General features: G+C 36.7%; 5 protein-coding genes and 2 pseudogenes across 6 annotated transcripts; 3 read left to right on the forward strand and 4 right to left on the reverse strand.

The window, feature by feature from the left end:
* Positions 1-1104: 1104 nt before the first annotated feature.
* On the reverse strand, positions 1105-4949 carry LOC113120931 (vertnin-like). Of its 2 annotated transcripts, none has more exons than XM_026291084.1 (2): positions 4808-4949; positions 1105-3631 (listed from the first exon to the last, which is right to left on the reverse strand). In XM_026291084.1, the coding sequence occupies exon 2, from the start codon at positions 3627-3629 to the stop codon at positions 1599-1601; it is 2031 nt and encodes a 676-aa protein (XP_026146869.1). In that variant the 5' UTR covers positions 3630-3631; positions 4808-4949; the 3' UTR covers positions 1105-1598. The 2 variants fall into 2 exon arrangements, with proteins under 2 accessions (XP_026146869.1, XP_026146868.1); XM_026291083.1 differs by having other exon boundaries at positions 4731-4949.
* A 4447-nt stretch (positions 4950-9396) lies between these two features.
* On the forward strand, positions 9397-12261 carry zgc:153157 (InaF-motif domain-containing protein). The gene has a single exon (XM_026291085.1). It carries the CDS (start codon positions 9917-9919, stop codon positions 10715-10717), a length of 801 nt encoding a protein of 266 aa, XP_026146870.1. The 5' UTR covers positions 9397-9916; the 3' UTR covers positions 10718-12261.
* A 6672-nt stretch (positions 12262-18933) lies between these two features.
* LOC113120933 (zinc finger and BTB domain-containing protein 1-like) lies at positions 18934-24317 on the reverse strand. Its single transcript, XM_026291086.1, is given in 3 exon segments — positions 18934-21451; positions 21453-23034; positions 24054-24317. Coding segments are annotated over 2 exon segments (2034 nt in total). The 5' UTR covers positions 23031-23034; positions 24054-24317; the 3' UTR covers positions 18934-20995.
* Positions 24318-24790: 473 nt separating this feature from the next.
* Positions 24791-28362, forward strand: LOC113037833 (zinc finger and BTB domain-containing protein 25-like). The gene is given in 4 exon segments (XM_026195177.1): positions 24791-24888; positions 25994-26172; positions 26398-27381; positions 27383-28362. Coding segments are annotated over 3 exon segments (1278 nt in total). The 5' UTR covers positions 24791-24888; positions 25994-25999; the 3' UTR covers positions 27504-28362.
* Positions 28363-28438: 76 nt separating this feature from the next.
* Positions 28439-32441, reverse strand: LOC113120934 (uncharacterized). The gene is made up of 2 exons (XM_026291087.1): positions 32253-32441; positions 28439-31754 (listed from the first exon to the last, which is right to left on the reverse strand). Exon 2 carries the CDS (start codon positions 31639-31641, stop codon positions 30241-30243), a length of 1401 nt encoding a protein of 466 aa, XP_026146872.1. The 5' UTR covers positions 31642-31754; positions 32253-32441; the 3' UTR covers positions 28439-30240.
* Positions 32442-42859: 10418 nt separating this feature from the next.
* Positions 42860-47647, reverse strand: LOC113037927 (C-1-tetrahydrofolate synthase, cytoplasmic-like; annotated as a pseudogene).
* A 15220-nt stretch (positions 47648-62867) lies between these two features.
* Positions 62868-72089, forward strand: part of LOC113037928 (myosin light chain kinase 3-like) — a 37546-nt pseudogene continuing 28324 nt past the window's right edge.

A 72089-nucleotide genomic window follows, 5' to 3' on the forward strand; every position in this document is an offset into this window, starting at 1 on the left:
GTGCAACATCTAAAAAGGTTAATAGATGCGCAATTTATGCGTGTATTTATTTATACTCTTTAGACAATCAAAAGAAACCAGAAGAGGGAGAATCCAAGATTGAAAAAAAAGCTTTTGCACGATCTCTTATGTATCGTAGATACTTTCCTCATTGAGAATTCTCATGAATATCTATTGTTCCTTTCATCTGTCCATTAATAAGGTGCAATTTAAAAACGGACTCCGAGACATATTTCTGTGGCTCCCTAGCACCAATAAAAGCTCCTTTATCATGGTTGTCATGCTTGAAGGCTTGACCCTCCTGTCAGTTATTTTCATGCTTTTGTAAGGTAAACTGAATGTACTCCAAAAATATAAGACAGACGTCACAGTGTTGATGAGGTACACCAGCATGTCTCATAATACCTTGTTTGCCATTTTTAGAACCACCTTGAGTAAAAATTAGAGCTGTAGGAGTTAATATTTGGCTAATTTAAACAACATCAATACTTTTGTTCGAAATGCTCCTGCACTAACATTCAACATTTACTCTCCGGGAGCATATTTGTTCCAAAAAGAGTATTACCAACACAGATCCTTGTTAAGAATTTAAATTAAGAATGGGTATTTAAAGTCTGATATTACATAAACACCTAAAGAGTGAACAGAGGGTATAAACCAGGTTTTATTGCACAGAGCAGCTGGCCTCATACATGATAAAATTAACAAAATTAGTTTTGTGATTATCAAATTCATCAAAATGATCCACATTGTCACCTCGTGTAATTTTTTAGACAAATTTAACCAAGAGTCACAGAACACTATAACGATGAATTTAAAAAAGTCAGTCAGGTAGTTAAACACAATAACTTTAGCAAACACTTAAACAGTTTCAAGTCAGAGATTACCAAATATTTACACCTTTAGCAGCACAAAAAAAAAAAGTAAACATGTGAACTGAAACAATCAAAACCAATGTGCAAAACGGCAACAATTCTGTAACATACAAGTATGAGGAATCCATTTTAAACTGGCCACATTTCCCTAGCAGAGAGAACATTCAATTGTCAGTATAAAAAATATATATGTATATATAAAAAAAAAGAGACAAAAAAATTAAGAAAAAGAAATTAACACTCCAGGGTATGAATTAATATACTTTACATTTTTTTTGGTTCAAGAAAAATCATCAGCAGTAATTTCATAGTTTAAACTAAATAAAACAAAATAACTAATTAAAAACCAGTCAAAAACTATTCAAAGGAAATAAAATGAACCTAATCAGAACTTAGAACTCATTTAAATTGTAAACATTTGGGGGATGGGGGGGGGGGGTCAAAAGAGAGCCATTTGAAAACCTGCCTTTTGCCTAGAGGCCATCGGCCCTTACTGTAGGTGGACACAAAGACTGTCTGATTCCACACACGCAAATGTCCTTGAGCTAGAACCAAGTGATCAAATAAAAGGAAAGGGACAAATAACTAAGATGCACGAACTGCAATTATGTGGGTGACTCAAAAAACAAAAGACTTAAAGGAACATTCCAATAAACTATAAAAATCAATAGTGTCAGGTTTAGACTTAAAGGACATTACAGCAGTGAGAAATAAAAAGAGCATTCAGCCATGAATTAATGGCACCCCGTGATGCAGAGCCCTTTTCCACATGTAGTAGGTGGAACGAGGAGTAAGAGGAAAGTAAGACCGGAATTCTTTGAATGTGGGAAAGGACTTCTCTTCAAAGCGTTGCTGCAAGAACAGCTTTGCTTTGGCCTTGAAATTGGCCAGTGCCACGACATCCATCACAAACATCTGTTCATTACTGGACCGGTCAGGCAGAGAGTATGCAGGCAGTGTGAATTCAGAGGGACTAGCTGTCTGTCCATTCAGGCAGTCAATGTTCCCATCAAAAGAAAACATTCTTTGAGTTTTTATCTTTTCGAAGACATCAGGAGAGACAACCAAGCTCTGGGATTTCTCTGTCTCAGACATCATGACCGGCTTCTTGGCTTTCCTGTTCAAAGAAGCTCTCCAGAGCCAGTAGAAAGAAGAGGAAACTGAAGGGAACTTGAGCTTGAATTTGATGAAGGACATTTTTGTCCTCCGGACATGCATTTTGGCTTCTTCCCTTAACGTTTTCCTCTGGTGGTACACCAGCCTCAGGCTTTTTTGCTTGCGTCTGGAGATCTTCACTCTTCGTGACAGCTTAGCAGGGGACACTTGACTTCTGGGACTCTGGGTTTTATCAGCATCTGAGCTTTCCTCGCTGCTACCTGAGAGCTCTTTGAAAGGCGTAAACAGCATGGCTTCCCTCCTCCAATTGTAGTAGGTGGATCTGGAGATGCCCGGAAACCTTCTTTTGAAAATTCTGTAGGGGAACGATGTGTTTGCAATAATACAGTTCTGCAAGCTCTTCTTTGCCTCCTGCATCAAAACCACATTTTGGGCACGTTCCCCTTCCAGTTTCTCACATTTGAAGGCCAACATGCTGGCAAAGCTCCCTTGGCTGGGCTTCTTCTTCACCTCTGGTGAGGACCAGTAGTCCAGTTCAGTGCTGTCTACAGGACTCAGCTCCCCTGTGGAGCCGCCTGATACACTGCAAGTGGACACAAGCTCTTGCTTCCACGCATAGTAAGTGGATCTTGGAATTTCTGGGAAAAGCTGTTTGAACTGGCTGAGTGGAATAAGCTTCCCTTGCTTGTAGGATGTAAGGAAGAAGTTTTTGGCTTCATACCTGGCCACTGATTTCTTGTGATACTCAAGGCTTTGCCTCTTCCAGCGGTAAAAGGTGCTCTTGGTGATGTTGAACTTGTCTTTGAGGTTGGAGTAAGACAGCTGGGAGTCCTGATTCAGAAGATCCAGGGACTTCACCAAGGGCATTCGCTGCTCGCTGTTGGGACTCCCGATTTTGAGGTCGCTCGCATGAATCAAGGCCACAAAGTTGTGGGGTTTGAAAACAGAGCCTGCCTCCAAATCACCCGACCACATGATGTGGAGGGTCAAGGGCTCAACGTCTTTCGGCCACGTCCTTGGGCGAATGACTCGACTGAAGTAGGGTCGAATCTTTAAATTGTACATGGGATAAACGGAATAGATGTTGCACTGCAGGACAGACGCCAGTGCATACACGTGCCACATGTTTGCAAACGAGCCGGGGAAGCAGGAGGCCTTGATATCAGCATCAAAGATGGCTTCTAATACTTGAATTGGTAGATTGAGCATGTCCTGAGACTCCTCTGTGCAGAGGGAAAACCTAACTGCCTGCAGCATGACCTTCGAGTCAATCATACCACACAGGTAATATCGCTTCCGAAGTAGCATCTCCACCACAGTTCTGACCTGCAGCTCAAGACTCAGGCTCGTAGAGCCAACCAGAAGCATGCTAGCTGCATCAAACAGCATGTTTCCTTCTCCTTTGCAGACCAAAGGAAGCAAACCCGTCGGTGCGTCTCCCGGGTACAGTCTGTGAGCTACTGCATCAATGCCCAGCCATGAAGAGATCTCAGAGCAGAGTGTTGTAGGAAGATGGAAAGGGGCCAGGACCTGCTCCACCTCCACAGCAACTTTAGTGAGGGCATCAAGACCCACACACTCTGTGGCCTCCTGCAGCTCCCCCAACACTGAGAGCACCACTTCTGTCCTCTGAAACATGCCTACACAAAAAACACAGGAAGAAACAAGAAGATTAGCATTAATATAAAAATATATAGAGCAATTGCCAAAATGCATTCATTTTGTTTTACTGACAAAAGTAAAATATCTTTTAAGATATCGCTACTTCAGCAGAGGTAAAAAAAAAAAAATGAAACGAACAAAAAGTGTCCACTACAAAAAGTGAAGATGATGGTAATAAAAATAATGCTGATTAATGTAAAATAACAATGGAGTAAAGTGGTTGTTTCTGCCACAAATCCATACAACAATTTAACCATTAACCCTTTTTTGTGAACAAAACAAAATTAAGAGAGAATCTAAAAGGATTTTATACGAATCCAACCAAGGATTTTATATGTATTTTACACAGTTTTCACAACTATATACAAGAAATATACAACTATATATTACGCAAGAAATTTTAAGACTGTCTTGATTTCATGTTGACATGTCATACAGTAATTTATTTCCAATTTGTTCCTCTGAAATGAAAGAAGAAGAAAAAACAACAACAAAATGGTCTATTGCACTCTCTGTATCAAAGAAATCATGATCAGCAGGATACAGACAAACCCCACCATTTTGACTAAAAAATATAAAACTGCAGGAGGAAAAAAAAAAAAAAAAGTAAAAAGCTATAAAGAATTTATTCTTATACAATATTTTCAAACCTCCATTACTAACTGCACATTTTGCTGATTCTCTTTTGTAGATTTGCACGCATGAGACTTATGAAACATTTTTAGAAATAGCGTTAAACGGAAACAATTAAATGGTACACCATTACACAGAAAGGATACTTTCAGATACTTTCCATTAACCAGGCTGAAAATGAAGCCCAAACGCGACAGCACACAGTCTCCGTTGCACTCAAACAACAACAAACAAACAAACAATTCAGTCATACGAAAACAAACCAGCACTTTCGTTTCTTTTTCATCATTTACGATTATGAATGAAACGGTTTTTTTTTTTAATTAGTGGATTCATCAAATCAAAATAACAGAAAAATACACCTAGGAAAATACGCCTAAGAACAAACCTACAGTTCACACGGGACTATATTCCAAAGAACATAATTATATATGAACACCTCACCTTGTGTTTAGCGTTTCCCTCCCTTGAGATTTAAATCAACTTTGTAAAGTAGTCAGGTATTGCAAACTGTGACCTACTCTCAACTCCAGGTTTAATCCATTGTGTGAAGTGGACAGCGTGCTCATCATAGGAGACAAAACGAGCGCAATCTGAACCCAAGCACTGGAAGTTTCACATGATAAGGGAGGGACCTCCCTACAGGAAATTGTCAATCACTGAATTGTGTTGAACCCCTACACACACACACACGCACACACTCACACACTTATACTCTATCAGTGGAAGCACAATGGTTTTATACTAATAATAAGACACTAACAAGATAATAATGCTTACACTCTACCCTTACATCTAAGCATCACAAAAAGTTAATAGTAGTAAAACACACAATTTGACTCATTTATGAGCCTTTAAAATAGTGAGGACCACCTCACAAAACATATTTAATGATAACTGTTAAGGTATTTTCCAAATTATTTGTCCATCACTAATATGAAGAAACCTGTACAGAAGCATCATCTCATTTTTAGTGTGAAGTATAAACAAGCCCATCTGTTTATCATTATCACAGAAGACAGCCAACGATGTGAAAGCATTTTAGATTATTACATTTATTGTATACATTAAAAACAAATATAAACATATATATATATATGGATAATCACTGGAAATTTTTAATATTAAAGGCATAGCTTGCAATTGCAGTGTAAACTATTTTAAGTGTATTCATTTTTACTTTAATCTATGTACACTAAGAATATATTGGAAACAAACAGTCTCTCTAGACAGGAGTTTGAATTGTAGGTTTGTTGCATACTTTAGCCTTTATGTTGGCAATTACTTTATAAAAAATTAAAAGATCTTAAATAGACAGCAAAGTTTGAATACAGTTTATAGCTTCCTTGGTAATTAAAGTTAAGCTTCACTGTACTTTTGGAGTTGGCCAATTATCATTGAGGAATGCTGGAAATTTCCATTTCCATAGCTCAAAGTGAACTCCATCAGACAATGGCTTTGAAGTGTTCTCTTTCCATGCCAAACCCTGGGGTCCAGTTTCAATCAGATGTAGATGGATTTTTTTTTCTTTCTGTATATCTGGGGATGTTTAGTGTAGTTCTCTCTTTTAATGGATTAGCAGGGGCTTTTTTTCCATTTTAACCAAACCCCCATGCCCCCGAACACAACATTTATCATTCTCAAGGTTCAGCAGGTATGCTATTTATTCAAACCTTTACCTATTCATTAATTGTGCTGCATGTGTTCATCTCACAAAAAAACAAGTCAGACCAGCAGGCCGCACAAGGTCAAGCTCACTCTTTTGTTTATTGGAGTTGTGCTAGAGCAGACAGTGTGTGCAAATGGCAGAGAGAGAAGACACTGATCTGGGAAGGTGCATATCTGCCTCTTGTTTCCTCAAGGTATCACTTTTAACACCTCTGCCTGTCCACCTTTTGCAGGCTTTTCACACAACCTTTTGTTTCTACTGTTTCAGCCACACACCCCTCTTGAATCTGCAGTCCAGTTTTTTGAATGGAGACAGCCTGGTGCCACGTTTAAAACAATGCTAGAATGTTACTATAGTTACTATGCCTATGTTTATGTCTAAGAATACATTATCATTATTAACTGTCTTAAATGGCCAGTCCAAAGGATGCAACTCAAATAAACTTGGAACTTGGAAATCATCCAACAACCAACATGTTCATAATCCGGCCCGTGAGGAGCTTCTTAAAAATAAAGGTTCCAAAAAAAGGGGGTTTACTTGAAATAACTTTTATTTGTATTTTTTGGTATGTGAAGTATATTGTATTAATCTGAAGAAGCTTCCTTAATTATAAAGAACCTTCTGTGCAATGAAACTTTTTTATGAATGTTAAAAGTCCTTTGTGGAATCATCAGTATCAATAAAAAATACCTTTATTTCTGTACTGTACTGTAAAAACACACTAAATACGTTTGATAACAGACGTTCTTGCTAAAACGTGGAGCTGAAATGTTGATGAGCCATTGTGGGCTTAAACACCTCAAGTGTTCTCTTTCCATCCTGTGCTTAAAATGCAAATGGGACAACGTTGGGTCGGCTCCGGTAGTCTGCCACATGCTGAGGTTGTATGTATGTGCTGGGGTATGGGCCGTGCTTGTGTATGTTTGGGGTTCGAGGGGGGTCGTCAAAGATCTGTGGGACAGAGACAAGGAGAGTCTTGCAACCTTTTGTTCTTGAGCTTGGCAGTGTGGACTCAGGCACTGTCAAGAGCAAGCCCTTGACACCTATTGGGTAATCTCAACATGGGTTCTGCTAGCCAGAGTTTGCCTTTAAACAGCACTTCACCTCATTAGACACCAAATACAAACTAACATTCATTAATTCAATTTTATTTCCATATATTTATTTGTTTCTTTATTTATTGTTATTGCTTCATATATATATTTTGAGGGAACAATAGGATTAATTATATTTTGTACAACAATATTTGTTTAAATTAGCTTTTTGATATTTGATATATTGCATGCTGGGTCAATTATAGAAAACTTTTTTTGTTTTAGTGCTGGGCAACGATTAATCACATCCAAAATAAAAGTTTTTGTGTACATATATGTGTGTGAAGTCTGTATATTTATTATGCATATATATATAAAGACATATAAATACAGTATATAATTAGAAACTCTTTACATAATTTATTTTATATACCGATATATTTCACATATAAACATTACATTTTTCTTAAATATATACATGCATGTGTGTGTATTTATATATTTGCTAGCACTAATGTTTTTTTTAAATAATTTGCCATCTTTTTGTTGTTGACATCACATCAGTTTTACTGTTTTTACATGGATGTTTGTATATGTTGGCCCAGTGTCTTTAACATACACAAATAGTCTTGATTGAGAACGTTATTTCCTGTAATGGGGGTTTGTTATCACACTTATAAATTACAGATAAAATGAAAATGGTTTTAATCCATGAAACTGAAAAAAATCTCTATTATGTCTGGAATTAAACAGTTTGAAAGGTATTATGTGTGTTTTCATTTCTCATAATTTCATAGAATTGTGGATGTGAATTTATACTTGAGGAATTGGATAACCACTGTAGTCCTTATAGCAACTTGATAGCAATTTACATGAAAAAAGTCAAAATTCACATTTCTGGTACGAACAGATTACAGAATGTTAAAGATCCTTTAAACCATATACTTTATGTTTAATGTGTGTGTGTGTGATAAAAACATAAAAATTCACAAGGAAGCCAACTTTTTTGACATTGTGATTGAATGGCTCTATTGGTAAGTACTGTATGACAAACTGCTGATGTGCAAAGTTTACTGTGTAACTTCTACAGTATATTATATTAGTTTTGAAAACTATCCAGTCCTGACTGTTATTTTTCTGTATAACCTGCATTGAAATCAAAGTTGAACAGCAATCCAAGACGTGCACAAGAGCAAAGTCAGTTTTTTCTCTTTTAGTAACAGGTTTGCTCTCAGTTCCCACAGTCTTATAAATGCACATACTGTGCAATCTTTTTGCCACAGATCAAAAATAAGACTGAACCCTAAGGTCAAATTCATTTATTTTGGACACTGATGTTCAATATCATACTTATTTATTTATTTATTTATTTATTTATTTATTTATAACCAAAATAATTACCAAGAAGTCCTAAATATTGTTTAAAATAATGATTAACATAATCATAGTTGATTCTGTTTCTGTAGGTCTATTATTTATATATATATATATATATATATATATATATATATATATATATATATATATATATATATATATATATATATATATATTGATATTCACTTTCTGTATAATTACAATTATATACACAAAGATATGTTTGTATAGATGTAATACTTCTATCATTTTCTTTTTGACACAACTAACTGATGTGACATGAAAACCCAAATTCATTTCATACCACATTAGGTTACATGCTCACCACCCTCAACCAAGTCCATGTTTCAGAGGCTGTCCTGAATACTTACACCACTAAACCAAAAACAGTCTGTTCCTGTCCTGCACTGCCAGAAGTCAGGCGATCTAGTGGCAACACTTCCTCAGAGTTCGTCTCTGGTTACTAAAAGAAAGAAAAAATCTGTGGGGAAAACATTTAGAAATGTGTAAAACAGACTAGAGTAAAAATTAGAAGCACACACAGTAAGACACATCAACTCTCTCTTCTTCAAAAATCTTAAAATGTAGCCTTTTAGATCTTCAGACAGCTTTTAACACAATACCCAATGGCAATATTGTACCTAGTTTGACCAATCACTTACCCATCTAATGACTTTTAATATGACAAATGGTTACAGTTGTACAGTTGTATGGTATTTAATTATAAACATTCTGATATTAATTTAACTATTCTTTAGATGAATGCACTATAATCTGAGGTTGGTTATTATTTCATTCATACTGCAGTGCAGCTGTTTTTCCAGCTGGTGGCATCAATGCACTTGTTGACTGAAGTGTCAAAACAAAAACACGAAGGAGCAAAGGCGTTATTAGGGGACAAACTTTATGCATGCTGTAAATCTTTGACTGACATTTGTCGCTAGTGTGGTGCATCTAAAACATTAAAACAGAATGTGATCACTATCAGTGAATGTGATACAGGGTAGGCCTACCTTTTAAATGAAGCATGTTCATGTCCATATTATTTGTCCACTACCAAAACACAGTCAGGAGGATTCTGACAGCATGCATGACGTTTAGCTGTGGGCAGCGACTAGTTAGTGCGCACTAGTGAGACCCGCCTCCTTTAATTTTCGCTCTATAACACACGGTTCCCTCAGTTCATAACACTGAGGCTGTCTGTTTGTCTGTTCTCATGTTATTCAGCAGGTGAATCACATCTTAGCACTGGTTCTGCTTCAGACGGTGTGAGGTCGCTGTAGCCTGATATAACGTTACCGGTCATCTGTTACGTGCTCTGGAAACGTCTCTGCATGGAATAACGTCAACACGCTACTGTCATCCTAAAAACAGATCGCTATTGTGGATTTGCAATATTGGAGGAATTATGAATGAATAAAAACACACCGACGTGGATAATCGATAAACGCTGTGTATCAAACCGTGAGCAATTCTCTTGAATAATCTGTCAATAACAATCGTTCAAGACGGACGGCGTCCGGGAGCACAGAGGGAGAACCCGCGCGAAAATGAGGGAACGGGACTTCATGCCAAACATGGAACGGGGCAAACCGGCCACATACACGGGAGACAAAAAAGCTAAAATGGCTGCTAAAACCAATAAAAAGTGGGTGAGACTGGCAACTGTATTCGCATATGTCTTGTCGGTGTCTTTGGCTGCTATAATACTGGCAATTTATTATAGTTTGATATGGAAACCGACGTCTGCATCTCTGTCTGGACGGTCAAATGTTTTGGTGACGGCTGCAATTAAGCCCATAATCACAAATAACATCACAAGTGATGTACCAACCTCGAACAAGATGAATAATACACCACTGGTCAGCCTGAGATCGACAGAGACCCCCAAGTATGCCCACTCTACTTCTTCATATAGACAACAACACTGGGGTGATGCTAAAGATCATGAAGGTCTTCTCAAAATCCCCACAACAAAAACAAAGAATACTGACCAAACAGGAACATTTGACTCGGCACACATTCATGAAAAACCAATACGTTTTAGTACAGTAGAAGTTAACCAAACTAGTGTTCTTGTAGCAGGTGCATCAAGTGAACCTCCTCTGGCCCATGGAGCCACATCTTCTACTAAACAAAACGACAGTTCTGGGGTCGGTGCCACTGAGGAACGGCCTAACATGTGGGATTCAGCCTCTCCCACAACTGACCAAGAATCATGGACAAGCTACATTGCGAGACCTGACGTCTCCTCTTTGACAGAACATGGTCTGGAATTAATGGAGGGCTCGCATCCTTTGCAAGATGAGTTGGTTACCAAGGACACAGAGGATGCAGCAAGTGGAGTGTGACACCAGATTATTTGTGTGGCACGTAATTATATGACATTAGCTGTGATGACTGTGCAGCGAGAGAAATAACAACTGCCAATGTGAGAGTCATCATACAGTTTATACTCATTTGGTTTCTATTTAAAGGACAGAAACTGTGCTGACCTACCTGCTTTAAAAAAAGCTTATTTAAAGGTTGTTACATTAAAGAGTGCAATAGATGGGTTCCGAAAGTAAAAATCCCATTCATTTTCTAGACTGAGGAATTGATTTAGAACGATTAAGACCTACTGTGAGCTACAAGGTTTTTAACTGGTGTTACATGCTTAAAAAAAAAAAAAAAAAAAAAAAAAAACACCAGACTGCACTATTTAAACTTATTTTTTTTTTTTTTTAATAATTGTGTTTATCAGCAGGATTCTTGGTGTAAAACTACATTACCCATGATTCTGAAAAGAAAACTTCACCAATCAGAGAATTTCATTAGGCAAATTGCCCCTCCAAAAGCTGTTTTGCAATCCAGTCACTCTCCAATTATTTTTCATAATTTTTAAATGATGTCATTTGCAATTCTTCTAATGATGTTTTTCACCTTGTGGCTGGTTGATTTGGTCAATGGCTTAGAACTCTTCGATGAAGACTTCTTTTTTTAATTCTATGGGAAAAGTGAATGGGAAAAAAACTTACGGAACCAAGGCTGCTGAAAAAATGGGCAAGCACTGATGCATAATTCATTTGCAGCTAAATCACAGACATGTTCATATTCAGAATAACAGAACAATTATGTGATATAGCTTTTATAAAACAGTTCTATAAACCTTCAGTTAGTATCCAGCAACCTACAATTTAGACAAAACTTTGCCAGTTAGTGTGTATATCTCTTTCCAGTGACAGAAGTTCCAAAATATGTCAAATTTGACAAAGTAGTATACGGACACAGCTCCACATTCATTCCTGCTTTTCTAAAAACAATGGGGAAAATTTGTAAAGAATTAAAACACAGTGCCGTTATACTAAATATAAAGTCCTGGAACACTTCTTCAAATCAACTCAAGGATAAAAATGAACTGTTGTATAATGGATTGATAAAGATTGTGGTTAAGCGATAGGATCATGGTTCTTGAGATGTCTTTTTGAACAACAGGAAAATGAGCCATTCTCGTCACCAACAATCCTTTAGTAGCATTTATTTCATTGTTTTGTAATTGTGAGCAACTTAAACACTGTTTAAAGCAACTTAGAACACTTTGCCTATAGAGTTCAGGAATGGAATATCTGTCTGAATAAAGAAAACCTGGCTAGTAGGAAAAATTCACTGTGCAAACTCACCCATGTTGACATTTTTAACTGTCTTTTATAAATCAGTGTTTGTTGAGCAAGATATATAATAACTGAAATATGACGTATGAATAAACACATATTTTTCTTTCAGTGCAATGATTATTGAACCAGAAATGTGTCCACCTTAAGTGACTTCTTACTAAAAAGACGTAAAGCAGTTTTCTGAAGTGGAGTGGTTATGACTGTTTAAAAGGGGCACATATTTGGGAATTAAACTTGTCCTGTATTATTATTGTTATTATACAAAGCCATGCTTTCACTTTGAAAATTCCATGAAAACTGATTTTTAATGATTCTGAATAAAAGAGGCATCAAGTGAATAAAAGTTTGAAAAATTAAATGATGTATTAGTATTATATAGATTTTTGGTTCATGTTTAAATCCATATTTTTATATTATTATTTCATATGGACAACAAGCGTTATCGTTATTTTTTGTCGCAAAGTAATTTGTTTATGAACAATGTCTTGCCAAAGCAGTTTCTAGCAATTTTTCTTTCTTAATTAGATTATTAGCTACTTATTATAATAATATGTAATGTTGGCCAGATTCTCTGAGAAAGTTCAGACGCATGAATTATATTTTGAACCATATTTTTCAAAGCACTTTAAGATACCAGAAGGACAGTGAGAGTAACCAGATGTCTGCACATGTAGGCTGGACACTTATTCCCATCTCGGAATAATCAATCTCTGGTAGAATGCATGAAATGTAAGCCAAACGTTACAGATGAGTCCCAGTACATTTTAAATGCTTATATATGTCATAACAATACAAATGAGTATATAGTAAGATGTCACTGTAAACTCATGTTTTTGTGACACTGCAGGGAGATGACACATTTAATCAGTTGAGTGCAGTCTAAAGGGAATCATTTGCTTAATTAACACAGACTTTTACATCCCTTTCAATTATATATTTAGCCACATAAACCAAACTTGTCCATTGTGTGATACTGGAAATTGTATGACTCGATGATTTTAAAGTGACCTGAAGTATCCCTCAGCCTAAGTTTGTCTCTCACACTGTGTATGTTCCAGCCATCAGTTGTCCATGGGGACCTCTTCATCACATTAACCTCAGCATTCCATTCAACCAAAAAATAGGACTGTCCCTCGGCACATTCCCATTTGCTTCAGATGAGCAGATTGTTTATGCCATAGCAATAGCAACATAAAATGCTACCTTATTTTTTCCACCTAGCCCAGTTTAAAATATAAGGAGCTGGGAATTCCCTGCATATTTTAGGATGGTACTGTGGGTGACACTCTTAATTACTAGAAACATAATGCTATTTAGACCGAATCCATTAATGGAACACCTAAGTTATGGGAAAATGTTTTCTGGTGGTTGTAGTGAACGAAATGTGGAATGGAAAAGTGGGCAGAAAACATGAATTGGAAGATATTTTCAGTCAACAAACAGTTTTCATTAAGTCAGTATGAATCGAAATTGTTCAGTTATCAACATTCTTAAAAAGTCTTCTTTTGTGTTACACAGATAAACATAAGTCAGATGGAACATGTCAATGAGTAACTGAGAAAATTTAGTTTAGTAAGAATAGGTTGTAAAAAATTTTTTGCAAGTACACATACATACAAACAATTCAGATATAATGTACAGATCTGACAACGTTGACATTTTTTTAATTAATAATTTTATTCAGGAATGAAACTGATTGATCAAAGTTGACATTTATAATGTTACTGAAGATTTATATTTCACATAAATGCTCTTATTTGAAACTTTTTGAAGAATAATGTGACACTAAATAGTGGAGTAATGGCTGCTGAATATTCAGCATTGCTATCTCTGGAACATAATACATTTTAAAATATATTGCTAAACTCAAACTTTTACATTTAAGTGTAATTCTTCTAAGAGAGTTTCATTTAAATTGACATACTCATGTAAGGCATGTAAGCCTTTGGATGGGGTGACAGTGCTTATGAAATCTCCTGTGGCATCAGTCTTGTCAGTCAATGTCACTGTGTATTGTAGAGTGATTACACCTGCAGCATCATTCTGTCCATTCTTTTCAAATATTAAAATCTTATGCAATGTTTTTTCTTTCTTTCTTTTGAATCACTTTTTAAAATCTAATGTGGCATGTTTCATGAGTACAGTTCTTCACCTCGAATGGCCTCTCGTTGCCTTTGTGGAATGAAGTTCCTGAGGAGATTCTGTCTGCTAATATTTGTGGTTTCTATTGCCTGACATTTCGCAGGGGTCCTCACAGGACAAACCACACACATACCATGGGATATAGAAACAATGGGGGAGCAGATGCCCTCGGAAGAAAGTATCTGCATATAACCCAGGACAAGAATGACTGAAATAATTTAACACAAAGGACTCTGTTGGATTTCTGTACATACTGTACATATTTTAAAAATTGTTTACAGAATAAAAATACATCCACCTTAACACTGAAAGGGTTTAAAACATTTTGGAACTGTAGTGATTGAGAATTATGGAAACAGAACTGTACATTCTGAATTTGGTGACCAAAAGTAATTGTGTTAACAATTTTTTGTCCAGGTTATTCATAAAAAGTGGAGGAAATAGGATTTGGTGACGCACATGTTTAATCTTATCAAATACCTTTAAGAGCCATCCTTGATTAATTTCTACACTCATCATGCAGACCAGAACATATTACCTATTTGATATGTTATATTCTGGTGCAGTGGATGACTAATTCACTCCTCTGATGTCAGAGAATCATCATGAAGATGTCATTTTATACACTGCCAACAATCAACATGTATTGGTCCATCATTACAGAATAATTTATATTTTTTTCTCCAGCATCTGAGGTTCTTGGCTTATAATGTCAGTCACATTTTTAGCCAGCATGCATATGTAAGTGACTTTGCATCATGTCATAAACAGATGGCATGGCTCTGTTGCCATTTGAAATATTTCAAGAATGGCTTATTATGTCCTTTTAAGGCAAAAGGCTCTAAAAGCTGTTATCTCACATATAGCACTAGGCTATCTGTGAACATTCACACCCACAAAGTAGGTCAAAAGGCACAATTTAAGCAAGCTTATGTTCATGTCAAGAATGGTGCTTATGTTAGGTTATTTTCTTTTTTATATATAATATTTTAGTTTTATTTTAGCTGAAGTCTGTTGAGTCCACGAATTTAGCTACATGAGTCAAGTCACAGCTCTTCCTTCTAAGATTCTTTACACATTATGAATTGCCTCTGGTGTGAGAGGACAGATGATGGGAATAACAAATAAGGAGAATGTAGGAAAAGCCAAATCGGACGTGAACTTATTCAGCCGTTTTCTAGAATCATATGCAAATTTCATAATAATAATAATAATAATAATAATAATACATTATGTATTTCCTCATGCATTAGACATGGCCTGAGTGTGTTGCCACACTTGACACATTAGAGTGTGGGTGGGTGGATTGGAATAATGAATCAGAAGAAAATTTATGATTACATAAGGTCAGTCAAGAGCAAATTACTTTTGAACAGAGGGCAGGTGAACAGAGTTCAATATTTAATTGCTCTGGACAAAGGCATCTATTAAATGTCTGATAAAAACGGACATAATGCTAGAATTTTCCTTAGGTTTATCTGAGCTTACGGGATACAGTGCTCATGAAAGGTTAATATTTTCAAGAAGTCTAAGAGCCAAAGCCTGTGCTAAATGATATGTAATGAAGCAACTACAAAAGGACCAGGTGGCTGGGAAGTGCTGTTAAGTGCACCTTCAAGAGGATCGTGCCTGTAAACATATGACTGGAGTGGGTGGACGATGTGTTATCATTGAATCGGCATGACCAGCTCCCATGAGGACCAGACACCCACAGTCGTGACAAACAGACCTGCCTTAAAAGGACATCAGGTAAACCAGACTAAATCAGAGGGGCACGAAAGACAGGCAATGTGGGTCTGTAATCCAAGGCAGAACTCTTTTGATTTGGAATTAGGAATAATGGAGAAGTAATTCATTTAGCAGGGTGTAACGGAAACAGACTGTAGCATAGATGTCACAGATATGTAGCTCAAGTAATTGTTGGTTTTGTTAACAAAACATTAATGTAAAAAATTCTAAAAAACAAAAAGGTTCCTTAAGGACACTTCGAAGTCATCATAGCCACCCAGATCCAGTATCCAGATCAAATGGTGGTTCAGCACCTAGGGTGACCTCTACAGCCCTGAATGTCAGTGGAGACAATGACCATCAATGAGCTCCAGATAGATCCCATCCAAAGACCTCATTACCTAGACGGCCATTGGGACAAGACTACAGAACCAGATGAGTCCTCTGTACAATCTGACTTTGTTGCAGCCTAGAATTAAACACTGGTTTCATTTGGCCAGAGAAGAACAGCACTATTTCGATGCATTAATTCCCTGTTTAATACTGTAAAGCTGCTTTGACACAACCAGCATTGGAAAGCACTGTATAAATAATGGTGACTTGACTTGACCAAAGAAATTCTTTTTTTTTGTGTGTATAGGCTACTTCACGCAAGTATGTGAATACAAACCAGTTATCATTTAGAGGCCTCTGCCATTTAAACTCACTCTCTTAAAGTTAATAAGTTAGTGCAAGATGTGTTTCACTCTTAAAGGGTTAGTTCACCCAAAAATGAAAATTATTGGGGTGAATAAAGGCCTCCTGTAATGAATCCATGCATTTTTGCAAGGAAAATATCCATATTTCAAAAGTAATAAACACTTTTCTCTCACCTCCCTTATCTGTCATATGTCGAAGCCGTTCCGGCGGATGATGCAGCATGTATGCACAGCACACGTGCCTCTGAGATATGCTAGTCTCGCAAATTTGTTTATAGAACCAAAGTTGCCTAACTTTAGCAAGGTTTTTGTTTTGTTTCACCGCGTTCGTCACTAATCATGCAACGGCGAACAGAGTGTGAGCGGACTGGAGTGGGAGCAGAGCGCTGTGATTTTGACGTGAGGAGCGGACTTTTTAAAAGTCGGAGCATTGTGATTTTTTCTCGCTCCAAGAGCGCTCCACCACCACTCCATCACGAGAGCAGTTCATGCCACCGACCTGTAATATAACTGCATATTTAGCAAGAATTCACGCGTTAAACATATTTACTGTAGCTATCTTGATAGAGAAGGAACACTCAAATCAGAAAGAATGTGAAGGCTATGATGACGGCAATGGACATGAGCGGGAAGTTATAATTCTCAAGGAATTTGTTTGTTCCTTCTGGAAATAGATATTTTCAGCTGACAGCATGATTTAAACAAGTATTTCAACAATTATTCACACGCAGTCGCTCTCTCAGTAAAAATCAGTAAAAATCCATTGTAGGAAAAAGAATTGACATATGTCTTCTAATAGCTCTTTACTGTATTCTTGAAAGTCATGCTGGGCTGTTTTAACTCACAATCTATAATGTAATTTATTTATGGATAAGCATAAAACAGCGCCACAAAGTGGATTATCAAAGAATGAAAACAGAGCGGGCAGACATTGTGCTTTGCGTTTCTTGTAAACAAACACTTGCACATTTTACAATAAACGAGCAAGGCAATATATAGGTACTATTCATAGTAGGGCCTACTTTTTGTTTCATGAGAAGAATTATTTGGTTCTAATTAAGGACGTTTTTATTAAACAGCTTGAGATGTCTTAGTCAGGTCTAACCCATTGAGAACGAAAAGTTCCTTCCATGCTAAACTAATTTGTTTGGTCAAATACAGAGTTTAAATGCGTCACGGTGAGCACCACAAGAGGTTTCCAGGCATCTAGAGATAGTTTCCAAAACCACAAACTCACTGGCTGCAAAGGCAGTCGAGCTGGTTGGGGAACATGTAGGCTTTTAACCAGACATAAACTCATTTGAGAGCCTGAGTTAGGCATTTTAAGTAGATAATTATAGCAAAATACAGGCTATGTGTACGGGATGGATGTTTTTGTGCTGATATTTAGAGCTCAGCATTGAGGTGGCCTTACAACATTTGTCTTTTATATAAATCCCTAAGACCATCACCCACTACACCTAACATGTTTCTTAGATACTTATAGAGTGATACATAATTAAAAAGCCCCTTTAGAGCTTTGGGTCAAATAATGAGAAATATCACCATCTAGAGGTTAGTGATGGAACTATCCTGCAAACATAGAAACAAACACTGTTCAAGTTCAATTTGGCCCACGTGTTTGATTAGTTCACTATGTTTCTGCTTTCCTACAGACCTACACAGATAGCTCCCTGTTTCGACGTTGCAACCCAATTTCAAAATACTGCAATAGGGCACAGGTGATTATTATTATTTGTGCAGTTACTGAACATCAGTAATAATACATCTAAAAAGCTACATCATTTCACATGGTAATGCAGGCTAAAGAAATCAGTAAAGCAATTAATTGTCACACACATTACAGAACCATGATGTTCAGTTTGACAAATTATTCTTCCTTGCTATGTTTTGACAAGCTACTGTTTATTTGTAGCCCAGGTAAACAAAACTACAAAAAACAATGCACCAAATTATCATTTAAAAGAAAGCAGTAGTGTAATTTTATTTATAAATTTGACAGGCATAATATAAAAGTAAAGCTTTCATAATTAATAAAAAATATATAGTTACTCTTTTGCACGGTATTCAAGCTATTGTGTTTGATATGGTCGGTTAAATATAGGGATAAAATATCCTGGATAGGTTTGGAATGATCATTTGCATGGCAAATATTAGCTGCCATTATCCGACAGCCAGAAGGTTGTAATAATTCAGCCGGCAGCCTGTAGTCTGTCTAAAGAAAATACTTATGTGATAAATTAATCATTGTCTGATAAAACTGTATAAACACACCTTATAAGATATGGATTGCATTCATATTCGTGAATTTACATGACTTTTCATATCAAATACATCACACAAATCACCAATTTTTAAACGTTTATTTTGTTTCTTAATTCCAAGAACATATCAAACACTGAAGGAATTTTTTTTATGTGATCAGAAACAATATTTGCATATATTCCTTGCAATATTTTTACAACACAAAACAAATATTTTCACTACATTTAGATCACAACTCCACCCAAACACACCGCTGAACAGCCAGTGCAAATGTCTAAGCTGTTTGTCTGTAAATTAAAATTACTTGCTTGCTTTGGTCCTTTTTGTTTAAAACCCCAATCACAAATGTAACTTCTGATGAAGAACACAAGTGGGCTGCATAAACCCCACTGTAACACAGTTCTGATATACTTTTTAAACAATCCATAGATTAAGTCATTAAGCTATGTATGCCGGAATAGGTCAGTTTACTTGAACGTGACAATGTATTTTAAACAGAAGCGTGGAGCACCAACTGCCACAAGTTTAGCCAGACTGCCTGCTCTTAATCCAATCAGTAACTGCGTCTAGATTAATCTGTATGATCTCATGGCCCCGTTGATAGTTCATGGATCACAGCTCCAAAAACCTGCTCTCTAGCCTGTATGAACATCACGTGATTAAACTTGAAAAACACAAAACCAGATTCAACTTGAAAAACACATAACCAAAAACAAAACAACCTGGCTATTTCACAGGATAAGATAATGCTTGCTGAAGTACTTGTATATTAATAAAAACATGTAATGATTTACCCTACACCCTTGTGCAAGCATTATATGGCATACTTCACATCAAGCCACAATAATTTTAGGTGTGAAATATGTGAAATGTTAAGACCTCTTATAAGCCCATTTAAGCTTTAGATGGACTCTAAACAAAAGCATATAGTTTGATAGCTCTGAACAAAAACAGCGTAGGCTGATAAGTTTTGTATATCAAGTAATCCTTATTAGAAACAGATAGCCTGTGTACAAACTGAAAGATTTTATAAATCTGTTTATATGACGTGTATTTCTTTGGGATACTGAAATAACTACACAATAAATGTTTTTACTCCATGAAACACAGTTCACATTAACTCTGTGAACGCACACTAAATTAGGGATGCATTGACAATAGTTTGCATAGATTCCTGGGTTTTGTATGAGGGACGGTTAAGCAAATACAGCTAGCTGAAAGGCATCAACAAGAGTGTTTCTCTCTGCTTTTTATCAAATACAGTATTTTTAGTGTTCTGGTGCAAGGAGGGAAAAGTGCCCGCATACTATCAACATTTCTATTCTCCTTTATTATCTCTTTAAAAGCTTTAAAAATTACATCATTTTCTCACCCTCATGTCATTCCAATCATTACTTTTTTTTCTTCTTCTGCGGAACAGAGAAAAAAATATTTTGATCGATGTTTGAACAGTTTGGACCCCAATAACTTTAATTTTATGAACAAACACAGTACATAAAAAGCAGACTTTTTTCAAAATCTCAACAGAAGTGAGTCACAAAGGTTCAGAATAACATACAGTAAGGGTGAGTAAATGATGAAAGAATTAGTCTGGGTGAACCATCCCTTTAAGGGCAAATGAACATGGAATATTATGACAAATAACGCCACCAGAGTTACTTGATATAATGTCAAAATGAAAGCAGTATATACTTATGTTCACTAAAAAAGCACCACCTATAAAAACAAATTACCTTTTTGACAAAAGTCCTCTTAAATACGAAAGTTAAAATGTTGATGTGTACCACTGTTAAAGCTTCATGAACAGATATTATTAACTAGATGTAAAACTATTAGCCACTGGTCAGTTTCATAACTACAGACCTATTTAGCATTTTCAACTGAAACACCACTGATAGTGTGATTTAGTCAATATCTAGACCTAACCAGTGTCTGGATATCCATTTCGAAGTATGAGAAAATGAAGACAAACGCTTGAGGCACTATGTCCCACCAAAAACATTGAGCAACACATCCAGAATTTGCATACACATAGAAAGTGCAGTTGCAAAGGTTACAATTGGTGTCTAAGTGCATAGATTGGTTCTCACATTTACAGTATGGCTTATTTCAAAGATTCAAGGGTTTCAGAGAGAGAGGCCTCTCATTGTCTCTTGGTGTGCTTGGAGTTGTAGTGGCTCCGCATGTCTTTGCGGAGACGGAACTTCTCTCCGCAAACGCCACAGATGTACAGATGCACATCCATGTGCTTCTCAAGATGTTCGCCGCTGGGGAAAATCTGGAAACACACCTGGCAGATAGTCTCTCCGGCAGACAGGTGAGAGATCATGTGTCGCACGTGATCATGTTTGAGGAACGTACCCTGATCACACACAGGGCATATGTACCGCGCCATTCCCTTGTGCATGTCAGTGTGCAACCGCAGCTGTCGCTCGCGCAGAAACTGTTTCCCGCAGGTCTGACAGGTGAATTGCTTTTCCTTGGTATGCACGGTGTAGTGCTCCCGTAGATGACACCTTTGGTAAAAGCCTTTCCCGCAAATTGCACAGAAATGCTTACGCCGATGGTCTGGCTCACCACCTTCTTCCAACAGAACCGGGCCGGAATGACTCCTGCTCCGGACAAGCCAACGTGTGCTCCACCGCAAGACTTTCACTTTCAAATATCATTCCACATAGTGGACAGCGAAAGCCCAGGTCGGCCCCTTCCAGCAAGCTTTCTTCCATAGCCTCGGCATCTTCAAGCAGAAGCGAATCTTCACCTGGGGAGTCCATCTCAGTCCCTTGGGGTTCACCGCAGCGCTCGGCGTGCTCCTGCAGCTGCCTGCCTTTAATGAGCACTTGGCCGCACCTTCCACAGGCGCAGATATGTCCCATGTGGCTGGATATGTAATGAGCAGACTGATCCTCCTCCGTCAACAGGGCTCCACACAACTCACATGGAATGCAAGTGCCATCTTGCTTTTCCTCTTTGACCCGGTGAACCTTTGGATCTGTATCTAACCCTGTGCTTTGGCCCTCCAAAGCATCCATGGCTGATACTCCAGCCTCCTCCCCACTGTCCAACTTCATCTGGTCTGCAAGATTGTCTTTGTACACTCTGGTACGAACTTTGCAGCTCCCTACATTATGGTTCCCTACCTTTACGACTTTTATAGTTTCCAAATCGGTTTCAGAATCATCATCTCGCTCCACTTTAATGGTAATATTCTTGGTGAAGGCAGCTTCGCCGTCCATGCCGGTGGCGACGGACCTGATCACTGACTGTGTGTCTGGCTTGTGGTCTGGCCAGTCCTCTTCACCCTTACAAACCGTTCTGTGCTCATCTGTACCCTCTGAGGTCGAACTCTCTGCTTTTCCGGCATCACCGTAAACCTCCTTGCTGGCTTTGGGAGTCTGGAAAGCTTTGCGATTGGTGCACGTGAGGATGTGTTCGATGAGCAGCTTTTCACAGCTGAACACAAAACCGCAATCGTCGCAAGTGTATGTACGACCAAATCGAGGACGTTCTTTCATGGCAGAGCTTCGGCCTAAAGTTCTCTTCCTCAAGTCACATGGCTGGTCTGCAACGGTCTCTGAGTGTGGTGGAGGGTGTGGTATGACCACATCTTCGGCAGGCCTGACAGTTGAGATGTTAATGGTCTGACGAGCAGTTGTGGTTGAGGCTTTTGGTGCGCGTTCATTCTCAGAAGGGCTTGGTCGCTGCTGCTCAAACATTCGAACGCCGAACATCATCTTGCTTCCCACCACGCTGGATGAGGACGAGGAACTGGATGATGAAGAGGATGATGCAGAGGATGAGGGTGTCAGATTGGATGTTCGGATGTCTCTGAGGTCCTCCAGTGAGTCGGGGATGTAGTACATTTGTAGGTAGGCCATAGATGATTTCAGCTCTTCAAATTCATAGTGATCTACTACTATTCGGCCAAGGTACATGAGCTGCAGAATGAGATCAAAGCACTCTGCACTAATCTGCATGTTGCTGAGATCAAACCGTGTGGTTACCTGCTGATCTCGGATGAACATCATTCTGAAGTAAGAGCTGCAGGCCGCCAACACGGCCTTATGGGCCCTAAAATAAATGTCCCCTATGGCAATGCAGCAGTCACAGAGGAAACCCCATTCCCTTTGGTTATTGAGCTGCTGTAGGACATGCTCACTGTGGCTTGGTCTTGCCATTACCCTGTGAAGAATTGTAAAGAAACACGATACATCAGCAATCTTTCTTCTTCTCACAGGTGCCCTATTATGATAATATAATGGCTCATGCATTGCATGCAACTGTGGAATGGAAACATGAGTGCACAGATCTCAAGATTCACTTTTAAAAGTTGGACTATTTTTAACTTGACATGCTGCCTTAAAAACATAACACTAATGACAGGACGTTCAAAACCAGCTAAAGATGTGTGAACGCTTATGGCTGTAGCTTAAAAAGTGGATTTCTTTTCCACTTCTATGACAAGGTTTATCATACCAACTTTCAAAGAACTAAAGTACAGCAGGCTAATTCAAGTAAAAAATATCTAAATTAAATAATACTGCTGTTCAAAAATTTGGGGCCACTAAGCTTTTTACGATTTTGAAAGAAATATCTTATGCTCACCATAGCTGCATTTATTTAATTTAAAGCACAATAAAAAATTTAATTTTTAGTGGAATAGTGGATATTCTAATATAAAAATAGTGTAATTTTCAGATTCTTTGCAACTTGTAGAATCCGGGTTTACTATTCAGAATAAAATCATAAAAAGCAAATGACAGCAGAAGAGAAAATCGTGTTCATACAATTAATAAGCTTAGTAAGAACTGGTTTAAATAGTACTTGTTTCCGTCGTTCGGCTCCATCACAAGCCAAACAGAGAGGTTTACATCCCGCCCCCGCGTTCTCATTGGCCTATTTTAGAGACAGAATCATGCGGGCGTTGTGGCTGTCAATCATTTCCCACTTAAAAGTAAAATCAAACTACTTGGACAACACGCTACAGATCGGACCATACAATTATCCTTAGTGACAACATAAAGAAGTTAAAGGCTCTGTTACTTAAGATACGGTCTAACCGAATATATCTGACCATTGTCGAAGGGAGAGCTCTCACGCAAGCATGCAGTGCCACCCCCGCGCAGCTTCCCGCACATACGCTATGAGCTTCACATTACTGCAGCTCGTGTTTACACGCAAAACACACTGAAAATACTCACCGACGGTAATGGGCGCTAACTTGTAGCGAACGACAGAATTCAAGTTAAAACACAGAGCGAAGAAGTTCCACGTCTTTTGCCTTCGTCCAAGTGAAAACTTGGGACGAGAATAGCTAATCTCGAGGGCGAAGCCCCTTCTCTGCAGCGCGGATGAAAGAACTTCCGCACAGCCGCTCTGCGAGCTCTATCACCGCACTGAGATCCGGCCCCGCTCACGCAAATCCAGCCCGCCCCAGCACGCGCAGCAGTGAAAATGCAACCAAACCATGTATGAAAATATGCCCTTCAGGACGAACCCTTGCGGTGACATTCGTGCTGAAATATATCTTACATTTCGCACCTTTTCCACAAGAACTACTTTCAAATTATTATTATTAGTATTATTTTAGGCTGTGTGTTTACATTACACATTTCCTCGCTTTCCTCTGAGAGGAACTTAATTTCTGAAAAAAAAAAAAAAAAAATGTTTTTATGGAATGGGAATTTTCAGTTGTAAAAACCATCAGATTACAACATAAATTTTTCACATAGGTATTAGGTATTACTGTAGCATACCTATGTGATAATTGTAATAATAATAATAATAAAAAAAACAGATGATTTCTAAATCGAATTATCATTCGACACTAAAGAACAGAAACATATCGAACGAGCATGTAAATACAAGCTTTGTATGTTTACACTAAGTGTATGTCTGGATCAGCTAATGTACAGTACAGTCACGTGACGGATAACATGCTTAGCCGTCAATCGCTTAGGAAGAACCGCGAGACCATAAGAGAATTTTACTGCTGCAACAAACACGAAATAATTATCCGTTTCTCTCGTATAGTTGGTAAGAACGCATTTTTGGGACCGTGTGAATGCATTATGTCTGTGCTTTGGTAGGCTACATGCATGTTTTGTTGGCCAAGGTGCATGAAAACGTATTCTACACCGTTTCTTCGACAACACTTGATCGGTGTAGACCAGACGTGTGAAAATTATGATGATTCTGTCGCGGACAAATCTGCTGAGAGTCAGAACATGTATATAACAGAAGCACGAACTTAGCAGCTCCTACACGCTATTTTGAGTATTATCCATTCATTCATGGAATTTTCTTATGCGACGAACATTGCTGTTTGTAAATTTCCTCTGCTGTCAGGTATTGTCTGGACAGGTCGGCATGCAAATATTTTTAAATGTTGCGGTGTACACATTGAATACAAATCAGTCGTTCCTGTTTCTCCGTTTATATTTACGAAAGTCAAATTACATGCAATGTGAAATTCTGTTGTAGATTTAAGTTATATATTAGGAAAACCTACAACGAAATTCTTACGGAATTTCAGAGTAATTTGTTTTGTATGAGGAATGTAAGAATATCATTTATCAAACCATAATCATATTAGGTTTCACTGTAAAACAAAAATGGCAATCCTTTCCAGATGTAAACACCTGGTTTGTTAAAAAAAAATTTTATGGCTATTTTGATCGATAGGGGTCGCCAGTTACTTAGTCAACTAACTCTTCATAGAGTCACTTCATTAGTTGGTTCTGCCAATTGCTGGTCCATCATGTTGAGAAATATTTGGGACAAGAAAAAATATAATGTCCAAGAAGACATGATCATGAACAACATGTTCAGTCTAGTTTAAAAGTATGTGCTTTGGTATGTAAATATAGATTATTCAGTAATATCAATAAGTTTTTCTTAAGGTTGCTGTATTTCACCTGAGCAAAATATTACTCTTTGTAAATTAAAAACATAGCCTATGACATAAAAAATAAAATAAATAAATGGAAGCATTTTCATCATAGATCATAGTTTTTTTTTTTTTTTTTTTTTGTAGGTAGTATTATCTATCCCAGTGTACTATAGGCTATTCAAATTATGCATAATAGTTTATTTGGTTGACATTTGTTTTCTATGCATGTATGTATGTTCTATGTAACAGGTTGAGATGGACGTGTCCAGCCATAGTTTGTTCCTCCTGCAGCAGCTGAACGTCCAAAGGGAGTTTGGCTTTCTGTGTGACTGCACTGTTGCCATTGGCAACGTATACTTCAAGGCTCATCGTGCAGTCCTTGCTGCCTTCTCAAACTACTTCAAAATGATCTTCATCCACCAGTCCAGGTTAACAAAAACTCCATTTTGAATGTATCTTGAAGTGTACGGGTCACCCATAATGCTTACTCTACTAAGCAAATAAGCATGGCTTGATTGATAAACATTAAAAGTTGTAGCATATTAATAATAATGCTTAATAAATGCTTAATAAATGCAAATGCTTAATAACCATGCTTTGAAATAAATAATAAATTGCTGATTGTATTTTTAATGACTTTCCTGCTTTTTCAGTGAGTGCATCAAGATCCAGCCCACAGATATTCAACCAGATGTCTTCAGCTACCTGTTACACATCATGTACACAGGCACGGGTCCCAAACAACCCGTAGACCAGGGCAGGCTTCAAGAAGGCATTAAGTTCCTCCACGCGTACCAGCTCTGCCACAAAACAGGCGAAGGCGGTCCTGATGCATCTTCTGAGCCCATCCGTATGTCCAACCTGTATGGCATCCAGATTTCTTCACAGCTTTCCAGCAAAGAGAGCTCTGACCTGAAGGCTGGTGGTTCACGGGACCCTGAGGACGGCCGTTCCAGCACTAGGGCCGATCGCACACATGGCCGTTTAGCTCTCGCTGTAGGGCTGGAGGGCATAACGTCTGAGCGACAGCCTCAAAGCTTCCATGCCGTTTCCTCGGTGGCCTCGGGGGACGACTCTGACATTTCCGCACGGATCAAACAGGAAAGGGTAGAGGAGGAAGAACAACAGGAATGCGAAAAAGAGCTCTGCTCTCTCTCCCCAGCCCAGGTGAGTCCCTGTCAGGCAGGACTGTTCAAAGATGGCCCTCTTGAGCTTTTATGCCCCCGGTGCGGTGAACGCTGTCTGTCACCGGAAGGCCTGCAAGAGCACCTATTTACCCACGCACCCTGTGCGCTTGAGGCTGGTGTTCTGATGGAAGGCCCATCAGAAGACAAAACCGGGGAAAACAAATCCCTAGAGGAGAGTCAGCCTTATAAGGAGCACATAGACTCTGGTAGTCTGGAGGAGGCCTTACGGCAGAGTCAGGCCCTGGCAGATGAGCTGGCCGTGGAACTCAGGCGAGGTGGTGGGACCAGACGGAGTGGCAGCCCATTGGCAGCCTTCACGCGAAAACGAAAGATGGCATGTGCCGTCTGCAACCTTCGCTTCTCTCAGAAGAGCCAGCTGCAGGAGCACATGTTCGCACATGTGGGCAAGCCTCTGCGATACCATCGCTACAGCCGCTTTTGCGGGGCAGCCAAATATTACCACAGCCATGGGAGATGAGGCAGCCAAGGACACTCAGGATAATGGAAGCTCCTGCTACTCTCTGGACTCTGAGGTCTCTCAGGAGAGCGTGGATGCAGTGACTGTGGAATGACTTCGAGTTTGACATATATTCATGCAAACACACAGTGTCTGTTAAAGGAGTATTCTGAATTCCAGTACGTCAAGCTCAACGGCATTTGTGGGAGATTGATTACAACAAAAATTAATTTCCACCTGCCCCACATTTTCTTTAAAATGAAAGGAGCTAAAATCTTGATTACAGTGAGGCATTTACAGTAGAATAGGGCCAATCTGTAAAATATTTAATACTATACTATTAGTATCTTTATACTATATAATAGTATATTATTAATTTAGTACTTTTAATACTCACTGTTTCAATAAGACATAAGCATTTTAATTTGTTAAAAAAATCTCTTAACTCTTTTTTTGTGTATCCAATTTTACAACCTCCATGACAACATAAAGGCCAAAGTATACTTCAGTTTTTATGCATACACTGGAGTATGCGTACAGTGCTTTTGACATAATGCTTAATTTTTAACAGAATAATGTATGTTTCTGCTTTTAATTCCTACAAAATTGGTCTATATTCATTTACATTCAATGGTGCCTTACCATAATCTACATTTTTGCTTTTTTAAGAGAACAGGGGGCAAGTCAAAATTATTTTGTTAATCAACATTATTCTTCATCTACTGTCGATTGAGCTTAACTTTTATTACACCCATAATTTTTGTTTTCTGCCTCAGCACTTCTGTCCTGTCACAAAAGTCCTTGTCAGTGTTAAAACACAAGAATTGAATTATTGATGTTTGTAGTGTCATTGTAGAATAATGTTGCTTACTCTTGGATGACTGAACACTGTTTGATCAATTATATATTTAAAGGAAGTATTAGATTGACAAGCACATGCCCATGAAACTCAAATAGCACTATGAAGTGCTACATTTTACCACAATCAAAAAAAAAAAAAAAAAATATATATATATATATATATATATATATATTTTTTTTTTTTTTTTCAGAGGCCAGCTTAAGCTAATAACATAATTATTTAGTGTTTATTTTTGGGTTGTGGCCTAAAGAGTGAAACTGAGCATAGAGTCTAAATGATTTCTTCCCTAAATCAAATTTCCTATAAGAAACTGGTTCAGTGCCTTACAACATTTTTTGCCAAACATCTCTGTAAAGAAAAGCACTTAAACTATTGCTCAGCCAGTGGAACCAAATCCAGCTGTTTTTCTTTTTTCAAGTTAACTGTGAACAGTGCCTATTTGTGCAAAGTTGTCCAAGACATCTACACAATCAGAATATTCTATCAAATGAATGTGTGCAACTGGTACTTTTCTAAAAGCTTTTTGATATGTTGAAGGACTTTCACGATTATATTGTGTATGAAACACAGAGTATAATCTAAGTTTGCAAACAAACTAACTTTATAAACCAAAACATAACTACAAAGATGGGACAATGCCAATGTAAAAGTCTAATATAACACTTCTCGACAAAAACAGCAATGGCACATTCAGTAATATTTCAAAAGCTGAGACATGACAAAATGTTTTATTTATAATGATTTATCATCTTCCAAGACATAACTGATGGTAGACATTGTTCTTTGTGTTGTATTTGAACTGTCAAAGCACCACTTTTTGGCAGTTATATTAATTGAATACTCAAAATCGAGGCTGGTGTACTGTGATGAGTATTTTAAAAGAGCAAAACTTGCATTTGTGTTATTGTGTGACCTGTGTAGTGCATTTAAACAGTCCCTTTCGATTTTAATCATCATCAGCACTGAATGCCATTCATTCGTGACCATGTGTTTGTTTTTGTTTTTTTTTTGTTTTTTTTTAATAAATGGCACATTGAATAAACTGTTTTATAATGCATCTGCTTTGGTCATATATTTGTCATTGGTTTCCTTGGCACTGACTGGGGATTGTTCATCCCAAATTAAATTCTGTCATTATTTACTCACTCTCATGTCATTACAAACGTGTGTATAATTGTACTTTTTTTTTTTTTTTGGTCTTTACAATGAAAGTAAATGGACTTCAGTGTAGTTTTGGTCCCCATTGACTTTCACTGTTTGGACAAAAAGTGTTGTAACATTATCTAATATATTCTGTTTTAGTTTTCCCAGAAGAAGCAAAATCATACAGGTTTGTAACAACATGAAAGTAAGTAAATTCATGACAATTTTCATTTTTGCTGAACTATCCCATAATTGACCACCTTGTAGTAACATCTCAGTGCCACAAGAGAGTAGCATTTAGTCACAATCTGTGTAATTATCTTTAAGAGTAACTCCCAAGCTTGACATGTACAGTATACAGTGACTACACATCTAACAATTACACTTAAGGCTTCAGTCAGGGCCTCATTTAAATCTGAAAAGAGCATCCTATATACACACCTGGGTTCTCAGACCACATATTTTCATTAAAAACATTGCCCTAAATGTTGACAGAAGGCAGTGTCACATTAGCATGTGGCTTATTGCCTTCTCGGAGTCGTGTGGGATGTTCAATGCTACAGAAACTTGACTGCAGTGACATTGCCATAAAAAATAGGAACAACAAAAGGTAATATTAATGAATATATGACAAAAGTTAATCATGCAAGTACGAACTTACATCATTAAAAAGACATAATATTACAAACTTTTCCACAATCAGACATCAATAATAAACATCACCATTGTTTGTTTATACACACCACTTCCTTTTCTCTTTTTTCCATCTGTTAAACACAGCTTTATTTATACCATCATAGAGAAATATGAAACCATTTGCTAAATAAAGAATACAGATGATGTGTGGTTACGGATTGTGCTGCTGCTCGATTGTGAGTTGCTCCACAGCGCCACGAATGGCTGCTTGCACCATTGAAACTGCCGTCTGAATCAGCAAGGTCTCATTACAATGGCTGTGGTCCAGTTCTGGAGACACATTTGGGTCAGAAGGACGCAGTGTGTTGATTTTTAGGCTGTTTATTCTTAAATGTTGCCAGGATCCATTCACTGTGAGACCATCAAACTGAGGTGTCTCATTCATGTTTTCTTCCTCTGATGAATATGCTTGCTCTATGGTAATCACTGGCTTGCATTTGACATCATTTTTAAGAGGCTTCTCAATTAAGACACCACCTGATGATGTGCCTGGAAACTCACTGCAACATGATGGAGGAACCTCATATTCCAGAAAACCATTAGTTTTTAATACCTGGTTTTCTTCTTTATTTAAATGAACATCTTGGTCAAGACATATTTCCTTCTTCTCATCCATGTGGTCAGACTCGATATGTGTGTTAACGCTCACCTCTGCATTGAATTTAAATGTCTCTGGAATGCTTTCCGCTTTTATGACTTGTTCTTCTTTTTCTTTACAGGAAATGTCCAAAGCAGCCTCAGGTGATTGATTCAGTTGATCAGCTTCTTCTTTTTGTGATTCCTTGGGAGCGTTGTACTCAAACTGATCAATATGAGATGATTTCTTCTTTCTTGGAAAGATGCGGGAGATCTTTTTAAATGTCAAACCTTTTGGTGCCGTTATCTCTTGATAAACCATGCTGTTGTCTTGCTCTCTACATCCCCTTCCAAGATTGACATTGGATGTGGTAGATCTCTTAGAAAGGGGCCACACTATAAAGAAAGCCCTAATTTTACTTTTGCCCTTAGGAGCCTCATTGTTTACATCATTCAGTTTATTATCATCCATGGAGTTACACATACTGTGCTGAGTTTCGTTTATGTTTTTCCTCATTTTTTCATGATTCAAAATCTCATTTTCTGTTCTGTCTGATTCCTCCCTCTTTCCACACCTGAGGAGTGAGGAAAACGTCCTTTTAATGGATGTTTTTGAAGTGCTTCTGGTCATTTTTGTTTTACTTTCCATATTTTCATCTTTGCTTTCATTATGCTCCAATGTTACAAGAATTCCTGAGATATCTCCTGGAGCATCTGGCTGGGTTTCCTTCTCCTCTGAGGGCTTTTCTGGGCTGTGGTGGGTAATAAGTGAGGATTCATTTCCATAATTTTCTTGATCATTATTCTCCGCTGTGCTATCACAACTTTTAGCTTGTCTTTGCCTTCTCTGAGATTTACCTTCCAGTTTCTCCCTTGATTTTGACTTTCCCAGCAAAAGTCTCGGAGGACCCGTCAGTTTTCTCTTCAAACCCACCCTCTCCTGACTGTCGGGTAATTCTGTCTCTTGTGTGGACATTGTTAATCAAACAGTACCAAAGTCAATAGCAGTCCACACTGGTAATAACGGATCAATTACACAAGCGGGTGTTTTTTCTGCTTACATACTGTCAGTTTAAAGATGTGGAGATGCTGCAAACCAACACAAAAAATTGTCTTGGTTAAGTTAAAGGTTTTCTGTATTTCATTTGTTGATTGAAATACACTTATTGCCTGATTTGTGTTCAGTGATATGCTTTTTGATGTATTATTTATTTAATTTTTTTTATCTTGAAGTATATTTTAATCAGACATGATACACTGGCTGTTACAGCACAGACAACATGAACTCACACTGGGTGTGCCACCAATGAAAAGTCTCTTTAAAAACACCCTTTACATAAAGAATTCAATAGGTGTTTTGCTAACAGCCTAACTTTATCTCCCAACACATTGTTTAAATGACAAAACTTGAAGGCTATTCCGACAAAACCCTATTTTGTTTGTGTCTGTAAATTAGAGACGAATACAGACGATACTTACTTTGACTTAATCTATTTGGTGATTAAAGATAACTCAGAACAGCAGATTCATTTAGATTTAAAATTCCCTACAACAATGTACGAATTAATAATACGTTAAAACTCCTACCTGTACAGCACAGAGCACGAGGTAAAGTATTTTCACGGTTGTCTGGGGTGATGAGATTCCAAGAGCGTTGATAAATCCCCTCACAGATCTGCCGCGCTCAGAGACTCACAGCACTTTAAGCGCCTGTTTCCATGACGACCAGCTGATTGACAGTTTGTGCAGATTACCCATCCAATCAACACGGGGGAGGCTCTGCTAATGTGAAGAAATGATTGATATCCATCATACACACTTGCCATACACAATTTATTGACAGTTACATTTATTGACATCTTCCCCACCTTTATCCATACAAAAAAGTCGAAACACACTAAAAAGGAGTCAACTACAGGCGGCAAGGAAGTCGACCAGAAGTTGAAGTCGGGTGGGGGCTGCCATCTTATAACAGAACTTCACTTGTGTTAGCATTCCCATTGACTCCCATTCATTTTGGCGTCACTTTGAATAACTTTACATCTGAGGCGTTTAAAGACTCCGTTTGTCCATTATTTATTTTTAAAGATACACAACAACGTATAAAGGGCTCCATTACCTTCTATGTTACATTATGGCCCCGTATAAACAGTTTTTGTAAAAATAGGCTAACGATTGTGTCATAACCACTCGACTCTCTGTCTCATTACCGTACAGACAGGAGGAGAAGCTCGCAGGCAATTAACTTAATATGGCGTACTGGCTTTACATTTTAAAATACTATACAAAATAATTAATCAGAATACTTACTCCTGCTCACTCACGCCAAAGAACTCCCCGCTCAAGCTCGCCGTCTCTGCAAGATTAACGATGGCAGTTTGCAAGCACATCCACTTAGAAGATTTACATCTGTCAGACAGGTTGCTGAAGTCGTCAAGCTTCGTTTGAGTCTGCGCGTCAGAAAAGGAAGTGCTAAAAAACGCTAAAAATGGGCTTCACTTGTCGCTGTGTCCATTTCTTTTACTGTCTATGGTCAACTATGAGTACTTTTGGAACATGAAACCAAGTAGCAACCTTCTTCTCCCTCTCTTGGAGCCAACACGGAAGTGACTAAAACTGTAATTCATCCACTGTCCGCTAGAGGCTGGCTCCAAAAGGGAGTCAACCCCATAGGCTCCCCATGTTAAAATGCCCAACTTACAGTAGAGAAAATGTTTTTTTATTTTTTGTTGTTGTTGTTGTTGTTTTTTGGTCTATATAGATTATTTTGCCCTTGGTGACAACTGTGAGGGTGGTGATTTTTTTTTATAACACATCCATTTAAATTATATTAAGCCTTAAAGTTCTGCATAATTAAGGGCTCAGCCACTTGAGTGACAGGTGATTGCCGCTGCTGTCACCCCAGTCGAACCGTGTGGCTTCAGCCACCAGCTCCCGCCTTTTTGCCCATTTTCGATTATATGGGAGTAATGCTCGGTGATGCTCTGCCAAGATCGCGACGCCGCCTCTGCCCACTTTGGGCTTCAAAAACGCTCTTTGGAAACCAATGGGTGACGTCACGGACACTAAGTCCATCTTTTTATACAGTCTATGAATGAAACGCATTTCACACTTCCATTATTTAATTTAGGCTATCTACTTACAACATTCAATGTCAGTTAATGGTTAGTGTACATCGTTTTCAAATAATTTTGATAATATGACAACTGGAAATTATGCATAATATATTTGGTTTAGGCCTATGTGATAATTAGGCTACCTTGTTTTTTCTTCACACATTAAGTGCCTGCATTTCATCTCATTACTGGCAAATTTGTCTCCTTGTTAACCAAGCACTAAGTTTTGTTAATTTATTTTCTAATGAAATTGTTGGTCCTGATGAAAATGATGCAAAAATGAGGGACAATATTATGCGTGTAAAAACCGATTATTGTGACACACACACACACACACACACACACACACACACACAGCGCGTACGCGCATTAGGCTTCCATGTTTTATGGTGACATTCCATATGGCCTAGTGATTCATTGATGATTTAAGTATTAATCAATTTGATTATAGTCCTATAATTCATTGTATAAATTAATAGACCTGTTTATAAAAAAAGAAAAAAAACTTTTAAAGACATTTTCCATGCTGAGTTGGCTAATAGCCTAAACTTTAATTATCCTCACAGCGAGTCATGCGGTGATGTGCTATGGAATTATTGCGGGGCAAATGTAACAATAATAATAATAATAGGCCTAATAATAAAAAGAATGTAAAAGGCCTACATTAATTGGAAATGCTAAATCCTCTTAATATTGGCTATTTTTGATGCTTTTGACAATATGCAACTTAGCACAGGGAGGTTATCGCGGGGCCCCCCTGCAGTGTGTGCCCGTCCACTATGCCACTTTTGGGAAATAGTTGTATGAATTGTCGTCACTTTATTTTTTGTTAAAAAAACAAAACATTTTTTTTTTTCTGACAGTTGGCATTGAAAGTGACTGACACTTAATGGTCAGAAAAAAAAAATTAAATAGTGTAAAATAATAATTATAAAATATAATAAATTATATTTCTATGTGCGTTCATAAATTGCATTAAATTTGTAAGCGTCATATTTGGCAGTTAGCATTGGAAGTTATATTACTAATAACAGTGGCATATGAGAAGTTTAATAACACACACATACACAAATTGCATTTTTCGAAGCTGCTGTATATAAAAAATTGAAGGTGGCTGATTTGCATGATTTGCAAAAATGTATATAAAAAAAAAAATCCTGAAGCTGCCACTGGTAATGAAAAAACTGTTTGTACAGTATAAAAGGCGCATATTGTACAGTATATTTTTATACTGTACAGACAGTTTTTTCATTACCAGTTTTATTACAGATGTGTGCACTTTATTTCACGTCTTCATGATTTTTAATATAACTCCAATTGGATTATTTTGAAAGAAGAAAGTCACACACAACTAGGATGCTTCAAGGGTAAGTAGAACATGGACAAATTTTTTATTCTCTGGTGAACTAACCCTTTAAGTACTGTTCACTGAAAAGTTCTTTGTAGAACTTTTTTTTCTATTGCACCACTGTAAAAGCTTCCTTTTGGAACTCTTTATTTTTAAAAGTGTAAATGTTTTTCTATGATACATAACGACTTAATCTTGTTTGCCATTAAATGAAATGTCTGTGATGAGCAGATGGCACACAGAAATTAATTCTCATTTGGAGTCTTGCTTGATGTTTGCAAAAGACATATGTGCAAATATGAAATGTTATCTTATTTTCCCAGGGTCTATATCCATGTCAGTAACAGACATGTCCTTATGGACCTTTTATCTTGGACTGCAGCCTTTTTATTACTCAGGCATGTTTTAAACTTCATTCAGAAGAGGGATTGCTTCTCAGGATATATGACACAAGTCTTGACATCTCATCCATGAAATGTTATTTCAAGCTCAAGGCCACTAATGCTAATGCTCAGTGATGTTAGGTCCTAGTGGTCTGAGGAAAATATGCCCTTGAAAGCCACACCAGAACACCAAAAAAAAAAAAAAAAAAAAAAAAAAAAACATACAAAAGTACTCAACAAAGCTCCCACATAAATGTATTTAGGTCAGGCGGAGTTCACTTGAATAGGCTGCCTCATACTGATAAACCTGGTGGCAATGTCCTGAACTAACCCCTGAATCAAACAGGCCAGATGCACACTCAGTCTCCCACTTATACAAATACGGCTCTATTTTCATGGTGACAGACCCACTCAACATTCATTTTGCAAAGCGCAATGTGCTAAAATATGATCATGCTTTTTATATTAGCGTTTATGTATCTGTATACAAAGGTGTTTAACACGTCTATTTATGAATGTAATAACATTTTAAACCAAATGAAAACATAAACCAAAAATCTGTTGTTAAAACAGGACTCAGAAATGTTGGGTTTCATTTTTGGTTAGCTCAAATCCAATATCAGCACAGCATGGTATACGCACATGGGTTTACCCCATAGAAACAGAATGCTTTTCTAGTCACTCCGCATCAGATAACTGTAAGGGACACATTGACAGTGATAATTGACAACTGGACAGCAGCAATGGTTGCTGGGTAAAGTGTATTGAAAAAGAGGCTAAAAATAAACTGGACTAACAAAGCTGGACAAATATACAATTATCTAATTATAGTCTACAATCAGGTTGGCAGCTTAGTATCTATAGCAACTGGAAACTTCATTAAAGCCTAAGCCAAGATTTCATTGGAGTCAGGTAAGATAGCATAATGTCTATATGTTTACTTTATATGCTATCTCATATATTCACACATTATCTATAAAATCAAATGTGGCTTTCAATAATAATGGCAAACATTAGCGTAATAGGAAAAATACTGACAAACAATTGGTTTTGTGTTTCTAAAGCTCATGGCTAAAATATCATATGGATCAAGAAGCACAGCATAATAACTGTGAGATCTGGAGTGAATTTCTAAAATACAGAGCAACATCATTTGTCCATTTGACTTAATACAGTGAAAAATACATAATTAGTTGTTTTATAGCAAATAAACAGAACAGAAGTTGCATGAAAATGCTTAAACAATGCTATGTTGATCATACGGAGCTAGAATTTGATGCCTCTATTTGACTTTAGAGTATTTGTAGGTTTTAGAAATCATTTAGCCATGTTAAAAGAAAAGTTTTAAGTTAAAAGTTAAAAGAAAAACTATCTTTCATTAATTAAACCAATTTCAGCTTGCCCATCTTAGCAAGTAACCACTGCGCTTCTTGCTGTCACTATAAATGTTGTTGCCATGGAAACAGGGCCCCATGGGATCATCCATTTCTGTATTTGTCTGTTGGAGAGTTTGGAGAAATTAGTAAATCTGGTGTTATGATGGAGGAGTTATTTTGCTGTCTTAATAATACACCCAATTATGTTTTTTCCCCTAAGACAAAAAAAGCTAGCCAAAGCAATGAACAGAAAAAAATAAATAAAATAAAAAACAGTCCTAGGAGTAAACAACATCATGCTGAGCCAAGTTAACTATAACCGGATATTAAAATGACTGCTATACCCTGAAGAACGGTTTAATTCATTGACTTACATTTGTAATCTGTAGGCCTAATGAACTAAAATTTTGGATAAGGTCACTTAGACCACCAGTGGATTCTGTTGAACAGCTCATGTTCAGTACAGGCATGCAACCTAGCAACGTGTCTGGATAAAAATATCCACAACATGTGTGACCAAATATTATCTCTCTCTCTTTTCTGCACTGTAGACTCACCCGATGAGTGACTGACTGAGGGCGACAGAAATGAATCAATGACATCATCTGACTAGAGGTCATGTAATCTCATCATTGTTTGTTCCATTAGTGTGTTCAGCCAGTAATCATTAACAATGGTTGACAACAACAATCACTTGCTATTATGTTTTTCCTTCCTCATTTGATGCATGTACACCACCAGTTAAGGTATGCATTTGTTTTGTGTTTTGTTTCTGTTTTTATATTCATTTGTATACACATATCAGTTGTAAATTATGATGCTGAACAAATCACTAAAAATTATAAATGGGAATAAAGTTTCATACACTACACTTTTTCTCAGAACTGTTTAAAGTTCTTTTTAAAGTTAACATTATTTTAATATATATTTTTTAACCGTATGTCTTCACTTTTGTCATCACATTTTCACTTGAATTAACAAATTCCTTGTTAAATGATAATAATAATAAAAAATCATGCTGACCTCAAATTTAAAATGTGAGTATTAATATATCTAGTTCTAATATTCTAGATATTCAATATAAAGCTCACGATTCAGTCCGACAGCAGAGAAAACCTCCTCCAGCATTGGCCTTGATATCAGCTAAGGGCAGCATAAAGTTCGACATGGGGTCATTACTCAAGGATAGGTGTGTCTTAGCGATGCAATCCTGCAAATTCCCAAAGTCCTTTAAAAGAGGAAAAACAAAGATGATGAAAAAAAAAGAAGTGGAATAAGACAGAATGTTACACTCTGCCTCAAGCAGACAGGCATACAGATAATGTTAAACAGTCAAACTCATTCCTTCAAAGCTGCTTCAACTAATTATTCAAACCCACATCAATTGACAGAGTATTAGTGTTAGTGTTAAAGTGTATACCGTATTTGATGACAAACATCTCAATAATAAAATATGTTCTATAAGTAAACAAACACCTGAGCGGTTTATGAATAACTATTTCTTAGTCTGCTAAATGTATATATAGTTCAACAGACTTCTAATGAAAATGAAGCTTACCTGTTTTGTATAAAGCTTTTCTTTTGGTTTTGGAGACAGTTCAATATCTTTTGTACCGTACTTCTTTTGTGCAACAGTCCTTAACTTATTGGCAGCTGTAATCTGAAAATAGCCATTAATCTATGTTTAATAATGCATTTGTATGAGTAATGGATTTTGGCTTTCTTCCACCATTAGAACCTTTCTGTACTTAATACATACAGACTTCCTCCTAGCATTAATTTGCTATGAAAAGTTTTCATGCTTGTTATATTTAGACTTGTCAATTAATTTCATGCATTATGAAGTCATTGGCTGGTAATGAAACAGCTCTATATATAAAGTGCTAATTGAGCTCAGAATATGTGTGGGAAAGAAGAGCGCAAAGACACTGGGTAATGAAAAATCCAGAGTGAAAGTAAAATTGCTCCACTGTATACTTGTATAAGGAATTTAATGATGCCCGCAAACTAATAACCTTTCACTTCCCCTACCATCTAGCAAATTACAGTACATTTAGTATCAGTTTCAGTTGTAAAAGTGGGATTTAAACCTACATTTTTTAAAGCTGCCAGTGCAAATCTTACCCTCTTTGACTCTTAGAGGAACTAAGAAACTAGAGTTTTCTACCAGAGCTAGCGCTCCAGCGCATCCATCAGACCAGTTAGTGCACTGCAGTCTACAGCCTGCCTTGCCTGGCCACACAGCTCCATACTATCAGAGCCCATTTTCACACACATTCACTCAGAGTAAGAGTACTGTGTGTGTGGTTCATTTTGGCTTGTGAGCACACAAAGGATAAGATGTAAATATTAGATTATAATTAGAGATATATGACTGAAAAAGCAAAAAAATAGTGCATATTGATAATAATCCCTGCTGTGACCCAGCAGAACATAAAGCGGTATGGAAAATGGATGGATGGATATTGATAATAATGTGTGACAAGTTACAAATAGCTATACAAAATAAACACAGACAGCGCTTTTGGTTTGTTGTTTGACACTGTACCTGAATTTATTTATGAAAATATTTCATTTACAATATACTAAACTCATCCACTCACTTTCAGAAATGTCATTCAAATGTTTTTTTTTTTCTTTTGCAGCAATATAGCTTAAAGGGATACCCCCCCCCCCCCCAATGAAACATTTTTCATTAATCACCCCCATGTCGTTCCAAACCCGTAAAAGATTTGTTCGTCCTGAAAACACAATTGTTGCATGAAGCCGCTATTTTAGTTTTCTTCGCTTACAAACAGTATTCAAAACAAAGCTTTTACAGGTTTGAAAAACGACATGGGGGTAAGTGATTAATGACAAAATTTTCATTTTGGGGTGGAGTATCCCTTTAACCATTATAAAATATAAACATTCAGAATTGTACATAAAATGATTACACAACTTGAAAGAGTGTACTACCTTCTGTGAATACTCTTTTGGAAGGGGCAAACCAGCTTGGAACCATAAGCTAGAAAGAAAACAAGTGTAAAGACAATGTGAGATATTGCCTCTGGCTTTGTGAGAACAAGCACAAGAGTGCTGAATAAGCACAACCTATGTGTTATAGTAAAAAAAAAAAAAGGTGTGACATTTTGCCAAGTATGGTAACCCATACTCAGAATTGGTGCTCTGCATTTAACCCATCCGAGTGTACACACTCAGCAGTAGTGAGTAGTGAACACACACACACCCGGAGCAGTGGGAAGCTGTATCCAGCACACGGGGAGCTACTAGGGGTTCAGTGTCTTGCTCAAGGGCACTTCAGCCATGGGTATTAAGGGTGTAAGAGAGTGCTATTCATTCACTCCTCCCCCCACTTACAACTCCTCCCAGCACCAAGACTTGAACCTGCAACCTTCAGGTTACAAGTCCAACTCTCTAACCATTAGGCCACAGCAGCCCCCGGCAGCTTCAGTGAATATATAATGAAAAGCTGTCTATTAATTTGTGGGTGTGACTCACAGTGGGGGCACCACCATACATGTAGAGGGAACAAACAGCATCACTACCAAATCTGGCAGCAAGTCTGAGTAGTGACATTTAATGTTGAAAAATGTATCCAAGCCAATGTCAACCCCGTGACCAGTCTCAGTAAATGCAAAGACAGAAAAAAGTAGATTAGACAATTTTGAGTATTGTGATGGTTTGTGCATTAGTTTTTGTTATTTCTATTACACAAACCTAAACCTAGAAGTGATAATATACTATGGTTCAAAAGTCAACAAATGCAGCAAGGTTGCACACCAAGACCCCAAAACACAGTAAAACCAATATATATATACAGGGCCGTGCAGAGACCTTTTGAGGGGCAGGTGCTCAAAGTATAAAAGGGGCACATGGAACAAGGTTTTAAATGGCGCTGTTCAAAATATCAATACAGCAATATATTGTGATGCATTCCTTGCGGATTCACGTATCGATATGGATGGTTATGTATTGATACAGCAGCAAATGCTTTGAAGTAAAGAAACAATAGAGAACACAATTTTAAGTTTCAAATAATAATAGCTCTGGGATTAGAAACTGAAATAGAGCAGCTGTTACTACACAGAGCCGTTGTTAACTGAGAAGATGCACCAAAAAACGCTGAAAATTAACGTGATTTGCGCATCTTCTCTATTAACAACGGCTCTGTGTAGTAACAGCTGCTCTATGTGAAATCACGCACCTGATGGAATTAACCGCTGATTAGAAAACCGGCTTTACTGAGGAGAAGCACATAACGATCGGCCGATCGTGATCGGAGCACCCCTATAATCAATAAGTCCACCTTAAATATTGATACAAAACATAAAAAAAACTGATCCACTGGAATATAGTGATTAATATTATTATTACTGTTGTAGTTGTTATTGTATAAAATTTAACACCGTTGCAATGTAAACAAATGACAGGCTACATTTGTTATTCATATCATTCACAGTGCACTTTGATGTCAGGTATATCATGCATTTTTTATTGACATTGATATTTTTACATTTATTTCTAGAGAGATATTATTGAGTTTACAGGCTAAAGTGGTCTTTGCTGTTGTAAACACTGTTGCTATTGTAGAAAAAAAAAATATTTGCGTCACATTTAAAATATAATTATGTAATTAATTCCTGAATTTTTATAATGATAATTCAGAGAATGAGAAAATCTGAATAAGCCTTACCAGTGTTGTGATAATTATTTTTAAGGCACTCAACGTGTTAAAAAATAAATAAGTACTGTAATATAATAAAAGTTTAGTCAAATAACATAAAAAAGACCAGACCCCTCGATGCCTGTGAAACCTTTCTCCCTCACGCTAGTGTTAACTACAACAGGCTACACACAGCAACTTATCTGCATGTTCTCACATCACATCGTTCTTGTAAAATAATAATAACTAAATAAACATCAAAATCACTTCGCTGAGAATGAAACACCACTTACCAGCTGCCACGGTTCTGAAAATACAATTAAAAATGCGCGTGCGGCCTGAGGAATTTTCCCGGTCAGGTGAAAGGTCATCATATTGGTCACTTTATTTACGACTAAATTATTATTAATAAATTGTAATAATATTATGATTGGGCGTTGGCAGGCATTCACAAAAGGGTATGTTATTACAAAAAAAAATTGGAGGAAATTTTGCTTTAACAAAAGGGCACTTTTGGGGCAAAGGAGCAGGTGCTCAAGTGAACCGGTTCTTTCGGACAATTCGATCAAATAAACCAGTTGAAAAAAAAACGGTTCACCGGTTCTTTTGCGCTCGATGTAATGCCGTTAGCGATGACTGCCCTTAATTCAAGCCTTCAGTTTACCCGCGCTTATAACATAAGCACAGAATCAGTTCAGAATCAATCACCAAAAGAATCAGTTCGGTTCAGACGAGCTGTGAGTCAGTCTGCTTCACACTGAATCACACATGCGCAGTATCATCAGCTCCTCGGTTCTCAACGAATCAGACGCGTCTGACAGAAACGGTTCTCAATGGCGCTTCAGAACTCCTGACCTGATATTTAGATATACTATTCTTCAATAAATATATTTGTTTGACATGGAAGCTGTGGAATATATATTATAAAAAAATAAATAAAAAAAACACCCCAGAAAAAAGGGCACTTTCTCTCCAGGAATAAAAAGGGCAGGTGCTCAAGCCCCCTTTGATGTCTATGTGTGCACGTGCCTGTATATATATATATATATATATATATATATATATATATATATATATATATATATATATATATATATATAAACAATTTTTAAAAATGCATTATATTCCTGTGATGGCAAATTTTCAGCAGATATTACTCCAGCCTTCAGTGTCACATGATCATTCAGAAAACTTTCTAATATGTTGATTTTTTTTTTGTTCAGGAAACCTTTTTTCTTAAATTATTATTATCAAAGTTGCAAATTCAGTTGCACTATCAAACACTGTCTTTACTGTCACTTTTGGTCATTTAATGTGTCCTCGTTGATCAAAGTAATTATTTTTCAAACTTTTGGAAGGACTGCCTTGGGCAATATCCGCTAGTGGGTTGATGCGAAGAAACTCTGGTGTACCCTAGAGAGAAAGAGTGAAATGTGCTGAGACAGAATCTGACAGACCTGAAATAAATAAATGAGAAGGATTCTGTTTGCAGAGATTCAAAAGCATTTATACAGAAAAAAGTGACAAGGACATTTTCAGTGGTCATGTAACATTTTTTTAAATCTTACCTCGACCATTTGCATCAAGACACTGGCATCTTTCATTAGCAGTGCCAGCGGACCACTCAAATCCTGTGATGACAAGATTAGATCACACACACACAAACACATGAACACACATACTGACTAAATCCTCTGTGGTGACAGTATGTCCAGATTTGTTTGTAGCTACTATCTTGGCCAGCTTCTGCTGCATCTCTCCTCCACACTGCTGCTGAGTGACAGTATAGCTATGATCTCATTTTCCAGAGAGCCAGGATCCTGAACAGCGTAGACGCCCATTAAAAAGAACTAAGCACCCTTAATTACATTTTTAAAAAAGGCCCTAGGTCAAACTGAAATGATGACACAGATACATACTGTTGAGAAATCATACATATTTGTAAAAAGCCCTTTCATTCTGTACAGCATTATTATAAGCATATTTTTTTTATGTTTTAAAGAAGTCTCTTATGCTCACCAAGGCTTCATTTATCTGCCAAAACTGTTTACTTTTTTAATATATTTTAAAATGTAATTTACTTTACTTTTTAAATATATTTTAAAATGTAATTTACTTATTTTGTGATAAACATGAAGTTCAAAAGAACAGCATTTATTCGAAATGGAAACATGTTCTAAATGTATAAATGTCTCTGATGTTACTTTTGATCAATTCAATGTGTCCTCGCTTAATAAAAGTATTAATTTATTTCAATGTACTGACTCTTGAACTGTTGTGATGTTTAATTTTAGCATTTAAAATGATTGCTTTAAGTCTTTAATTTTGTCATCTAGTTATACAAAAGTATTCATTTGTCAGTAGGATTTGCTGGCAATTTTTTTTTGTCCATTCTTGTTTTACCTTATTGGGTCTATGAGCACAAACAAAGCATACAAAGTCATTTGCTCCTGATATTTTCCGTGATATGATACCTTCATCAGCATGAGTCCAACTACACCAGGCACAGGGGTGATGTATCTAGTTCGCTCTTCACCACCCGTTTCCCACTGGCTTTACTGCTGTCTGTGTGAGAGTCAAAGGTAAACATGTGAGGTAAAACCAGCAGCTATTTGATATTCCATTATTGTTTCAAACAAGTTAGACAGAGTTAAGCAGAGAGAACTGGTATATGATTTATACCACAGTCTATGACCACTACCCGCTCCTTCACCCACTCTCCTTTCACCATCTCAGCTCTGCCAGCACCCACAACCAAGATGTCTGCTCTAAACTCATCAACAGAATCATGAGCTCTTCTTTGTTGTTAAATCTAGCTGAAGAAATGCTCATGTTCAAAACTGGGAAAAGGTGTTCAAAATAGAGCGTGAGAGAAGCAGATGAAACCAACATGTTCAGCAAGGTCAGGGGTCTTTGAGTGACAGGTGGTCACTGTGGTGTGATCCCATAAGAGCAGATCGTGCATTGGAGCTCCAACGATTTTACTGCGGCCGATCACGACAGCATTCTTCCCCATCACACTCACACCTGCACACATGAATCACACTTGCTCTGTTCCAAAACCCAGTGAGCATTCTAACATGCACTGTCGACACCAAGTCTCTTCTAAAGGTCTCATTTTAATTATGCTGCCTTTTTTGAGCTAGATTGTTGAAGCAGCATCACACGTATATTTTGTGAAAGCAGAATACTCAGCATAATATATATATATATATATATATATATACACACACACACACACACACACACACACACACATATATATATATATATATATATATATATATATATATACGTATATATATTATACGTATATATCAGATGGTCAATATGGTAATACAAATTTTGATTTTACATTACAGTATACACTAATGGAATGTGTGCAATTATTTTATTTTATTTAGACATTAATATATGTATTTAGCAAGGATGCATCAAACTGACCAAGAGTGACAGTAAAGATGTTTATCATGTTTCAATTTTTGTTTTATTTCATCAAAGAATCCTGGAAAAAAAGTATCATGGTTTTCACAAGACTCTTAGGCATTACAACTGTTTTCAAAATTGATAATCAATTTCTTAAGCACCAAACTAACAGATCCTTTAGAATCATTTCTGAAGGTTCATGAGACATTAATGGCTGCTACAAAATAGTTTGCCATCAAAGGAATGAATTACATTTGAATGTGTTTTAAATGAAAAGCAGTTAATTTGAATTGTGATTATATTTCACATTTTTAAAAATGAGGTATTTTACCAAATATTTTTATTACTTCTATGCTTATTAGAGATGCTGCCCATGTCGGCAGTATAAGAAACTCGCTGGGTTTTAAATCAGAGCTGTGACGTGCCCTTTCTGACACTCCAACATGTGCTGCTAAAAAAAGAATGTTCTGGATCCTTCTTTTCTTTCTTTAGGGTGCTGGCTCATTTCACCAGCCAGTCATCAGACTGCACCGCTCTGTCTGTGTATGTGTGTATATATAGATTTCACACCTATCCAATTACACTGCACACTCATTGTGCTGTAATACAAAGGCCACCTAGACAATCATGCTTTGATTCTGACTGATGAGAGCTAGAGTTAATGGGTAGCACTTCACAAGATTTCTACCCACCGCTCTGACTGATGAGCTCCATACAGCCATTAGTAGTGCATGGGATGAAACAGTCACGTAGGGTCTCCACAAGACAGCCTCTGCATTTATACTGGTCAGGCTGAGAAGAAGACACATTAAATAATAAAAAGTCACAATATATGCCATATATTGTGAGAGTATTTCTGAAATATTTGGCATATTATCATATCTATATAATATTTATAGAATAATTCCAACACCTAATATGGGAACTGTAATGTTTTTGAAAGAGACAGGAATGAGTATTTTTATGCACCAGCATTAAAATTATATATATATATTTTTAAAGTTTGATTTGAGTTAGTTCACCCAAAAATGAAAATTCTGCCATTAATTACTCACCTTCAAGTCATTGCAAACCCATAAGATCTTCATTCATCTTCTGAACACAAACATAACGACTTTATTCAAAAAAAAATTCTCTTTTGTGTCAGTCTTCGAGGTGCATTAACAAGAGTACCTTGACAAATGCATGTTGTGCTGCTGCATTCTGACAAAGAACCCGAATGCTCTGGATCTGGTTTACAAGCAGAGGAAGATGCACACTGTGCATAAAACAGTGTGTCTTCAGAAACATGTCTGAAGATTTCGACAGAGAGGATGCAGCATCACATGCATGTGTGGTGGTACTCTCATGAACGTGTGTCGAAGACACAGAAGAGAACAAATTCTTGAATAAAGTCGTTATTTTTGTTTTCTTTGCACACAAAAAGCTTTCTTGTAACTTCATAAAAGTAGGATTGAACCACTGATGTCATATAGCCTATTTTACCTATCTCCTTACTACCTTTCTGGGCCTTGAACATGTCAGTTGTATTGCTGTCTGTGCAAGATCCAAAAGCTCTCGGATTTCTCAAAAAGCTCAATATAGTTTCTGTCAGTAATTACAATAAATACATTTTAAATCACATATGGTCACGCAAGTGATCTATTTCCCATAAGTATGCATCATAGATCTGATTGAACTCTCATGGATGTCTCAAGAGCCTGTAGGTGGATATAGCTTATTTATCCAGATTATAGACTCAGATGACACAAAAAAATATTTTTACTTGCATAACTCATCTGAAATCAGTAAAAAGGCCTATATTCACACACATCAACAAAAGAGGCCTTTGGCCTTCTGACTTGTGAGGGAAAAATAAACGGATAAGGGAGCCAAATAATGTAATTAGACCTGGAAACTACACTTAGCAGAGGCCCAGTGGATCAAACGATGAGAAAAAAAAGTATGTGAAATGCATCAACTTCAAAAGTCTCCACTACCTGTCTATTCCAGTTAGTTTAAATGAATCCACTATCAAGCCCACTTTTGCCATCTTGCTTCTCAAACATACATTTCAAGCAGATAACACCTACCCATCCAAATCTGTGTTTATTGTGTTGACAGAGTCAAGCATTAGTCGTATGATGAGGCCATGGACCACAGGATTCTCATTTACTGCAACTATATTTCACAGGACCTTAAGAAAATCAGTGAGATCAGAATTCAGAATCGAATCCTTTTTGTCACAAAATTGTTTCATTTGCCATTTGCCATATTTATTTAATATCTCAGAATGCATTTATCTATTCCAAACACTGAACAAAACTAGATCAGAATTAACTGGTTCAAAGTTGACATGAACTGAAGAAGTCCAAAGGCTCTAATTTTCATTGTAATAAATTGTAAGTAATCCTGCATGGACATATAAAGAGAGAAAGGACGTAAAACAAGACAAGGCGAATCACATTGTTGTTATTGCTTGGGACATGTTTCCCTGACTTTACCCTCTGTGGCTGTCTCAGGAAACCTAAAATGGTTCACAATGATCCCAATCTAAGCAATAGAGGAAGACAGTGTCAGCAAGAGGTTTATGATAAACATGTTTATTATAGCTCACTGAACCTCAGCCGCTGCCTTGAGCTTCATGCTGATGTAGAGGTTTGAATCATCTCTGTCCCCAACCTGCAACAAAACACAGGGTATATGAGTGTGTGAAAAGAGTACAAAAAGTTAAAAATGTGTAGAATTATATATTGTTTGTTTAATACTTTTAGACATTTTAAATTTTTATGTCCTATAAAAACAGAATCAGCAAACAACCCACTCAAATGTAATACTGGTTTAAATTTTGTACAAAATAATGGTGTATTATGTAAATGTCTGTCTGTGAACATTTTTCTCTCAAAAGTATGGATAATGTTCTACTATTTAAGAGTAAATATTAAAATGCAAAACATTTTGGTGTGAAAGGTGTATGTTTTATATATTTAACATTTATGAAAATTCATGAATACATAAACATTATAAAAATATTTGCAATATACAATATTGCATTTTGATACCGACATTAAATGGATTCTTTTTCTAAAGATTTAAATCTGGTTATTTAAATGTAATGGTCAAACATGTTTTGATCAAAACAGATAAAAAATATTTAGAAGAACAACAAAACAACACAGTTCGGGCAGTGCGATTATGATGGTCGAAGATATGAGTCACACACCATATCAAAGTTATCTCATCATGGTGACCTTAAACTAACACACATTTCTTTCACGTTGCACACTTATGCATGACCATGACCATGAAGCCATAAGGAGATGATCTATTTTAACACAACACCCACAACCATGAGAGAAAAGAAAATGGCACATTACCAAATGACCATCTGGAGCAAAATAGATAAGAAAGATGAGTCAGATTATCAGGAGAGATAAAAAATTATCCAGCAAGCTATCATATATCTCATATAATAAATGAACAAATGTATTTAACAAAAGTAATATATATGTGTTGCTAAAGCAGAACTTCACCTAAAAGTTTTAATGTCCTTCTCATAAAGTGTATTAAGTACAATTAAAATATAATATAAATTTATAATGATTAATAACAATGGCAGTGCAATGTAAATATAAAGTATGTAAATAATATATTGATAGATTATTACATCTTATATACTGAAGTTTGTCTACATTTATTTGACACGGTAAAAGCTGAAATATTATGAAATATCATTACAATTTAAATAACTATTTTAAATGTTTAAATACATTTAAAAATTTTATATATTCATTTAACGGCAAAGAAGATTTTGATTAATCATTACTCCAGTCTTCAGTGTCATATGATCATTCTAATATACTGATTTTAAACATTTTTTTAAATGATTATTATTAGTGCTGACAATAATTGAGCTATTAAATATTTTTTGGCAGAATAATTATTTTAAGCAAAAAAAAAATAAAATAAAAAATAAAATAATAATAATAATAATAACAAACGTTCATTTAATTCTATAATAATTTAAAAAATCTTTTTTAAAGTGTCATGTTTGATGCAATTTTATGGAACCTTGCTGAATGAAATTATTTATTTAAAAAAAGAAATTACTGACCCCAAACTTAGTAGTGTAGACTTAATAATAAATTATTATCTAATTTAATAATTCAATTAAAAAAATAAATAAACAACATATCAAACAAGGGAGGTCCTTGACCTAAAAAGGCACCTGATCCACCTGATCTGCAGGGGCCCTCAAATTCACTGTGCGGTCTTGTTTCCAGACACAATGGTTGTCATGGTGCACTAGCTGTCCTGGCATCTCAAATCTCCACGCCAGAGCACAGAGGCAGTGATGACAAACATCTCCACCTGCTACTGAGCGTAACACAGTGGAAAAGTTAGTAGGAGGACATAATAGAGAGCAAAAAAAGCACCTGAAAATAGAGTTGAGTCGGCATTTAAACTTATCAAGACCTGTCCTGACTCCTGTGGGGAAAATGTAGCCTACACAGCCACTCCTAACCTCTCTGCTTTCTGCAAGTGTCTCCTCTACTGTCACAGGAAACTGTGCAGTGTGCAGCTCCCAAACCAGAGTGTTATCACTGTATCCAACTGCAGTGTTCCAGACTATTCCAGAACGAGTGGGCAAGCAAGCTGATAAAGGAGCCCTGGTCAAGGCTTCAAACCTTAGACAAACTCAAACAATCACATGGTTTGCAGAAAAAGCATGCACAGGGCCAAAGGGGTTAAAATAAAACTGCTGGGCTGAGGAGGAAATGGGCTGTTCCATAGTGAAGAGCCAGGCAGCCAATCAGGGATGCATTGAGCTGGGACAGGAACAGTTTGGGACTCTGTGCTCTGTCTCCTCCTCTTCTTTCTGCCAGTGAAAGAAGTCCAGCATGTGATTTTCAAAACAGAGTAAATATGTTACCTCGATCTAATGCCTCTATATGCAGCCCAAAGCCTTCAAAGCGGCTGTTAATCAAACAACCTCTGGGAGGAGTGCAAGGAGTCGAAACATTAGATTGTTGTTCATGTGCTGGCTGCCTTCAAACAAACTAATAAAAGCATTTGTTTGTTTTAATGCATTTCTGCAAGGACGCTGAAAATAATATAGGGGCAATGTCTTAAAACTTTGTAAGTTTGCAGTGTTATAGATTTCATGGACACGCTTTAAAATGCATTTTTGGCACAACCACAGAAAAACTCAATTATTAAAATGTATGAATATGCTATGAAATATCTGACACATCCAGTCCAAGTGGAGAAAATGTAGACAACATAAAACTCCAGGAACATCATGGCACGTTTCTCCACCAGGTTTCTGAATAAAAAAAAGAAAAAAAAGAAAGAAAAAAAGAAAAAAAAATTGGTTTGTTTTTGTTACTTTAGTGCCCTCTAGTGAGAAACTGTTAGATGACAACTTTGAAATGTTCACTCTGTAGACTCATTCATTTAATCTAAGCTCACTGTATTCAGTATGTTGGCGTTTATTCGCTTTATTTTTTTTTTATTTTTTTTTTTGGCAATTCATTCTTTTTGTCACACTTTTACACAGTCTCCTTCACAATAAATAAATCAAACTAAACAGAGTATAAATACAAATTCATGTGTATTTATTTATTCATTCACCCCCCCCCCCCTTTGACTTTTGCTCAGATGAAATTTCTAACACAACCAACATTTTTATCTTAATACATAAAACAAACAGACAAACAAACAAGCAAAAATAAATCTGTTATGATACCTTACTTTATCTACATACTTTTCTATTCGAAAACGCATTCATTCAGATGTTCAACGAACTGTCTAGTAGAAAAATTAAAATTATTTGGCATAAGTGCATCTACTGTGTTTTAATACAGTTTTAAAAGGTCCATTTTATTCATCAAGGGTGCCTTCAATTGAGTAAAGACATTACGAAAGTAAATTTATATATCAATTAAATGCTGTTATTTTGAACTGTCTATTCGTCAGAGAATTAAAAAAAAAAAAATTGTTTCAGGTTCACAATTTTATTCATCATTGATGATGATACCACTAAGAAATTTTTCTTGATTGGCAAATCAGCATATTGAAATGATTTCTGAATAATCATGTGACACTGAAGACACGGAATAAATTACATTTTAAAAATATATACTAAAATATAAAGCAGTCATTTTACATTATAACGTCATACTGTGATTAAAGACTTAAAAAAACTACATTAAGGTAAAAAAAAGAAGATGAATATATAAAATTCCCATTTAAATCGACCACAAAAACAAAAGTATTTCCAAGTAGTAATAAAAATTCAATGTCTAATAGTCACTGAAGTTAAAAGCTATGATTTCTATGACCACTGGGAGGCAATATCGGTCCATATTTGTATCTTAAAGGAACATATTAGTACCTAAAGTGTACATATTCATACCTAAAAGTTACAAAAGTGTACCTTTTGAAAATGTACTGCCTCAGTTACAGCTTTTGTAGCTTTTGAGAATGTATGTTAATCTTTTAAACCACGGCTGTGCTTTTCTCACACAGCCCAATCCCTGGTGTCTCATCATGTGAATCCTCACAAACGAACCGTCTATCTGGCTATTCACCACACAGACCCACCAGGCTCTCCAGAACACCATTAGTGTCCTATAAGCATTAAAATCATTAGGATTATTTCCTGCTTAAGGGACATTAGAGTATAATTGCTCCGGACTGACTGATCTTGTTAGCTAAATAATATAAGCCTGACTTCCTTGTGCTGTTGACAAAATATGTGAAGAGTGATTTTACATTTACATACATCGCTAGAAGTAGGTCCATTACATCATGCAGCAGTCACTGAGACGCCACTGACCCACAACTCCTGGTCTGATGATCAAACCAGAGCTGGAAACTGGAAACAGATATCATCAATGCACAGTTAAATACAAAGACACAGTTAATCCATCGCCAGAGATAAGCCAGAATGCCTTTGCATTGCATACCAGTTAGTATTAGTACAAAACCAATGAAATGTTACTTATTTGTCTTCAAAACCTGCTGAACTGGCTTGTCAGATCCCTCAAGACCCACACAAGTTCTCTGGCAGTGGTACGTTATCAGTTCATAAAAGCAGGACAAAATCAAATCATTCTGCAGCTTCAAGTTATACACAGTATACAGCTTACATAAAGTCTCCACAAAAATATTCAGCAGCACAACTTTTTTTTTCAACACCGATAAAAATAAGAAGTTATTCTTAAACACCATATCAGAATATTAGAATGCTTTCTGAATGATGATGTGAAACTGAAGACTGGAGTATTGACAGCTGAATTCATTGCCATCATGGGAATTAATTACAATTTTAAAATTGTAATTAATACATAAAATACATAAAATTGTAATGTATTATTTTGCAACATTATTGTTCACTGTATTTTGCATCTGACCTTATGCTTACAATTAAGAGATGAAATTGCATTTTTCTTCAACATAATTATACATCTTCATTTGTTTGAAATGACGTGCCTAGCTGAGAAAGCCCTGATTCCTGATGCAATCACATGAAATCATTCTGAAGGCACTTGTGTGGGATCTTGATTCACAAAGGGACATCCTCCACCCATGTGATGACAGATATTCTCATAGTTTTGTGACACACCTCCACCAGCTCTTCCTCTAGAGCCTGAACGTTCCCTCTCACACACACACCTTTGCTGACAAGCTCAAACTTGAACATGACATGACGCTAATAGTATAAGAACTGTGTGGGTGTATGTGTGGGCAGCTTGCTTGTTGAGCAGATTGGCCCGTATGAAAATGATGTCCTTATCAGGGTGGAAGCATTCCCAAGAGAAACACGAGCCAGCCAAAACACAGATAGAGAAGCAAATTTGAAAAGATTGGTACATGTATTACATAAACACAGTAGTTAATGTGATTTCAGTGCTTGGAGACAGACATGCACATCTTCTCTGCAATATGCAAAGATGGACCAATTATCTGAGTTCTTTTGGCCTTCTGCAACATATTCTTTCTTTTTTTTTCAACTAAAGTAATGGACTGGAAATCACAGAGTACTTTATTTGCACTCTGCTCTTAGATTTTAATGCACTAAGGACAGAAAATTTCGCGACTCGGATCTCTAATTACTGAACCTAGGGGTGTTAAAGCAAGTTTACCTTGTGCTTGTTTCTGGGGAGGTGAAAATCACATTTATTCCTGAACAAGTGCGGCCGGTCACCTCTGTCCCACTTATGTCGCACAGCAGCCTTAGTCCTCATAAAACAGTGTAAGCAAGACATAGCGCTATAAATCAGCTGAGGTGATCACCAGCGGAAATGAAGAGATGAGACATGGTGATTTAGGGGCAGCGCTGTAATTTTTTTTCTCTCTGGATGGCAGCCTGGACACACTTGTGTCAGAACGCATGTAAAGGTAGGATGGCACATCCCTAAATGGGTCATTGAACTGGGACAGTGTGGAATATTTACAGGGTGAAAAAAAAACCTGCATTCGAGATCAACCTAATGCAGATTCACACAAGTCAGCCTTATGCTTATGACAAAACTTAAAGAGATAGTTCACCCAAAAATAAAAAACTGCGGAAAATAGCAAGCCCCAGGCCATCCAAAATATAGATGAGTTTGTTTCTTCATCGGGAAGTTAAGAATTTAATTGTTCACCAATGAAGTCAATTGCTCACCATTGAATCCTTTATAGTGATAAAAGCATTCAAATGGTTTACATTATAACTCCAGTTCTTCAATTAACAGTTTGTGAAGAGAAAATCTGCATGCTTGTAAGAAACAAAACCAACATCAAGATGTTTTTAACTTCAAACCATTGCTTTAGTCTAAAATACAAATGCATTTTTCCAACCAGGAAGTGTTATTATGTATTATAGGCTTGTATTTTAGACAGAAGCTATGTCTAAAGTTAATGCCTTAATCTTGGATTTTTTTTCTTTAAAACAATATTTTCACTTAACTTCCCTCATGTTGATTATTTATTATTGTGTTTGAACTCTCATTCAGATGGCACCCATTCACTATAGAAGATCCACTAATGAGCAAGTGATGTTACATTTCTCCAAATCTGTTCTGATGAAAAAAACAAATGAGGAACTCATTTATGTCTTGGATGACCGAGGGTGAGTAAGCTTTCAGTAAATTTTCATTTTCCGAAGAACTATTGCTTTAATTGTTTTGGGTGCAAACTGGGTTGTTGTGGGCCAAAATCAATGCTGTGCTTTTATTGCTGATCCTATTGTACCTAGAAATTGCATGACTCATCAAACTTTCAACAAGGTTTACAGTCATTGTAATAGCATGAGAAAGGTGTAATGTACAGCAACAGTGTTGATTATTGCTGAATAAACAGCAAGAGGGTGATCTGGAAAACAATGAACAATGCAAAGAATTTAGTAATGTTAACCCTTAAAGGGACTGTCCACCTCAAATGAATTAATTACTCACCCTCATGTCATTCCAAACACATAAGACCTTCGTTCATTTTCATAACAAAAAAATAATGATATTTTCTATGAAATCCAAGAGCTTTCTAACCCTGCATAGACAGCAATGCAACTGAAATCCCAGGTCCAGGAAGGTAGGAAGAACATCGGTAAAACAGTCCATGTGACATCAGTGGTTCAATCACAATTTTACAAAGTTACTGAACACTTTTTGTGCAAAAAAAAGAGACTTTATTCAGCAGTTCTTCTCCTCCAGATCATGCCTTCCACCATTATCAAGAGTACCTCTGGACGTAAACAACACATGTGTGAAGATAAACGAAGGTCTTACAGGTTTGGAACGATATATGAGGGAGAGTAATTAAGAATTGTAATTTTTGGGTGAGATATTTGGGTGAGCTATCATTTTTCTCACAATTGATAACAGGCAAATACTAGCTGTATTAAGGTAAAGGTGAGTCTTCATGGTATAGAATTATTTTTCTGGAAAAAAACTATATTTGGGGAAAGAAAAGTGGAATTTGTCATCTATGCTATCATAGAAGCAATCAAAAACATTAAAGTCGACATGATATAACCACTGTCCCCTTTACTAACATGCAGTTACATATATCTGAATAATAGGAGGGGCCCACCAACTAAGAACACATTACTACAAAATCTTAGTATATTCCCCAGTGTATAACCACCAACAATAAAGACAGGAATTAACTTTTTATATCTTTATATCCATTTAGAAAACTAAAAAGAAATAAACTAAACAAATGCATTTATAAGAAAATGAATTGAAATGAAACCAGATCAACAAATGAAAACAGTATCCACACAGAAAGTCTGTAAAGAAAGACTTAATCAATAGAAAATAATGACAAATGAAAATCAGTAGTAACAGAATATCAAAATAAAAAGATAAAACTAATCAGTTCAGTTTTTAGGATGATGTCCAAAGTTCAAAAATAAACCTTCAAGTGCTCTTCCAGTAATCCAAGGAAATCCACCAAAAAAAGAAACTAGATAGCCCACAGTCACATTCATGTATTTAGGATACTTGAGAATCCACACGGTCATGCAGTGAGATCAATCCATTGATTAGAAACTACTTTGTCCATTTCAGTTGAGCATTAGCAACTCATATGCATCCAACAATTCTCAAAAAGAAAGTAACATAAAGAGTCCATCTACAAAAAGAAAAAAAATATCTACAATTTATTATATAAATCAAATGAAAACAATTGCGCAACATTAGGAGAAACAAAACTTACATGATTGAACTGGAAACAAAGTTTCTCAATCAGGACTCCAATAAGTGTTGCAGGAGATGCTTGGAAAAAACCATGCTTCCCTCTTCCAAACAAACTGACTTCTTCTATACTACTACCCTTTTAAATACAAGAGGTTCTAGCGCTCATGCGCCCCCTAGTGGGTAGTACGAAAAAAAATACCAAAGTAACAGATAATACTGTTACATACCCCTCTCCTCAGAAGGAGATTTGCCATAACCATGACAAATCTTAAGATTTTGCACGTGATATGTTTCAGTACTGTCTGGATCAGAAATAAAAGAAACAGAATAATTAACTGGCCCCAACTTTTTGTTAATTTTTGCTGGCCCTTTCCACTTAGCAGACAGCTTAGCCATGAACCCTTCATCGGCTCTAGATAAAGGATGTGTCCGTACCCAAACCACATCCCCTTCTTGGTAATGGACTAACTTACGATGCTGATCATAGTATCGCTTTTGCTTAGCTTGGGCTCGGTTCACATTCTCTTTCACAAGAGTAAGGAGTTCTTGTTGTCTGTCAAGGATGGGATATGCAGGGTTATTAGGGTCAGGTGGTTTATGTAGAGCTCTCTCCATTGGACCTTTTAATTTACGTCCAAGCGCTACTTCAGCAGGTGTAAAACCTGTGCTTTCATGGTAGGCTGTGTTAATAGCAAACCTGAATTCGGCAATCCATCTATCCCAAAGCTTATGGTGGTCTCCGACGTAAGAGGCAATCATGGTTTTCAAATTTCGATTGACTCTCTCCGTCAGATTTGTTTGGGGATGGTAGGCTGTGGTCAGTTTTTGAATGACTCCCCACTGCTTGCACACCTGACCGAGGAGTTGAGAGGTGAATTGGGCACCACGATCTGAGACCAGGTAGGCTGGTGTTCCCCATCTGGTAAATATCTCCTCTACCAGAACTCGGGCTATCTGAGGGGTTTTAGCAGACCTCAGGGGAAACATCTCGACCCACTTAGTACAATAATCCACGATAACAAGTAGATACTCGTTTTGTTTGACACTTTTTGGAAAAGGCCCCATGAGGTCGATGCCCATCATGTAGCCAGGTTCAACAATAGGTGTAGACTGTAGATAACCAGATAATTTTGACATGGATGGTTTGTATTTTTGACAGACTTGGCATTCTTTACAATGTTTCCAAACGTCAGCTCTGATAGTTGGCCAGTATACAGTTTCTAGTAGTCTGAGCAAGGTCTTGAGTTTACCCAGATGACCACTGAGAGGATTGTCATGAGCATACTGAACAAATGCTTGATGATGGATGGATGGAATGACAAGTTGAAGTTTTTGACCTTTTCGTCCATCTGGAACACTACGGAACAGGAATCCATTTTCTGTTACATAATGAACTCGTGATGAGTCTTGTGGGGTCTGAGATGGTACTTTGGAAATCAATTCTTGTATTTCTGGGTCATAGTTTTGAGCGATGGCTATCTGTGATAAGTCTACTGGCATACTGACTGATGATGAGATGGAATTAGATGCTTGAGCTACAGCAATAATGTTAGGTGAAATGATGAGGCTTGGAGCTCTGGATAATGCGTCAAGTACCACATTACACTGACCTTTTCTATACTTAACAGTGAAGTGAAATCCTTGTAGTCTTATGGTCCATCTGATGAGACGTGATGATGGTTTGGGGTGTTGAAATGCCCATGTCAATGCGGCATGATCAGTTACTACTTCAAATAGTCTTCCTTCGAGATATGGCCTCCATTTCTCCACTGCCCACACCACTGCTAGGCACTCTTTCTCAGATACAGAGTATGACCTTTCTGCCCCTCTAAGTAGTCTGGATGCATATGCAATAACATGTTCTTTCCCTGCACATTCTTGTGTAAGAACGGCTCCCAAACCAACTTCACTGGCATCCGTTTGAACTCGGAATGGTTGAGTGAAGTCCGGAGAGGTTAAAACAGGAGCTTGCATTAAGTCTTGCTTGATAAGATCGAGTGCCTGTTGGCATTGATCTGTCCAAATCCAGGTAGAGTTTTTCTGTTTCAAAGCATGAAGTGGAGCAGCCTTCTCTGAGAAACTGGGAATGAACCGATGGTACCAACCGGCCATACCCAAAAAACGCTGAACGTCTTTGAGAGACTGTGGGATGGGAAATGAACTAACTGCTGAAACCTTTGTGGGATCGGTTTTGATTCCTTCTTTTGAAACAACATGGCCTAAGAATGTGAGAGATTTTTGAATGAAATTGCACTTTTTGAGATTGAGTGTTAGACCTGCTTTGTGGAAACAATTGAAAACTTGTTGGAGATGTTGGAGATGGTCTTGCTTATTTTTGGAATACACCACGACATCATCAATGTAAACCATACAACATTTACCTTTCAACTCCCGCAATACATGTTCCATAAGTCTCTGGAAAGACGCTGCTGCATTTTTCAGTCCAAAAGGAAGACGCAGAAATTCATATAACCCTGAGGATGTGATGAAACCCGTTTTTTGAATGCTATGAGACTCCATTTCCAGTTGCCAATAGCCACTCTTTAAGTCCAGTGTAGAGAATACAGTTGCCCCATGTAATGACTCTAAGATGTCTTGTATTTGTGGCATTGGATATGCATCCAGATGAGTTTTGGCATTCAACCCGCGGTAATCAACGCAGAGTCTTGATCCTCCATCTTTTTTCTGTACCACCACCACTGGTGATGCCCATGGAGAGCAAGATGGTCGAATGATTTTCTTATTAAGCAGCTCCTTGATTTGATTTTCAACAAAACTCTGTTTTTCAATGGAAACCTTGTATGCTCTTTTTCTAACAGGTAGTTCATCTGTGGTGATTATACGGTGCTTGACCAAATTGGTATATCCAATTTCCTGGTTGCAAACAGTGGGCCAGCTTAACATTAGATTTTCAAGCTCTTGCTGTGTCTGCATGTCGGTGTCTGCTTTCTCCGATAGTTGGTGTATAGAATGGAGTACTTCATCACTGCAAGGCTGTAAAGGTATGGCAAGGTAAAAGTTAATGGTAGAATTAATGTCCTGATGAAGGAATGGAAAGAAGATTGGTGTTTCAGCACCTTCTATTGGAGAAAAACCATACTGAGCATTATTGAAATCCAAGACCATTCCTGATTTCAACAGAAAATCCATGCCAAGTATGATTGGTACTGTTAAATCAGTGTCATTCATTATATACAGGGTAAGCTCTATTGGACGACCCTGCACTTCACTCTTCCACACCACCTTTCCAACAGCGGTTTGGCGTTGTCCGTTGGCTAAAAGGAAAGTTTGTCCCCCACCAGGTAGGTATACTTCTTGACGGCTTAACTGTTTCCAGCATGACTTTTGAATTAGTGACAAAGTACTGCCAGTGTCCACCATAGCAGTAATATGCATGTCTTGTAGGGTTATGGGAATGATAAGGTTTCTGATGTCATATTGCATAGAATTTTGGCAAGTCTGGACAACTCTGGTATTGGCTGCCGCTGTTTTGCGATGTGAATCGTGATCTGGAGGATTTCTCTTCTTTTGCTCATCTCCATTAACTTGACTCCAGTATTTCTTGGACTCAAAAAAATCTCGTTCTATCTGTGTACCTACTTTTACAAGTTCTCCTACATCTTTTATATTGCCACGTAGCAAGCTAGCAAGCCGTGGGTTACAGTTACGTAAAATAGCTTGCACCACCTCTCTTTCTAACATGTCCTTCTTCCATCTCAAACAAAGAGCTCTATAGTGAAAAGCAAAATCTCTGAAACTTTCTCTTGCACCTTGTCTCCTCTCCATCAGCTTCCTTACTGCCAACTCTTCATAATCCTCACTGAGAAAAGATTGCAGAAATATTTTTTTAAATTGTTTCCAGTCACAGACATTCCCTTTCTCCGCCATCCACCAATCTTTTGCAGTACTTTTAAGTACGGCAGTTAAAGAAGCCAAAATTTCACTATTCTTCAAAGGTCGAACAGCGAAATACTCCTCACATCGTTCAATGAATAAGATAGGATCTTCATCCGGGCTATTGCTGAAACTAGGAAACTCAAGTTTGACTGGTGGGTTGTACTGATTTGAACAGTCCTTGACAGATTGAGTATTTGACTGAAGACTGTAGGTTTGATCGGTCAATGGTCTGTGAACAGTACTGGTATTCATGGGCTGAATTGGGGTGGATATAAAAGGCTGGAAAGCTTGTAATCTCTGATCCAATTGTTGGTCTCTTCTCTTCAAACAGTCTAGCACTGACTGTCCAAGATCGCGAATGCTCAGTTCTAGATGTTTTCTCACTCTACTGCACTCACGGTCTATTTGGTATAACAATTTATCTTCTGTAGCTTTGCGTTGTGATTCAACATCAATGAAGGAAACTTGTTCACTCACCCGTTGATTGATGTCAGTAATACGCTCCTCAAGTTTGGTGAAACGTCCTGTGAGTTGTTCTAACATATCTGAAACAGCAGTGGAAGGATGGTGTGTCGGTTCCGCGTAAATTTCAGGTGGTGGTGGAGGTAGAAATGTGACTTCCTTTTGTCCGTCATCCACAAACACGTCTTCCTCCTCTGAATCAAGGTACAAGTCACTGAGCGTATTAATCAACTCTCGTAGGGGTTCTCTATGGATGCTAAATGGTGCAGATGAAAAATCTGTATTGGGTACGGGCTCATCCTCATTCAAAACTTCCTGACTAGCCATTTTATTTATTTATTTATTAACGTGTTAGGGTTTATTTTGTGACAGACACTGGGAATTTTTCAACAACATATATGAAGTCTGTGGGTCCCTGTTCGGGCGCCATCTATATAACCACTGTCCCCTTTACTAACATGCAGTTACATATATCTGAATAATAGGAGGGGCCCACCAACTAAGAACACATTACTACAAAATCTTAGTATATTCCCCAGTGTATAACCACCAACAATAAAGACAGGAATTAACTTTTTATATCTTTATATCCATTTAGAAAACTAAAAAGAAATAAACTAAACAAATGCATTTATAAGAAAATGAATTGAAATGAAACCAGATCAACAAATGAAAACAGTATCCACACAGAAAGTCTGTAAAGAAAGACTTAATCAATAGAAAATAATGACAAATGAAAATCAGTAGTAACAGAATATCAAAATAAAAAGATAAAACTAATCAGTTCAGTTTTTAGGATGATGTCCAAAGTTCAAAAATAAACCTTCAAGTGCTCTTCCAGTAATCCAAGGAAATCCACCAAAAAAAGAAACTAGATAGCCCACAGTCACATTCATGTATTTAGGATACTTGAGAATCCACACGGTCATGCAGTGAGATCAATCCATTGATTAGAAACTACTTTGTCCATTTCAGTTGAGCATTAGCAACTCATATGCATCCAACAATTCTCAAAAAGAAAGTAACATAAAGAGTCCATCTACAAAAAGAAAAAAAATATCTACAATTTATTATATAAATCAAATGAAAACAATTGCGCAACATTAGGAGAAACAAAACTTACATGATTGAACTGGAAACAAAGTTTCTCAATCAGGACTCCAATAAGTGTTGCAGGAGATGCTTGGAAAAAACCATGCTTCCCTCTTCCAAACAAACTGACTTCTTCTATACTACTACCCTTTTAAATACAAGAGGTTCTAGCGCTCATGCGCCCCCTAGTGGGTAGTACGAAAAAAAATACCAAAGTAACAGATAATACTGTTACAATGAAACGGAAACTGTGATAGTCTTTTGTTCCTTTTTGTGAAGTAGCCTATGGCTGGTGAACTCATCTTGTGAGAAGAGATGTTGTTGCAAAGGGAAGAAGTTAGTTGTTAAAGTTTTGATTAAAGATAAAAAAAACTAAATAATTATGTGCAAGGATAAGTCTTGATATAAACTATACATTATTCCATAAAAAATAAAAACTGTCTATTTTGATTTCATGGTTAAATTCCAATTGTGATTTTCCTTGAAAATAAATGGCCTTGTCCAGCAGATGGCGCTAAAGTTAATTACATCAGTGTGATGTGCAACGTCCAGCAAGCTTTATAAGAAACGAAAACGTTAAGCACCACAGGTATCCATCAACAGACATTAATGCCACAGTACAAATTGAAATATTGCTCTAATTTATAAAACCGTATAATCAAAGATGCACCCAAAACTGAAAATCTGAGCCTCAACCCACTTTGGAGTGTGACAAGCTATTGGCCGACAGTAAGTGGGCTGAAAAAAATATTTGAGGCCTGACTCACACTGTGTGTGAATAATCACCCACTGAGCACAGCAAAACATGGGAATGTTCATTTTAGCAGACAATACTGTATGCGTTTCAGATTTCAACTACAAACCTGTTTAACCTGTCAATTAATGGTTAGAATTACCTTGATTCATTAGTAATTTATTTGTTATCTTTGCACGTGATCCCTTGACAAAAACGTTTGGTATATTTTAGCTTTTTATACTAATTTCAAAATGAAAAAGGAGTAATGGTAACTTGCACTACCAAAAAATATATAACCTACAACCTAGATATAAGATGAAGACAAAAATAAAATCTGACCATATAAAGCTATACTTAATGTTATTTCACATATAGTGTGACTATGAGAGAAATCAGCGGGGTATTGTGAATTGGTAACGCATTACTGAATCACATTATAGAATCACCTTTATAAGATCCAGACACATTGTTCTATTAAACCAGTGTAAAAAATCTAAAACTAGAGACTCAGTGGGCATTGGGAGATTGACAAAGCTTGAAAGAATTGCCCAAAGCCTGTTTGAAGCCATTGCACTTTAAAACCTTAAAGGTCTTCTCGCCGTTTTTAATGAGAGCTTCAGTTTGTGAGGAGTTGGATGAAATCCCTGAATACATTTAGGACACTTATGCACCTCTCTGTCCATTTTTCTACCATTTTTGGTGGGGGAAGGGGTAATGTGCTCTTCCTTTCTTCTTTAATGACATCTTTTACTTGATAATCCCTTGATGCAGAGGAGCTTTTAAAACCCAGTGGAGAAGAGGGTCATAGGGTGGTCCTTTACCATTAGCACATAATTAATTAATTGAAAATCTGAGAGGGGGGGGGGGGGGGGGGGGGTTTGCTGTTCAGATCTTAGTGAGTGATGCAAGATGAATATGATGAGGCCTGATTTCCATCAGCTCCGTTTCTTCTTCCTTTTTTTTTCTTTTGTTAGAGACAGCACTCACTTTTTGAGACACCATCTCTGTTTAGTCAAGCAAAAGAGCATCAGATATGGAGGTTAGATATAAGTCAGGGCTATCCAGAGGGCACTAAAGTGGAGAAGTAGAATAGGAGAGACAACAGTAAACACATAATGAATGTCTGATGGGACAATGCAAATAAGCTATTAAAACCAATGCATTGTAATTTTCACATATAAGAAACAGAATACTGATTTAGAGCCAATAAGCTATAATGAATTAAAGTAGCCATAAGCGGTAATGAACAGGGCAATGCATGGCCTTCATTGTAGTAAAGCCAGACCAGACCAGACTTATGACTCCAGACAAAATTATTGAAAAGCTTTTGGACAGTAGATAAAAAAAAAAACTTCAGATCACAGATCACAGTGGTAATAATGCCTGCATTAATCTAGCTGCATTTCAACTGGTCTTTCTCGAGACCACCTGACTACCAGTTCTAATCAAAATTATCATATTTGTTACAACTTGTTTTATGAAAAATCTAAAATTCATGCAATAACTTTTTTTATAATACTTTATCTGACATTCATATGAACCAAATTTGGTAAAAAGTGTAAGGTTTATAAGATAAGTAGTTACAAAATATAGTGTATTTCATGATAATGGTGCTGTAGAGATGTTGTATATTTGTAGGCAAAAACCCCAGAAAGGAGTCAGCATTTTAGCCTGTCTTGTTCCAAAGTCATTGGATTTTTTGAATAGGTTTTGCTAAAATGCCTGAAATAAGGTCTATTGAGGTTACTAGTCAATTTTGTCTTTATAATCAAATTGTTCAAACTAACAAACCTCAAACCTTCAGGGACAATGTTCTGCCAATTATATTCAGGTTTCAAAATGTATGACAAGAAACCATGTAAGAATCATAAACATTTGTTGTTCACAGAGCTTATTTTCTGCAGTCCAAAAGCCACTGGATAAAATCCAGACGATTCCAATTTCTATCACTCCAGTCCTCTACAAAAACCATTTCTGTGTGTAGCTTTTCTTTAAATAAAGTGATGTATGTACAGTACATAGAGCATTTGTATAAACTGTAAAGTCTTCAGACACCTAGACAAAATACCCATTACTATTATAGTGTTAGTGTCTGAGCAAAATCTCATTACTTATCAGGCTATTTCACTATACTTTCAGCATAATCTGAGAATATTATAGACAGACTGAAGCTTCTTCAATAATACTTGTGTGAATCCGCAAGATTATTTAAAAGACATTCAGAGGACTTACATTTAGTTTTTCCCCAAAACACCTGATAGTCCCGGCTCATATAATTTTTTTTTTTTTTTTTTTTAATTCAAGATTATCAAATGAGCCTTTACTTGAATTAGTGCTGCGGTGTCTGTATCAGATAATATGGATGTCTGAGGGAAGCTTTCTGTTTCAGTAAAAGCATGATAACAGGTCTAGATGCGATACCTTTGTCTATCTCAAAGGGGGAAAGAAATGCCTATTTTTAGTTACCCCACTACTAAACAGATATTATTGCCCATAACCGAGACAAAATTACACTTAATATAACCAAATCTCCTCCCCCAGACACTGAGCTACTAAAATGGATGAATCTTCTAACACATGCATGAAGTTCTCGCGTCTTTTCCACTGCGATTATTAAGGATTCCCTTGCCAGTTGACAGGCACTTTACTTTACCCTGCGGTATCCTCATCTGCAGTGATTTCAAAGGTGATTGACTAAAAATGGATGTAACTCATAATGATTCCACCAAGTTCTCAATGCATTATGCAGGAATCAACAGTCAGTAATACGGCAATTTTGGTCCCCTAAATTCTATGAATATATCCATACACAAAAAGCGAATGAATGTTTTCTACACTAGCTTATTCCAATGCTGCTTCTATTCTGGGAGCAGGTTCATTTTAAGTTTATCTCTAAAAACAATGAACATCTCACGCAGCTCTCTGCATTTCCCAATTCTTGGATAACTTTGAAACGTGTCAAGTAGCAACAGAGGCAGCATTAAGTTCAAAGATTTAATCTATAACCTACAGAAGCAGACTGACAATGTGAGCTCCCTGCCCTAGTAATGGTTTTTCCTTTGAGCCTATGCACCGCAAAAATTCAGGAACAGAGAAAATTGAAAATAAAGTCTATTCATAAGCATGAGCACAAAAAGAATATAGAGACATGAGTGTAGGCTATCCTGAAGCACTGGCAAGTCTGTTCTCATTTAATTGGATATGAATTGTTAATATCATTTTGGTGAGCTTGGGAGCAAAATGGTGAAAGGATTTCGTCAATATTGCATGGCAGGTCTCAAGAGGTTAAACAAAAGGTAAGAAAGACCAATGAATTGGGGAACAAGTGATGGATCCCTTCACAACCTCTATTTGAAAGGGAGGACATAGAACGTAGAATGTAAAGACAGACAATTCACTTGGTTGAGCCTCAATATTTTTTATCAATCAACACAAAGACAATTGTATCCAACTTTTTAACTGTTGAATGCTACTATTAAACAAGTGTGGCACAATAGATCATACTTTCTAGCTGTTATGTGCTAGATATACTCATTATTAAAATAATAAGCCCACAGGTGAATATGATAAAACAAGTGTTTTGCTTTAGGCAGAGTTACAGTGCATGTAATGCACTAATTAGTACAGTGCTTACATGACTGAGATTAATTATTTCATTATAACGGAGTAAAACAACAGCGCCTTAACATCTATAATTTAAAACCAGATCAAAAGTCTTTATTTAAATATGTTGGCTGACAAAATACAAATTAGCCTTAGACTGTTGCAAAAACAATAGTTATGCATGTAATTATCAGCATCTTACATGGCTGGAAAACTTCATTCTGATTGGTCAATCTCTCATTTTCGGACTAGCGCTCTCGCGTTACATATCCTTTGGTGCCATTGATTGTAGTGAAAAGGACCTCAGGCAACTTCAGTAATAATATTCCTGTAATATTCTTGCAGTGTTCATCTTTCTGCTACAAAGATTTTTTATACTTCGACTAGATGTAAAACAATATACAAAATAAATTACAAAATAATTCTAACTTAAATCAACATTTCAATTTCAAAGCAGCTTCACAGTAATATTCAAAAACAACAACAACAACAAAGAACATTATCAATGATGCAAAATTCTTCAAATGAGACAAATTTGAATTCTGCTGTCAATATCAGTTTACTGTTGATTCAGTACAGTTTAATAACCGAAAGTTGACCAATTAAGCAACGGGTTCAATTCAGCTCTAAGCAGCTCAATTGAAGACAGTAATATCAATATTCAGCTAGAGTCAGTTAATGCAATTCAGTTTAATAATAACGTTGATATTACAAAATTCAGCGATAAATCAGCTCTACAGAACACAGTAGTGTCATTAATCAGCTCAATTGACCCTTTGCAGGGAGTTTGATTGACAGGCAGTCTGACCAACCGTAACACCGAATTAGCAATTTTGTCCGATAAACAAACCAGATGGTAGAGTAGATTTAAGTTGGTGGATGTGAACTTGAAAAAATGGTGTATATTGACATCTTTCCATGGTTGAAACCAGATACCTTCTGATGTTCATTCATGTTTATTTTGTGCTATAACTAGTAAAGAGGAAGAGCTGATAGTTTCAACTGTCACGGCACATTAAAGAGCCACAAAACAATAAATTAAAAAAATGGCAAAATTTAAAAGGTGAGACGTTGTTTCATACCAATAATGAACCTGCTGTGCCTTGTCTGTTGGCATGTTAATGGTGGAAGCGCAGTCAAATAAATATTACTGAATATTAAGAGTCTTTTAGATCCCAACTAAGCAAGCCAGTGGTAACAATGGCAAGGAAGCCAAACTCCTTCAGTTGACAGAACTGGAGAAAGAAATCTCGGGAGAAACCAGGCTCAGTCAGGGAGCCAGTTCTTCTATGGCCTGAGGAACAAACACACTATGATATTGATTCCACACTGGATCACATTCACATCAGATCTGTGGATTCATTTAATAAATAATAATAATAATAAAAAAAAAATCACAAAATAAACGTCCACGTAATGTTTGAATCAATGCTGTTTTGGCAACAACTAAATCATTGAAATGTTATTGGAATGAACAAACTTTGATATATTTTCACACTTTCACACTCAGGTGTTTAATGGCATTGTTCATAATAAACAATAAAACTGTTTTAACAGGAACATGAATTAATTTCAACCTGAGGGGCATGATCATTCTTTTTATATGAATTCACTAAGTAAGACAAAGTGGTTGTTTGTGAAGGGTCTCTTGAGGGGAATCACTAACTGTTCTGATCTGTTGCAGCAAACAGCACTACTTTGAGACTGCAGGTAAGAGCAGCCTATGAAAACCCTCGATCCTCAGATTTCTGCACCTAATGAAGTATTCATGAATGTACCCAATGGAGCCGGACAAAAGTCAAGTGTAAGAACACACAATACTCCTGCCATCTGAGCACTTAATATTCTCAGTCTATTATCACACATGGGGTCTGATCTACTTTCTATTGAGCTCAAGTTCCTTATCTCTTATGGCTTTGACCCCACTGAATAATGCAGATGGTTCTTCTAGTTATTAAGAAGAGGCAGACACATATTTTGACCCAGACACTGTAATATTATCTTAAGATCTTCAGACTCAATGGTGTGTGTTTGCTGGTGTGTATTTGTGATCTCCCTGTTCTCTTTTTGATTTCTCACCCGTTCTCACTTTATCCCTTGGATAAAGATTGACAGAAATACTCTCACACCATCTCCATAATTCCTCCATTTGCGGTAGAACTACAGCTCTTTGGTAGAAAATAGCTTTTAAAGGTGCCAGTACTCTGAGGTCAGCTCACAATTTTCCTGGGATTCTGTAATGGCCCTGTCACACACACTGTGATGTAGACACATCCACAAAGGTTTTCACAGTTTCATGTTCACTTACCCCTTCAAAATCAATACCTTGCCATACTCCGACTACGAGACCTTGATATTCTGCTGTTATTTTAGGTTTAGTTCACAACTAAAATAACAGTTTACAGTTCTCACAGCTCCTGGGAAGTCTGTTGGAGTCTGATATTGGTTATGGTTTCAGTGCTGAGAAAAATGCTGCTAATCTATACTAACTTTTTCTATATCTAAACTTTTTAGGCTACAGGGAAAAAACAACAACAACAAATGAGTTAATGACACTTAAGAGTGTCCATGGTGGAGAAAAGGAAAATCTTTTTAAAAACCTTGCTTAAAAACACGTCCACATATTCTTTGTTTTCAAGCTGATTTCGTAGGATTTTATGTGACTTTGATACCATTATATATATATATATATATATATATATATATATATATATATATATATATATATATATATATATATTTGGCCATCCAAGGAAATATTAAATTTTGAAATGTATTTATAAAGAAAACAGTTTACAAATATATATATCGTGGCATTTAGAACCCGAGCTTAATAAAAATAATATATTTCACAGAAGAACAGATGAATTCAACTGATTGCATTTACGCATTTTTTATATGCAGTTTTAATAGATTTCATGGTCACTTACTCATATACTTCTTGAACAAATGTGGGAATTGAATGTAATAAAATGCACACACACTTCTTGCTTCAACCATTTGAATCACTCAGTAGAGATCAGAGATCTGACACTCTGATGCTTGTAATGGGTTATGAGGTTCGTGTCCATATTAACCCCGTGCTGACCCTGGCATTTGCCTGTGATTATTCATACACTTTGAAAATCATCCATCCTTGTTTAATTAGTAAGACAATCTTGCTAAATATGTGGGTTACTGTACATTCATAAGAAACCAATTAATAATTGCATGTCGCGAAGAGCGTTGACAAAACAATCAATGGAAGATGCATCTGCACACCCACTGGCTGTCAAATATTGGCTTGTATATTATAGCAAGAGAGACAGAGTGTGAGGCACAAAGGAATAAACCAGACATGATCAGGTCGACACAGGTTGTTTGAATGATCTATCTCCTCACACTCATGCAGTAACATGTATTTTCAGCAAATATCCAATTGTCATTACTCAAAAGCTCATTCACACTGGTCAATGGACATATCAGGTTCATAAAGCGTGCCTTTTTCATTCATTTCCATCTTTGGATTCAGCTCATTTCAATGGGTATTTCAAAGCATGTGAAACATAAAGGACACATAATCAATTTTCCTATGAAATCACGTGTTGGACATGGCATATTGCACATCAATAGCTGTACTGTGTGTAATAATGGACTGCACTTCGATTAAGTAAAATAACATGGATGTAAAAAAGAAAATTCTGGGCATGGACAGTTCCGTCAAGGCATTTTACAATCCTCTTTTTCTGGAAAATGAAGCAAACTACACATATTCTAGTCCTTTTCCATTTCAGCATGAACAAAATCAAACAACAAAACGCAGTGTTCGTCTAATTGTTGTCTGACTAACAGGCAGAAAATCTCTCCTGAATGTGAAAGTCTCACCGCCTCCAGCAGCTTCACACAGCTCGCATAGCACACAAGTTATTTAGCCTCTCTCTCTCTCTGTTACTCTGTCAAGGCTGATAAACATTGAAAAATGAGGCAAGGTTGGCACTTTTATGCCCATCCTCACTTTCGTGAGAAGCGTGTGTGGTCTCTGATGACTGCAGATACTTATGTCAGCTATATTTAGAGCTGTATATATAGACCGCAGACATCCAGAGGAGTCAATCTAAAGACAGTTGTAAGAAAAAATATATATCAAGCATATGCGTCTTGATGAGAGCTGACTGTTTTGGTGGTGATGTGCAGAGAATGTTTTTTTGTTGTTGTTGTTGCAAAAAAAAAAAAAAAAAAAACAGAAAGAAAAAACCATGCATCTAAGATACAGACAACTTTTTGTCATATAACATAATTGTTGTTCTTTACAAAATACTAACAATGCCATTTTAAAAAGTTTAAATGAAAACATAAAAGTAAAAAAAATCTAAAATGTTAAAGGTATAAGAATATTTTGTGTTATGCATTACACTTAAGATCAAATGCATAGGCCTAGTAAAATAAACAACAAACAAATTTTTTTTAATAATTATTATTAATAATAAAACTAAGACTAAGTTATTTTTATTACAGCCGATGTATACGGTTAATTTTGAAATTACACTCAAATAATTTACAATAAACATTTACAATAAAATACTCTTTTATACTAATTTCAATTATTAATACAAATATTCTGAATAATAAACCAAATATATTTTATTTTTCTTGCTTATAACAATAATTACCCTTTTGTAATAACACAAAACTAAAATATAATAAAGCTAAAGTAGATTTAGGAAGTATTTACCCGGCCAGGACACTTTCTTCTTCATTCTTCTTCTGTTTTATTTATTTATTTATTTATTTTAGTGGAAAAGACTTAAAAGGATTGCATCCTGGCCTGTGTGTGACCTGTTCATACATTGACATCAAATTTGTGCTAAATACACCTTTTATTCATCCATGCATACTCTAAAATATGAGACCAACTGTGCATTTCCTCCATCAGATGATGCTAATGTCTCTCAGTGAGTGTTCTGTCAGTGATTTAGAGAAGCCGTGTGACATGTCTGAATATCCCAAACCAGTCATGACTAATGAGCTCATGTGATGAGCACAATTACCAGTGTCAGAGCTCAAAAGCACACTGAACTGACTGACACAACAGGCTTTAAGCCCATACTGAGATGAGCCCTGCCCTTTGGGGATGGGTCGTTATAATACAGGCGGGACATGAAAAGTAAGGTGGTGGGGGGGGGGGGGGGGGTCACCCCGTATATAGCAGCTGAGGGAATAGCTGAACCTCTGAACCTATGATTAATTTTAATGAGGATACTAGCAAGTAGGTAGCATCTCCCAAAAACCTGCCATGTCTGCTGGAAAACACACATTAAGCTGGTAGCTGTATTTTAGAACATGATAGCTGTTTATCATAATTAATTAATATTATTTGGTATAACATTTTAAACAATAAATAAACCAACTACTAGCTAATGTTAATACCAATTTAAGGTGGCCAAGCTGTTTTTAAGAACAATGTGCCTATAGGTTACCAGTCTAAACTAGTTATCGGCTGGGCACCCAGTCACCATCTTCTAAAAACAAGCCTGAGCAGTTAGTACAGTAGCTGCGTTTCCCAAAAACATTGTTAGCTGTGGTAAGTTCTACTGAACTGTAATGGTAACGACAGAACTTGCGACCAAATATGCTTTTGGGAACACACCCCTGGCAAATTATTGGCACTGATATTATACATTATTATGGTCATCATTTTCAAAATGCAGGGCTGAATGGGAAAGTTATCCATGGGTCTGTCCTGCAGCATTTCAGTTGCTCACAGTGTTCAAATTTAAATTCCGTCATAAAATCCACAAATTGTTCCAAACCTGTAATAATTTCTTCTTCTGTTGAACATAGAAGATACTTTGAAGAATCTTTGAAGAATTCTTTGGTTTCTGGTCCCCAATGACTCTGATAGTATTTACTATGGAAGTTACTGAGGACTGGCAGCTGTTAGGTTACCCGCATTCTTTAAAGTATCTTTTTTGTGTTCAACAGAAGAAATAACTTTATGCAGGTTTATAACAATAACAGAACTTTAATTGTACCTATAAAGTGATAGACATATCTGTGTTTCTGAAGGTATAAGCCTATTATTTCATTAAAATTTGTATTATCTAAAATAATATGTATGTGTTCTGTTGCAAATGTACAGTACATACTTGAGCATGTGTTTTATTTTTTTTTAAACTATATGAGTTCCTCTGTGGTTATTTGTGTTTATTTATTTATTTATTTTTTGTTGGGTTGCGAATGAATGTCCCTTTTATTTGCCTTGCTGAAGGTGGAAACACTACTTCTCTGCAGAGGATTAATGTCATGCTGTCGTTTGGTATTTGGATTGCGGCGCTGTTTACCTGACTAGCATGATAATACATCTTCTTGCTAACATGGGCTTTAGAAAGCACTTAAGAGGCCAAGCCCCAAACAACAGCTTTTCTCCATAGCGGATTTTCATAACATGGCTCTTATTTGACAAAGATAATCATGTTAACTCACTTCAGTGTCAAAAAACAATCCTATTTTTAAGTGCTTACAGCACTGGTGGTCATGAATGTCTGCATGCTCAGTCTAAGAAGCCACAAGAGAGCTGCTTATTTCCTTCCTATTCAATTCAGTTCAAATAAATATAAATAATTATTTCAATTCATAAAATAAAATAAATAAATAAAAATAAATAAATAAATAA

This window comes from Carassius auratus, chromosome 20 (genome assembly GCF_003368295.1).
Source record: "Carassius auratus strain Wakin chromosome 20, ASM336829v1, whole genome shotgun sequence".
NCBI lineage: Eukaryota > Metazoa > Chordata > Actinopteri > Cypriniformes > Cyprinidae > Carassius > Carassius auratus.

Bases quoted from the DNA above. Each gene is read 5' to 3' on its own strand.
- zgc:153157 (XM_026291085.1), top strand. From the start codon at position 9,917: ATGAGGGAACGGGACTTCATGCCAAACATGGAACGGGGCAAACCGGCC.
- LOC113120931 (XM_026291084.1), bottom strand. From the start codon at position 3,629: ATGTTTCAGAGGACAGAAGTGGTGCTCTCAGTGTTGGGGGAGCTGCAG.
- LOC113120934 (XM_026291087.1), bottom strand. From the start codon at position 31,641: ATGTCCACACAAGAGACAGAATTACCCGACAGTCAGGAGAGGGTGGGT.